This window comes from Bidens hawaiensis, unplaced genomic scaffold (assembly GCF_021521415.1).
Source record: "Bidens hawaiensis isolate Kalapana, Puna unplaced genomic scaffold, B.hawaiensis_p1.1 tig00003961_1, whole genome shotgun sequence".
Lineage (NCBI taxonomy): Eukaryota > Viridiplantae > Streptophyta > Magnoliopsida > Asterales > Asteraceae > Bidens > Bidens hawaiensis.
Genome location: NW_027491228.1, coordinates 706,759 through 778,847, shown reverse-complemented (window position 1 = coordinate 778,847; position 72,089 = coordinate 706,759). Strand labels below are relative to the sequence as shown.

The window sequence follows — 72,089 nt, the reverse complement described above, 5'->3', positions numbered from 1 at the left end:
AGGGTGAGTTTAAGGCTCTTTATATAGGCAACAGGTGTCCAAAATTAAATAAGGCGGTTAACGAACGAAGATTCTAGAAAATCACACCGCCACGCCACGCGGTGGGCACTCCCTCCCCCGTCGCGCGGCGCTCCGGCTTAGGGGGGCCTAGTCTGGTCTGGTTCGTTTCTGGTTCAGTTCGGTTCATTTCCTGATCCTTCGGTTCTCCGGTTCGGCTTGTTTTTTGATCGTTTTTGGCCCTCTTTAACCACAATTGAAACCCGAGACCTACATTTAATCAACTAAGTTAGTAGTATACAAATCTTACAAGAAACCAACAAAAATCAATAAAATAATAAATAAAATGTACACGGGATTAATGTATATTAAGCGTTATATCATAGACGCAGTTCTTTATTTTTCAATTATTCGTATATCCCTTATGATTCATCGTTGACATTTAGTTTGTTAATCGGCTCGCTGAATAACAGCAACTCAAGCTACTGAAGATCTCTTTTAGGGTTAAAATCTCTCTCATCCATATCGGCTAAACCCACTTAATCTTTATCAAATTCATCTCTAAACTTGTCCTCCCAAGAGGGAATACACTCCTCTAACTAATTATGCAACCCAACATATTCAAACTCGATCACTGGCTCACTAAATTGTATTCGACTCATTAAGCCTAGCCGAAAATCCTCAATAACATTTGAAAGTTGTGCATCTGTATTAGAGCTATGGATGGCACGTAAGAAATCAATTAATATCTTATCTGGATGTCGTATGTGATCCATCATTGGGTCAGATGAGTTTTACAACCGAGAACATTCCCCGTCTTATCAAAAGCAAGGAAGAATTTATGTTTCATGCTATTTTTCTCTATGTGGATAATTGCCTGTATTTCTAACTCTCACACTGTTAAGCATTTTTGATCTTTATAGGGGTCTTCTTCAATTTGCACCATAAGGTTTCACACTGTTTTTCTCTTTGTGGGCAATAAGTCCTTGCATTTCCAACTCTTGCACTGTGTAATCTCTTTGATCTTTATAGGAGCCTTCCTCAAATCTAGTCCCCGTAGTAACAATTAATGAAGATCACTATAAAGATAAACTTAAACAGAAAAAGGATCACATGCACTAAATAGCAGTAAAATAAACAATACAATATATTAAAGAAAACTAAACTAATTTAAAGTAATTAAACTAAACTATATTAACCTAATTCCTATGACTCAAAACAGACAAAAAAAAAAAAATAAATAATAAATAAAATAAAATAAAAACTACTTAGACTCATACGACTCAAAAACAAAAACAAAACAAATAGCAGGTACATATCAAGCAAATCTAATCAAAGCTATGAATGCTAGCGCCAAGAGTCCCCTGCAACGGCGCAAAAAACTTGATGTGCTAAAAGTAGTTATATAAAAATACGCTAATCTAAACATTAGGTAATAAATTCTAGACTCTTAAACTTAACTAAAACTACTAACAGACAAATGTAGCAGTCGACTTTAGTACGGTTTAGTAAGTCTGGATATCGAACCCACTACTCTTTAAATTACATAAATTAACCAAATTAGACTCAACTACATACACGACTATTTACTTATTATTATTAGGGGTGTTACTAAAAAACTAGGATTAAAAGAAAATTAAAACTAATTAATATAACTAAAGACGACTCTACTTAGAACCTTAACTTGGTTCAGATTATGACAAACAACCACCTAGGATAGAATCCCTAATGCATCAATTATCAAATGATAGGAAAATTAAGTTATTGAACCGGGATCTTAAATTATTCACTTAAAAGGAAACCGAACAGGACCCTTGACCCTTCTCAAGGAGACACTGATGGAATCCTAATAAGCTATTAAAATTATCGGTTTAATTAGACTCGCTTATGGCCTCTAATTTATTTTATGATAAGTGACTCTATAAGAAATCCTACCTTACATCGTAGAAATGAACAGTAGTTTAAAGAATACACTCGACTAGATAAACAAAGCTGATAAATCTAGCAATTTACGAAGAACTAAATCTAGCAATTTAAACAACCAAGACTTATCACATAATCTATCAGTTTCCAACTATTAGATTAGCAGCACACTTATGTCTACTTGATTTAGTAATCTTGTTCCTATGGTTTAATTGCAAATCGATCACAAACTAGTTAAAAACACACAGCAGATGACCTAACAGAATCCTATCGTATGAAACAATCACCAATGAAACTATGAAACAATGAAACTCATCAAACAATCCTAAGCACACATATGCATCGAATGGATAACAATAATGTTCTTACTTAATCATAAAGCCATAAACAAACGCATAATCCAAACTAAAATCCAATGTCAAAAAAAGTTCATCATAAACCTAGGTGGTTTAGCGGTTTAGGACGAAAACAATAAATTCTAACTAAATAATAATGATATTTGGATGAGTAGGTGTTGAACCCAAACTCTTTCTGCTCGAACCAATGGCTTGCTTCACTCCTCTTTCTCTCCTTGCGACGGCTGCCTGGTCTCTTCTCAAGATGCTTTGTTGAAACACTATGTTTATCTATTCTTTTTCGTACCTAGAGTTCTTTTTTTTTTTTCAAAATAAGCTGACACCTACTTTATTATTGTTATGACAACCTCCTTATCCCATTGTCGACATCCGACACATCTTGTTTTTCAACTTTAGCCCACTTACTCAGAATGTAAGAATTGAATGTAACCTTCAAAGAACACGTAAATTGTGTTATTTAAAATAGACCAAAACTTATGATAATCAAATTGTACGAGAGCTCAACGTTGTTTTCTTTTTATATTTACGTTCTGTTTTTTTTTATTATTTATCCTCTAGTTATTATATTTAAGTCAATTGCATATATAAGTAACAAGAGACTTGATCACATGCTAAATGTTTTAACTCGTTATTTTTTGAAACCTTTAAACTTTAAATATAAATAAAATTGTGTTTAATTTAAACCAAAACTAATTTATAACAACTCAAAACTATACGGAATATTTATATAATATTTGTATATTTTAGACTACATCATCAATGCATATAAACAATTAAAACACACAAAATCAAACACTTAAAGCATGCTCTTTCACCCATATATCAAAGCATTTTCTTTTCTATGGATTTTCTTATATATATATATATATTTATATATATATATAACACAAACTCGTTTTTGTTTTCATGTTACTAAGCCCACAAATCATTATTTTTTGCCCACTCAAGTAACTTTCAAAGTTAATTAAATTAGTTCTCTTCCATTCCCCCTCTAATATTCATGCACCAATCCCCACAAATTATTATTTTTTCTATCTTTAATAAGATAATTTTATAATGCATATAATATTGGATAAATCAATCTCAACGTATCTTAATCCATCCAACGATCTAACCATTTGTTTTAACTTACTGCATGACGTAATAGCATGAATGCAAATATTTCTTAAACTTGTACGAGGTATCTTTAGCCATAAACAGTTTTATTTTACTCTAAAATTAGATTGCTTAAAACTTGTTTTTTTTCTCAATCTAGCAAATACAAAAAAACAAACTAAGGTATCATATTTATTAATAATACAGTGCACTTTATAAATAATTAAAATGAGATAGAATGTATATAAAAATAGTATAATACTGAGTGCACTAGCCTCCCGGCGAAGGCGCCCTTTTGATTACCGTCGTTTTAGTTATGCAAAAACCTAATTAAACTAGATAGCTAGAATAAGTAAGGTATCGTATACACAAGAAGCACGTGATCAGTATTATACAACTTGTTTGATTATTAAAACTTAAACCAATTAATTGGAACACAAGCTTTAAGGAAATTTGGTATAACTTTGAAACACTAAAAAAATTCGTAATACCTTTTAAATATAGTTAAGTAATAAATTATTAAGAATAAAATTTGATAAATGGTATAATTTGTTTCATATAAATTAATTATTTTAAAGATAAATTTGATTAAAAATGAGAAGGGTGATATATTATATTGTGTTATATGGTATTATATTATATTGTAACGTATTGCACCATGCTTTATTATCTTATATCGTATCTTATATTATATTATAATATATTATATAAAAGTTAGGTTCATGGGATTTCTTGTCATCAAAATTGGTTTAGTTTCAGTTTCATCATTTCTGCTAAAAAATAATATATTTTTTAATAGATTAAAATTTTATTCTATTTGAATTTTCTTTGATACGTTACTTTCGTTAACTTTATAAACAAAGCTCAATACGTAGTTGTGTTTATTTTTTTTCTAGGCGTGCATTTTGGTAAAAATGGAATTGTATTCAAAACAGAGTGTTTTTTTAATCATCAGCTATTCTTTTTCTTGATATTTTGATATAATATTTTTTGAAAACGGAGTTTTATTCAAAATAGAGTATTTTTTTCGTATCGTAAACTATACGAGTGCCAATATCATTTTCAGCTTACCACGAATTTATTTTGTTTTAAATTAATTTATTTTGATTTTCTCTTTGATTTTTTACAGCCTAGTGTTATTTTTGTTATTTTTTACAGCCTAGTGTTATTCAGATGAGAAGAAGCATTATGAGCTATTCACAAGGATCCGACATTAATATATCCTCTCATACATGCTAATTGAGTTGCAATAACTTTTGGACATGTATCCTAAATCTAAACCAACATATGTATGTCATACCTCTTTTTCCATATCTAGCTACTAACTTTGGTACACAATAGACGTTGTTAACACATCATACGTGGATCCCGAAAACATAGAGAAGAGGTGTACTAACGAGATATGCAGCACCAAGAAAATGAGATTTATTGGGCCAATTCTTTTCTTTTTCCTTTACAGTATTCACTTCTATGATAAGAGAGAGCTCTTAGTTCAGTATAGTCCGGCAGAACACGGTCTACTATCATCTTATTTCAAAGAATTTGAATAAGAAAATGATGTTCGAAAACGTGCGACAATGTATTTTCTAGTAGACTCTAGTTTAAGAGTCGCTAATGCGAGATGTGATTTTTTTTATTTATTGCCTATACGACTTACAAGAAGAGAGAGAGAAAGAGAGAGAGAAAGAGAGAGAATGGATAAGGGAGAAAAAAGAGGGAGAGAGTAGAGAGAAGAGAGAGGAGGCCAATGAAATAGAGAAGGAGAGTGGCCAATTTATTCGTAAATCATGTATACATAATACATTGTAGAAATATTTGTATGCATGATTGTTCACATGGGGTTGTAGTCTCTAACTTTAACGTTTTCTAAATGGAGATTTCATTTGCTTATTTCTTACTCAATGAGACTACTGGATAAGGGATAGGTGTTAGGTTTCTTTTTTGTGTTAAGTCATTTGTATTGATTTTGTATTTCTTGGGCTTTAGTGTTTGCTTTGTATGTATAGGCCCAAGAGAAAAATTTATAAATAAGCCCATTGGGCATTGACAATGACATGTTTCTCATGCTTCTTTATAAATAGGGAGCATGGCATGAGAAAGAACAACATTTTGCCAAAATTCCCTAACACACACATATTATCTTTTTCTCACACTCTCTCTCTCTTATCTCTCTTTAAACCCGAACATAAAAATCAAGATCTAAGACCTCGTAGGTTCCTGAGTGTGATTTCCGCTAGCACTAAGTTAGGTTGATCCAAGAACGTTGTTAGATCCACCCACATTGGGACCTACAATTGGTATCAGAGCTTCGGCTCACTAGTTGAGGGTTTTTGGATCACAATCTTGGGTTGTGATCTTGAGAAGAAGATAAGAAAGCTTCTTGCAAAGAAAACCACAAAAACAAGAAAAACAACAAAAATACAAAAAGAATTGGTATTAAGTTGATAATTATGTCTTAGAGTGTGTTCTTGGTGAAAACAGCAAGTGTACTTGTTCTAGATCTAAAAGTTTTGGGGTTAAAAGTGTTAAAATTGGTGTTTCGGATTTGTAAAATTGATAAAAATGATAAGTTAAAATTTCTCTTCTCATGGCATAAAAATCAGTGCAACAACCTTTGACCAGAACTGACAAGGTTAGGTGGACAGATTCCTAGAAAGATTGTTTCTGGAAGCTTAAACTTTTTCGCTTCGCATAAAGGTTTTTTGCTTCGCCTGAAACCTTTTTGCTTCGCTTGAAAAGTTTTTCGCTTCGCTTCACTGTTCACGTTTCGCTTCGCGTGGAAACTTTTTCGCATTGCATTACTGTTCATAGTTTCGCTTCGCATATAAGTTTTTCGCTTCGCATCACTGTTCATCTAAGTTTTTCGCTTCGCTTGGAACTACTTTTTCGCTTCGCATAAGTCTGTTTCGCGCGAAATACCTGTCTGTGTTGGAATCTTGAGTTTTTTTTTGAACTGTTTATGTTTGAAAGTGTGATAACCATGAAGAGCACTGATTCTGAGCTATTGAAGGGGTATTTGTTGTTAGAAAACCAAGTGGGAATACCTACAAAGCCACCAAAGTACATGACTTTAGATGATAACTTTGCCGATTTTAAATGGAGGTTCATGAACTATATCTCGTTGACTGAGTCTGACTTAATAAGAAGTTTTGAACAAGGTCCTCATGTTCCCATGACTGTTACACAAGCTGGGGAACAACTAAAGACTCCTGAAAATTATGATCAAAATGATAGGGACCTGTTAGCACAAGACAAGAAAGCATATCTTACTTTGACAGTTTGTCTTTCAAATGAGATCACTGAAACTCTGCGTGAACACAGAAGTTCAAAAGGTTTGTGGGATACACTTGTTGAGAAGGTTAAGGGCAATGCTGAAATTAGGGAAAACAAGAAAGCCCTATTGAAGGAAGAATTCAATATGTTCAACCATCGTCAAGGTGAAGCTGTGTTGGACTTGGTGAAGAGATTTGAGAAGCTAATGGTTAGAGTCAGAGCTGCAGGTGTTAACATCACCAACTCTGAGGTCAATCACAAGTTGATGAATTCGTTTCCTTATAGTTGGAGTACAAACACAAACACAATCACAATCACAATCAAGAGAACCACCAATCTGAATGCTATGACAAACAGAGATTTGATATCCACTATCAAATCATTTGAAATGGACGAAAAAATGAGAATAAACAGTCATTTGAGTTCTCTGAATCAAGTAGGGGTGAGTACTGCATCTTCAATGCCAACTGCTTTCATTAGCAAAACTCAGCAGAATGTGTACCCAATGACTACTCCAAAGTACTCCTCAAGTGTGCCACAACAGACAACTGCATTCATCTCAACCGGCAACCAATCTGCTTCTACTGGTTCTAGCTCGTTTCAAAAGGCAGTTAACAGTGCGGTTGAACAAGCCTTAAAAGCTCATGGGATTTCCTCATCCTCAAAACCCCAACCAAGCAAACCTTCAAGCTACTGTGAAGCTCTCCTGTTGCTGAATGATTTCAATGTCTCAATAGTTCAGGCTTTTCTGTCAAGCCATGAAGAGTTGATGTAAGGAAATCTATTGCCACCACAATTTGAGATTGGGGATATGAGAGATATCAATCAAAAGGATCTCGACAAGATGGATATCAAGTACCAAATGGCAATGGTCGTGCAAAGAGCTACAAACTTCATGAAAATGTATGGGAAAGACAGCTTCAAGGATTCAGACAGGAAGAGGAACGGTTTCGACAAGTCAAAGCTGCGATGTTACAACTACGGTGAGATGGGTCACTTTTCGCGAGAATGCACGAATCCATCAAAGCCAGCAAATGATATTCGTGTGACTAAGGTGACTGAGGAAGAAAACAGTAAAGCCGCTGGAAAGAAGCATGAGGGCATAAGCCAAGCAGCTCAGCTCCAAGAATTGGTAATCATCTACACAAGGGCAATTCAAGCTCAAACACAAGGGCCCTTATCTCCCAAACGGAGGTCCAAACTGGTATGGATTAGGATGATCAATTTCAAGAGCTGTAGAATCCTCTCAACATGGCAGGCATGGCTTTCGCAACAAACAATGAAGCGTCCACATCCACAGCTGCAAGTTCGGATGCATCACCCATCGATGAGGTAAATCACAATCTTTGCACTCAAGCTTGCATAAATAAGGTTACGTATTATAGATATCTGCAAGACGAAGTTTTGAAAGAAAATGCAAAACTTCGTAAATTAAATGTTGAATATGTAAAAGCTGACAAGATCTATGTTGAAAAGATTAAAACTCACCATGATGATGTGGCAAATCTTAAGCTTAAGAATTTTGTAAAGGAGCAAGATGTCATCTATTATAAAAATATAATTAATGAGTTAAAAGATGAAATTGAGAAATTAAAACTTGATGCTTCTGATAAAAGAGAAAAAGAAAAACAAGTTAAAAGATTTGAAGCGTCATCTGAGCAATTGGATGACATTATCGGAGCACAAAGAAGTACTAAAGTTAAAACGGGGCTAGGATATGATTATTCAGCGGTGCCTCCACTAATGAATGATAATTATACTAGTTTGCCCCAATTTAGCTATAATACTTCTCTTGATAAAGAAATCGCATATGGGATTGGTAAAGTACCAAAACCAGTGAAATTTGTTCATGGAGCATCAAATACTGCTGCTACAATTCAATCATCTAATAAGTCTAACGTCAACGTGTCTTGTGTAGCGAGTGATGTAATCAATGGTGATTGTGGGAAGGTTAACTAGGGTTGTAAGCCAAATGGAGAGTTAGAACCCCGTTTTGAGTCTTGTGGGGGTCTAACAAAATCAATTAACAATCCTGTTTGAAATAAAGTGTGTGAATCAATGTTAGGAAGTTTGATGTTAGGACCAAAAGCTATATTTTGTGAAACTTCTAGTGATAAAAGTTGTACAAATGTTTGTAATGAAAATGAATGCTCTTCTTCTAATTCTGATTGTGAAACAATTTATGATGAAATAGTCAAAAACCATGTTAATGGCCAGAACAGTCCTAGCTGCTCATCAACTGATCATCATGTTGAGAACTTAACAATAGAGAAATCTAGTTTTGAAAATAAAAAACCAAGCACTTCCTGTAAATATGTGCCACCAAAGAAAACTTCATTTTCTCAAAATACTTACTACAACAATAGTTCTCAACATAATGATCAATTTGATAGTGCCTATTACTATACTGAACAAAGACCTAGGCGCTCTAATCACTTTGTTGCTCAACATTCAAATGCTTATAATTTTCAAACAAACAGAGATTATAGACATGTTGACCCACCCACATCTGCTCACATGCAACATCATATATATTTCAGTGACTTTGATATCTATAAGTTTAACAAGAGAAAATGTTGCTTTGTTTGTGGAAATCCATCTCACCTTGCTAGACATTGCAAGAACTGCCATAAGCAAAGAAGGGACTTCAATAGTAAGTTTGGTCAAACATATCCTAAGTTTCCAACTCAAACTAAGAAAAGGCCTAACCAAACTCACACCTCAGCCAGTGAGACGGATTTCAGACCCAAAAGAACTGAGAAACCCAAGAAACCTTTCTGGCTAACCCAACGGGAAAGGAAGAGGTTAGCGAAGGGGTCTGAAGTTGGAAAGCCCAAGAACCCTTCAAAGGTTTTCACTAAGGCTAATCAAGAAGATTTTGTGGTTAAGCCTAAACCAAAATGAAGGCAATCTAGAAAACCGTTTCAAAACCTAGGAAATCATAATTCAAATTCCTCGAGGGATTGCTTTTCAGATTCTGACTCACCAAAGGACTATATTTTCAGAAGTCATAAAATTAAACTTGGTGATTTTGTGTTTAATTTTCCCGAGACAAGTGCGTATCGGGAAACCCTCCACTAACTGGTTGTTCATGTCTGTAGGGTCAGCCTGGAAGGCCTGTCAATAGTATTTGGTACTTAGACAGTGGCTGCACCCGACACATGACAGGAGACGAGTCGCTGCTGTTTGACGTTAAACCGTTAGACGGCGGGCATGTTTCCTTTGTTGGTGACATTGGAGGAGAGATAACGAAACAAGTAAAGGTCTCCAATGGTACTTTGACCTTTGATGATGCCAATCTGGTGGAACAGCTCAATCACAACCTGCTCATCGTATCTCAAATTTTTGATAAGAAATTCTCAACCCTGTTCACAGAAAATGAATGTCTTATATTGAAACCAGGTTTTAAAGTCCATGAAGAGTAGATCATGTTGCGTACTCCGAGGCATAACGATGCCTAGATTCTGGACATGAGAAGCAATTATTCCATGCGTTATGCTTCTTGTTTGATGTCAAAGGCCTCGGAGAATGATTCATTCTTATGGCATCGACGTTTAGGTCACGTCAACTCTATGAACTTGAACAAGTTGGTTAAAGGTGACCATGTGAGGGGTTTACATGTAAAATCTTTTCATTGTGCTGAAAATTTTTTATCTTGTTCTAAATGCAAACAGCACAAACTCCCTCACAGACCCAAAACTGTAAATTCCATAAGCTCCACTCTTCAACTGTTACACATGGACCTCTTTGGCCCAATTCAACCATTGGCAATAGGTCGAAAAGCCTATTGTTTGGTTATTATTGACGATTTTTCGCGTTTCAGTTGGACATTTCTGTTAGGGCACAAGGATGAGACATCACAATTTCTGCTCAGGTTTATCGTGTTGGTTGAAAATCAAACAGACAAAAGAGTGAAGTGCATCAGAAGTAACAACGGAACAGAATTCTGCAACAAATTCGTGAATGAATTCTGCCACAACAAGGGAATCCTTCGTCAATTCAACTCACCTTACACTCCCGAACAAAATGGGGTGGCTGAACGATGAAACCGTACGTTGGTTGAAGCCGCTCGAACAATGTTGTCATATTCCAAACGCAGCTTGCTTTACCCAGAATCGTGTGCTTCTAAACAAAAGACTAAACAAAAATCCATATGAAGTCTTCTATGGAACGAAGCCAAGGGTTAACTTCTTCAGAACGTTTGGATGTCCCTGCACTATGCTCTAAACAAATGTTGCTACAACCTCCAAGTTTGCTGAAAAGGCGGATGAGTGCTATTTTGTTGGTTATTCTGCTGACAAAAGTGCTTATCGGGTGTACAACAAGAAAACTAGAGTGATCTTGGAGTCTTTCAACATCGATTGGCAAGAATTGAACCCTACTGATGCACACAACGGTCCTGACTGGATGTTTGATTATGACAGTTTGTTCAAGAAGTTTCGTGGGATGTATGTGACACCAGTTATACCAACAGTTTCCCCTGTTGTTTCTGCATCAGTTCAACCTGCTGCTGAGCAGTCTATTTTGATGCATGCCATAGTGAGAGGTCTGAAAGATGTTCATATTGCTGAACCCGCACAAGTTCTTAATGCACCTGCCGCAGTAAATCAACGGAGGTTAATTTTTGTGCAACCTTCCGCAGTTTCTACTGAGATGCCGACTGTCGAAGATGCTTCTGATTCAGATACCGACTCATATGTGTCTGCCGACAATGTGGAAGAGCATATAGAGAATGTTCAGACTAATCAAGTGGTAAATCTACCTGCATATCCAAGTGTAGTTGAATCGGTTCCTACACCTCCCTCTGACGAAGATAATCATGGATCTGCTGAGGAAACTGTTCAAGCAAATGTGCAAAATGAACCAAATCAGATTGGAGCTTCTGGCAGCACCGACTCAACATCTGTTCCAGCCATTGTTGTGCCTTTCTATGACAACCTATGGGAGGTTCCCATTGCACAAGAACATATGGTTGATCAACAAGAAGGCCCCACTGATCATCAACCACATGCTTCTGTCAACGTGTCCACCGTTTTCCATCCCATACAGAGCTTGACCATTCAGCTAGAGGCAACACCAGTCGAGCATGTCGAACAAATTCCATAGTTACCGATCCATCGTCGACATTCGACTGAGAACATAATTGGAGATCCGTCCGCTGGCATTCAAACACGCAACACCTCTGGTACTATTAACAGATGTCTTTTTGCTTGTTTTATTTCATAGGTTGAACCCAAGTTGCATTGAAAGAGAACTCCTGGGTCGAGGCCATGCAAGAAGAGCTGTTACAGTTCAAGAAGTTGAATGTTTGGAGGCTAGTGAAGAAGCCAGAACATAAGAAGCCGATTGGAACAAAATGGGTGTTCCGAAATAAGAAAGATGACAAGGGGGTGATCATTAGAAATAAAGCCCGGCTTGTTGTGGAAGGCTTTTGGCAACGTGAAGGTCTTGATTACGATGAAGTCTATGCACCGGTAGCCAGATTAGAAGCAATTCGCATCTTTCTGGCATACGCCTCGTACATGAACTTCAAAGTGTATCAAATGGATGTCAAGACTGCTTTCTTGTATGGGAAAGTAAAAAAAGAAATCTACGTCAGTCAACCTCCAGGTTTTGAAGATCCAAGTCATCCTAATTACGTTTACCGACTTGACAAAGCACTTTATGGTCTTCACCAAGCACCTCGTGTATGGTATGCCACATTGGCCGATCATTTAGTGAAGAACAGATACAAGAGAGGAATCGTCGATCAAACTCTCTTTGTCAAGAAGGTTTAGGGTGATCTGATTCTGGTACAAGTTTATGTTGATGACATTATCTTCGGGTCCACGAATGAGAATCTGTGCAAGGAGTTTTGAGAGTTTATGCAACAACGATTTGAAGTGAGTTCCTTAGGGGAGATGACTTTCTTCCTGGGCTTACAAGTTGAAAAAAAGAAGGACGGGACTTTAATTCACCAAGAAAAGTACGTTCATGACATTGTTCAGAAATTTTGATTCAAGGACTCAATAGCTTTCATGACACCAATCGCTACACGACCTATTCTCGCTCTTGATCCATCAGGAAAACCAGTCGATCAACACCTATATAGGTTCATGATTGATTCGCTGATGTATCTCACTACAAGCAGAACGGACATCATGTTCCCTGTTTGTCAGTGTGCCAGATATCAGTCAGATCCGAGAGAATCCTACATGACGGCTGTCAAGCGTATTTTCAAATACTTGAAGGGTAAACCATGTTTGGGTCTTTGGTAACCAAAGGAGTCTCCCTTGGAACTTCATGCTTACACCGACAGTGATTATGAGGGTTGCAATTTGGACATAAAATCAACATACGGCGGATGTCAATTCCTCGGAGATCGGTTGATCTCATGGCAGTGCAAGAAGCAAGTTACTGTATCCACCTCCATAGCAGAAGCCGAGTACATTGCCGCATCCAGCTGCTACTCTCAAGTGATATGGATCCAGCATCAGCTGCTGGATTACGGTTTGAATTTCTATGATACAACGATCAAATGTGATAATGAGGCAGCCGTTGCTTTAGTTAAAAACCCTGTTCAGCACTCAAAAACTAAGCACATCGACATCTGAATACACTTTATTCGTGATTGTTTTGATCGTAAGCTTGTGAACATAAAAAGGGTCAATTCTGATTTTAACTTTGAAGATCTCTTTACAAAAGCTTTCAGTCGTGCCCGATTTTTATTTCTCGTTGAATTTTTAGGCATGATTTCTTTTCAGTAAATTTTATCTTTTATTTTAAAATTGTAAATATTTTTAAAATTTGTCACAATTTTAGAGGGAGAAAATTGAGTTAAGCTTAACTCATCAAAAAGATTTTCAATTTACTTTAAGAAAAACAAAAACGAGTCGCTTGACTTAACAAAAAGATTTTACTTTTATATATAATATTAATTTCATCTTTACTCCTATTTAAGAAAAACTTAAGAAAATTCAAAAACTTTAATCCTGTTTAGAGGGAGCTCATGCTTAGAGGGAGTCGGATAGTTAAAAATTTTCAATTAAGAATTTGATCCGACCATGTGGAAAGTGATAGTACATTGGCATGTAATGATCCTAGCGTGTGAAAAGAGTAGATCAAAAGACTACAAAATCATTCATCGATGTGTAGATAGGCTTGACAAACAAGTAAGTGTTGGGTGATATAAACTTAAACTCCTGCCGTTGCCAGTGGCTATACATTTAAGAAGCGGTTGCATGATTCCGTTAAAGTCATATCAATATAGGATGAAATGTAAATACACATATCATTCCAAAGCCTCTCTTTACCTGATCACAGTCGTCTTATGAAAAATGTGTCAATTTTAATTTTTATTGAGTCAAGAAAAGAGTCAAGTAAAGCCTCATAGAAAGGCAAGAAAAAGAAAAACAAAAGAGTCAAGAAAAGAAAAAGAAAAACATAAAAACAAAATGAAAAATCAAGAAAAAGAGTCATTTAAGATTTTAAATTCTGCTTTATTTCTTCATTTATTTTGATTCAAGCATTGGACTTTCTCTGTTTGTAGTCATACAAGATCTGATTGTTAAGGCCCTGAATCTTCTGCTTTATTTTAACTTTTCTAGATCAAGTCAAGTGTGCAAAGCACAAAATGTCGAGTGTACAAAGTACAAAGTGTCAAGTATGTTAATAAGAGTACTGTGATCAACTAAGAAAGGTTTAAGTCAAGTTGAGGTGATATATCAACATAAACTAGGCCCGAGGTATGATGGAATCAGTAACATGTCTGATTAAGTGGGGACAACATAAGTATCGTGCCTAATTGAATCTTAAATGTATCACGTTAACATCAAAACACTTGTCAAGTTTAACAGGTGGACAATATCTGCAGTCAATGATGCATTTGTGTCACAATAATATCAAAATGGAAACGCGATCTAGGGCTTTGCAGACGAATATGATTCTATGTCGAGATCGTTCTTTATAAATATATCAAAGAAAAGAACTTATGTAAATTAATTCAATATTAATTACTTGTATAGTTCAATATTTTAAGTTTTATTTTAATTGTATTTCATTTTAATTTTAATTTTTTTATTTTATTTTATTTTATTTAAATCAAATTTTACTTTATTTCATTTTGTTTTCTTAAAAGAGATCACTTTTGCAAAATGTTAAATTTTGTTACGAACCGACAAATGAAAATCAAGAAAAATAAACAAGTGCTTGGATTCGGTGGGGAAATGTTTTTATTGGTTTGAATGTGCAAATATTTTTAAAAACCGAGGATTGAGAGCGTATTTTAGGTGAATACTCGTGATGTTTTGACCTTATCGTGAGATAGGCTGACCTTATATATATAGGTCACAAAAAATATCTTTTACTATTCACCAAAACTTATCCACTTACTCTCTCACTTTCTCTCTCTTGCTTTATTCTCTCAAACCTTAATCTCTTCTTCAAATCTTCAAAGATCTGGCCTATATTATAACAATTTGATGATGAATTCAGATCCTACACCCTCGGTATATCATCAAAACACCATGGATAGTCCCTTCTTTTTTGTTTCTGGATTCTTGTGGATCGAGACGGCAGTTCTTATGAACCATCAGCTAGATCTAAGATAGATCTTCATGATTTATGTTGCTATCATGCTTAGAATCTATTTTTATTACTTTAAGATCTTGTTTATCATCATCATTTGTTAGTTTTAGGTTTGTTTGTTGAAAAGTTTGTAGACCTAGGTTTGTTCATATGTTCTGGGGTACAATTGACCAAGTAAACTAAAGGGGTCTTGACCCAAACTCTCTAGAAACCAAATTCGGGTCTTGACGACCATGTGGAAAGGAAATGGATTTAAAATTGGGGCTAAAGAACTTTTTCGCTTGAAAGGGGGTTTCGCTTCGCTTGGCCATGCGAAGCGAAATGCATATTTTTTTCGTTTCGCCTGGCCATGCGAAGTGAAATGCATATTTGTTTCGTTTCACCTGGTCATGCGAAGCGAAATGCATATTTGTTTCGCTTCGCCTGGTCATGTGAAACGAAATGCATATTTGTTTCGTTTCGCCTGGTCATGCGAAGCGAAATGCATATTTGTTTCGCTTCGCATGACCAGGCGAAGCGAAATGAATCTTTGTTTCGCTTCGCGTCCCATGCGAAACGAACTGGGTCTCATGCGAAAAACGTGTACTTAGCAAATTTTTCAGAAGTTAGTGACTGATGCTACTGGACTGTTTATGGACTATTGGACTGTTTGGATTTTGGACTATAATGGACATACAACCTTTGTATATATTGGACTTTGAAACTTATTAACCCTTTTAACTTATTAAAACTAAAATGTACATAATTAATCAACTACAAGTGATTAATTAAATTATGTAATAAGTAAATAGTTATGGCATATGTATATAACTTATTTATTTTGCTATTATTTTAATGATGATTATCATGATCTTATGATCTCATTTCAGGGTCACAACTTGTTTTGTGCTCTTGAGATGCCAAAGGCCAAAGCAGACAAAGTATTCACGTCCATGGTTAAGGGGCTAAAGCAGTCACCTCTTGCACATGCCATCACTGCCAATCCGGCCATATATTCCAAATGGGTGTTGGACTTCTGGGCCTTTGCCAAGGTTGCTGATGATGCTCTCTCATTCACCACCAAGGTTGCTGGGAAAGAATTGAGAATAACTGAGGGGGATATCAGACGAGCCCTAAAGATCAAAGACGAATCGACCTATACTTATGAGAAAGGTGACAAAGCTAAGTTGGAAGATTTTGTGACAAGTATGGGTTATGACGCGGAATGGAATAGTCTGGAGAAGAAACACCTACCACCCTATTAGAGATTTCTCTTCCACATTGTGACTCATTGCTTTGCTGACATACGTGGAGGTTTTGACAGTATGAGAGTGGATTGGGTTCGTATAATGTTTGCATTGACTAGACGGGAGGAATTCAACTATTCAAGAAGGATATTTCTGTGCATGTTTGCCAATGCAAAGAACGACTGCACCTGGCTCATGTACCCGAGATTTGTATAGATGCTTATAGATGATTTGATTCCAGATGTTCCAAGGCCAGGGTCAAAGAAAGCTAAGGACAAGAAGTTGCTTCCCGAGCCATATCATGTCAACGAGATCAAGCTGTCCATCTTTGGTGTCTTGTTGAGTACCAAAGGGAAGGGACACCAGTATGTTGGACCAAGGCCGGGTACTAAATTCGGGTTGTTTGAAGAAATAGAGCCTGCTGGGGATGAGGCATTTGTTGAAAGGGGAGAGATTCCTGAGCTGAGGTTAAAGCTGAGCAAGCTGATTCGTCTGATGATCCAGCTGAAGAAAGGACAAAAGCAAAGCATGATTTGAAGAGGAAGGCCACTGATAAGCCTTCGTTGGTGGTTCTTCTGGAAAGGGTAAAGCAACGGTTAGAGCTGAAGAAGAAGAGGAGGAAGACGTTCAGCCCTTGAAGCGTCTGAAGAGACTTGGGGACTCCAAGAAGCCTCCCAAGCTCGTAGGAAGCCCAAAACCAGAAAGAAAGCCAAGGCCAAGAAAGCCAAAACCATGCTCCATGACTAACCGATTCCTCACCTGAACCTTCACCAACAGACCAACCTATCTCAACCTTCCTACCTCAAATACCACCCTCACTACCTCAAGACCAACCTCAAACCTCACCACCACAACCACAGCCCACAACTCCACCAGAAAAACCAGCCTAAACCACACCCTTAGCATCCACACCACCTCCACAACAACAAACAACCCAAACCGAGCCCGAGCCATCCCAAACCATAACACCACCCACTAAATCCACCTCTAAACCACATTCACTTCCATATTCATATCATCCATCTTCAGCTCACCCATCCAATCAACTAGCCTATGGAGCCAAACCGTTCTCACCTCTCCACCAACAAAACCACCCACTTGCACACCCTATCACCACCCATCCAATCCATTACACTACTACCCAGACAACCACACCACCCATCATGTCCATCATTCCACCAACCACTATATTCTCACCAAAACCCATTACCAAAGGGAAGTCTCTGACATCTCCAGTATATGCCGAACCTATTCTTGATAGGATCGTCGCACTGGAGGAATCTAATGCCAAAAGGCCTGAGCGTGAGATTGTACTTCTCACATTCATCAAGGATATGAAGAAGAAGGAGATCGAGGATGAGAAGGAGAAAAAGCGGTTGAGGGCCAGGGTTCAGGAGTTGGAAGAGCAGAAAGAATTAAACGAGGCCAAATTTGAAAGTCAACGCCTCCTGACAACACACTCCACACCCGAGTATAGAATCAACATCTTCTGCTGGACCAGGAACCTACCAAAAACGCTAACCTGAGGGCAGACCACTTCAGGCTCATTGATAGAGTGGCTACACTTGAGATGAACCTACCAGCTGCAAATGCTCTTCAAGCAAGTCACAAAAAGAAGATCGAGGACGCTACCAGAAGATGGGATGTTGAGAAAGAGGCTACAAATTCCAGGGTCTCCTCGATTAAAAATCAGCTTACATCTTCTACCTCTCTTGATACACTAGTTGCTGAAAATTCAACGCTCCGAACCGAGATGGAGGCCGTTCAAGCCAATATCAAGGAGCAAGATCGCCTCAATGAGCTTCAACTGAAGACAAATGAAGATTTTGTGAGCAAGCATCAAGCCACCTCAGACCTTATGAGTATATTCAAAGGTGACTTTCTTGGTCTGGAGGATCGACTTGATGCGGTTTTTAGGGGTTGGAGAAGGTCTAGTGAAACTTCTCAGGTTGGTGGATCTCAACCTATTGCGGGACCAAGTTTGGCCCTGCAAGGTGTTCAGGGTGTGGAATTGGAGGGCGAAGCAACTGTTGGTCGTATTGTACAACAGGTTGGCCAATCCGTAAGTGGAGTGAGTACTAGCTTGGGTCTTGAACAACAGGTACCCCCTTAGTTGATTTTACACGGGGTGTGCTTGGTTGTGGTGTGTAGTTAATCTCTTAGGTTGACGCATACGAGGTTTGCCCGAGATAAGGAAGTGTTGCAGTTTGATCCCGAGATTGAGAAAGCCACGAGAAGAAACCGATCAAAACAAAGAAGGGGGTGAAACTTCAAAACCGAAAGAAGAAGACATGAATCATCAAGAAGATAACCCATACCCGGTTCCACCGGCGTTTCAACCGGATAACCTTAACCCGCCGCACAATAGAGAACAACCCATTCCACCAAATATCCCACAAAACATTCCACAAAACCCACCAATCCATGACCTACCACCATTCAACCCACCCATTCACCAAAACCAAAACCCGAGAGCTCAAAGAAGATATCAAATGAGAGATGATCGTTCAATCAGGTCTGAACCACCGCACAATAGAGTCGAGTTCGAGTATGATCGGCGGAGGGGATTTGACGATTTTGATGAGTTTGAGGATAAAGAAGAGATGGAGGATGATCGGGGGGGGTCAGTATTATAGAAGACCACAACAACAACCCCCTCCCGTTCAACAACCAAGAAACCGCCAAGCCCAAAGACAACAAGAGCTTCCCGAGCCGCAGTTTCCCGAATATGAGTTCTATGATGGGGTTCCGAGGGCATTTGTTCCACCGTCCATTCTGGGGGTTCAAAGCCACTTCATTCCACAAGTGGCCACAAACCCGCTTCCCATTGTGATCCTGGTTAGAGAAGAAAGAACGTTTTCAGTAAGGCAAAGTAACCTGACCAGGATGCCTACTTTTCACGGGAAAGCATCTGAAGAGCCATACATACACTTAAGCGAGTTCAATGCAATTTGTGCCACTATCTCGAGTCAAGGGTTCACTGCTGATGAGGTCAAGCTAGTGGTTTTTCAGTTCAGTCTTAAAGATCTAGCAAAGCAGTGGTTCTTATCCTAACCATCAGCAAGTATCTATATGTGGCAAGACCTGGCTCAGCAATTCTTAAACGACTATTACACACCGCAGAGAACTTCCGAGGCCCGAACCTCCATCAGAAATTTTCAGCAAAGTTCGGGTGAGACTTTTCATGAAGCATTTACGAGGTTCAAGAGGTTGTTAAGAACTTGTCCGCATCACAAGATTGCGTTGTGGGAGTTGATTAAGGCGTTTCATGATGGGTTGTCGAGTGACGATGTGCGTGATCTTCAGTCAACCACAAACGGGTCATTTTTTACTAATGATGAGAATGAAGATTGGCAACATCTGGAAAGACATGCAATGAACTCGAAAAGGCAAGCGCAATTGAATCGAATGGTAAAAAGGGCGGTTGTGAAAGCCGTGGATAGTGGTGAGTTGGATGATCGTATGGCCAGATTGGAGAGAAAGTTGGATCAGTTAATGGGTGTGGGAGTGAAAGAAAAAGGCAAATCAGGAAAAGCATATCCAGTTTGTGAAGGTTGTGGTGGAATAGGCCATGTAGTGGCTACTTGTGGGGTCGTGTTGGAAGACGAAGAAGAAGAGGAAGAAGAGGAGGTGAACTTTGTTCAGGGTGAGAAGAGGTACAATAATAATATGAATTCAAACACCTATCACCCGGACCTCCAAAACCATCCCAACTTTAGCTACGAAAACCCGAACACGCAACAAAAAATTCCCAAAAAGCAGGTTATCAGTCGAAACAGCGTCAATATGGGAACGAAAAGGGTAGCGGTCAAACGGGTATAATCAAAGAGAGTCGGGTGGTTATAATAAGGTTTATCAGAAGAATTATCAGCAGGGTCAGCAAAGTCAAGGGGCAACACAAGGTCAAGGAAGTTCTTCTGGTAACAAGGAGGAGTCAATTTAGGACGTGATGGAGTTTCTGAAGCAGATGAAGACAGATCAGGAAGCTCAGAATAAAAGTGTAAACTAAAGGTTAGAGCTCCAAGAGAAAGCCAATGCTTCGAGGATAAACAGGTGAGCCAGCTAGCTGAGGAAGTGGCGAGTTTGAAAAGAAATCCATCCAAGTTGCCGAGTGATACTTTGAAGAACCCGAGCCATCAAAGTAGCAGCTCTTCAAGTGGTAAGAATGCCCATGTTAGCCAGGTAAGTGCCCTTAGAAGCGGTAAGATATATAATAATGGGGTGACTCCACCACCCTTTGTTAAAGGTGTGGTGGAGGACTTGGGGGAAGATGGGAAAAGTGACGATGAGGGTGAAATTGAACCGAAAACTAAATCCAATCAAATAAATAAATATAAAATTGAAACTAAAACCAAGACAGGAACACCAACCGCCATGGAGACGGGCTCAACGAGTAAAACCGTTCCGTTCCCTCGGGCATTGGTGAAGCCCTAGACCTCATCGACACTTAGAAAGAGGGGTCCACAACAGGAGGAAATGTGGGAAATATATAAACAAGTAAAAATTAATTTACCCCTCATAGATGCAATTAAAGAAGTCCCCGCATATGCTAAATATTTAAAAGATTTGTGTACTCAAAAACGAACTCACAAGTTGCCCAAACAAGTTGACTTAACTGCAAATGTGAGTTCGGTTTTGACGGGTATCCTCCCACCCAAGCTACAAGATCCGGGAACGCCAATTATACCCATTCAAGTGGGCGATTTTAAAATGACTAGAGCGTTGTTAGATCTTGGGGCTGGGGTGAGTATTCTTTTGGGAAGCTTGTATGACCAGTACGATTTTGGTCCACTTAGAAAAGCCGACACCACCATGGTGTTGGCCGACTTGACACTCAAGCTTCCTAGGAGAATCGTGACCGATGTGATTGTGATGATAGAAGATTTTTATTACCCGGTTGACTTCCTGGTTCTAGACTACGTGACGGTTGACCCAAAATGGCAACCGAACGTGATTCTCAGTTGGCCCTTTTTGGCCACCGCAAATGCTTTTATAAACTGTAGAACCGGGGAAGTGGACATGGCTTTTGGTAATAAAAATCTTAGGCTTAAAGTGTTTTCAGACGTGTCTAAGCCTTTGGTGAGTGACGAATACTTCGCGGTTGAAGTCATTCATGAGTTGAACCCTCACGAAAGTGAGGATGATGCCACAGAGGAGTGTGCTATTTGTTGCAGGAAAACCGTTGAGCATGTCTTACAGTTGCAAGAAGAAGAGAAAGCAGTGGAATTGTATGCTGCGAGTATTGGGAAACCACCATGGTCTCAGCAAGTGGAGCGGTTACCCGATACCATTGATTCACATTTGAGACCATAATTGGAGAGTTCGCTGGCTGTTGAATTGAAGGAGCTCCCAAAACACCTGAAATATGTGTTTCTGGGGGAAGGAGAGACTTTACCGGCTATATCGCTGCAAATTTGGAAGACGAGTAAGAGAAGGCGTTGGTGGAAGTCCTGAAAGAACATAAGGCGGCAATTGGTTGGACGATTGCAGATTTGATAGGGATCAGCCCATCCATTGTCATGCATAAAATCATCACCGATCCCGAGGCAAAACCGCTCATGATGCACAAAGAAAGTTGAATCCAAATATGCGGGAGGTAGTGAAGAAAGAGGTCTTAAAGTGGCTGGATGCAGGTATCATTTTCCCGATCTCAGATAGCACGTGGGTAAGTCCGACACAAACAGTTCCAAAGAAGGCGGGTATTCAGATAACCCGTAATGAGAGAGGTGAGGAAATCGCCACCTGACCGCTAACCTGGTGGCGGATTTGTGTTGACTACAGAAAGTTGAATGTGGCAACATCTAAGGACCATTTTCCCTTGCCGTTCATTGATCAGATCATCGAGAAATTTGCAGTTCAGAAGTTTTATTGTTTCCTAGATGGCTATTCGGGGTACAATCAGATTTCTATTCACCCCGATGACCAACATAAGACCACTTTCACGTGTCCATTCGGTACTTTCGCATTTAGGCGAATGCCTTTTGGTTTGTGTAATGCCCCGGTCACCTTTCAAAGGTGATGAGTATCTTTTCAGATATGGTCAGGGATTCACTTGAAATTTTTATGGACGATTTTTCGATTTTCAGTTCATCTTTTGAAAAATGCTTAAATGAATTAACTAAAGTTTTAAAAAGATGTGTGGAAACGAATTTGGTCTTAAGTTGGGAAAAGAGCCACTTTATGGTTCAAGAGGGGACGGTTTTGGGACATGTCATCTTAAGTAGGGGGATTGAGGTTGACCGGGCGAAAATCCAAGTTATATCTAATTTTCCACCGCCTACTAATATCAAAGGGATAAGGGCATTTTTGGGTCATGTCGGTTTTTACCGAAGGTTCATTAAGAATTTTAGTATCATCTCTAAACCGTTGGGTAATTTGTTATTAAAAGATGGGCCATTTGTTTTTAACGAGGAGTGTCTTAATGCATTTAATGTACTTAAAAACAAATTGGTTGAAGCCCCGGTCTTGTTGTAACCTGATTGGTCACTTCCATTTGAAATCATGTGTGACGCAAGTGACTACGCGGTCGGTGCCGTGTTGGATCAACGGGTGGATAAGAAGCCCGTTGCCATATACTGCGCAAGAAAAATCCTTTCCTATACTCAAATTAATTATACCACTACCGAAAGGGAGTTGCTCGCGGTAGTATATGAACTTGATAAGTTTCAATCTTACATTTGGGGGAGCAAGGTAATTGTTTTTTCAGATCACAGCGCAGTCAAATATTTGATGGAGAACAAAGATGCGAAGCCGCGCTTGATCAGATGGATTTTATTGCTCCAAGAGTTTGATGTGGAGATTCACGACAAGAAAGGAAGCGAAAATGTGGTAGCGGATCATTTGTCGAGACTTGTGGGACAAGAAGAAGAGGAGAAAGACGAGAGGGCTATCAATGAGTCTTTCCCAGATGAACAATTGTTTTCTGTTTCAACGTTGCCATGGTATGCTGACATTATTAATTTTCTTTTTGCAGATACAATTCCGGAGTTTTGGCCGAAGAAGAAGAAGCAACATTTTCTCTTGCAGGCAAAGCACTATGCATGGGAAGATCCGGATTTGTTCAAAGTTGGAGCGGATCAAGTAATGAGGCGGTGCATACCGGAGGAGGAGATGCGGAGTGTTTTGTATCATGCCCATTTTTCACCTTGTGGAGGCCATTTTAGCAGCCAGAAGACGGGACATCGAGTGCTTGCATGCAGATTCTATTGGCCTACCATATTTAAGGATGCCGCTGCGTTCGTGAAAAATTGTGTTAGATGCCAACAGATGGGTGGTATTTCAAAGAGGGACGAGATGCCCATGCAGCCAATCCTCGTTGTCGACATCTTTGATGTTTGGGGGATTAGTTTCATGGGCCCGTTTCTTAATTCATTTGGTAATCTATATATCTTGATGGCGGTCGATTATGTGTCTAAATGGGTAGAAGCAATCGCCACCAAGACAAATGACTATACGTTGTTTGTAAGTTTGCCCAATCTAATATTTTTTTCACGTTTTGGTGTCCCCCGCGTTATCATTAGCGATGGGGGTTCACATTTCAAAAACTTTAATTTTGGCAAATTACTTAAATGGTATGGCGTAAACCACCGCGTTGCCACTCCATATCACCCTCAAACGAGTGGGAAAGTGGAGGTTTCTAATAGGCAAATCAAAGAGATTTTACAAAAGACGGTAAGGCTCGACCGGAAGGATTGGTCAAATAAACTAAACGATGATTTATGGGCTTACCGTACCGCTTATAAAATGCCTATTAGAACCACTCCATATCGGTTGGTTTACGGGAAGGGGTGTCATTTACCTGCTGAGCTAGCCCATCGTGCGCTATGGGTGGTTAAGAATGTTAACCTAGACTATGAGTGTGCAGGTAAACAAAGAAAATTGAACATATGCGAGTTGGAAGAATTGAGAGATGAGGCTTATGAGTGTGCATCCGCATATAAAGACAAGATGAAGAAGGTTCACGACGCTATGCTTATAAGAAGGACGTTTGAGGAAAGGCAACGAGTTTGGTTGTATAACTCGAGATTGAAGCTTTTCCCTGGCAAATTGAAGAGCAAGTGGACGGGACCCTATCAAGTAAAGAGAGTTGGAAAGTTTGGAGAGGTTGAGATTGAAGATTTCGATTATCATCTGAGGCAAGTGGTGAATGGTCATCGATTGAAGCCTTACTTGGAGGATGCGGATTTAAACAAAGAGATACACGAGTTAGAAGTTTGCTTTTTGGCAGACGAGCCGACATACTCGGTTGATTAAGGAACCAAGGAATGTCGAGCTGTAGACATTCAATTCAGCGCTTACCGGGAGGCAACCCGGCATTTGTAAGTTTAATTTTTGTATATTGAGTCTAGTTAGCTAATAGTTTTCCTCATATCGTGCAGTGTAGAGTAAGGATCGAGTGTGGGGAAGCGAGCACATACATCGCTAGAGGGAGCCCCAGGTACGTACGTGATTGGTATGTGGCGACCGACGCGGGTGTCGGAGGAAATCAGCTCAAATAACACGTTAAAGATTCATTTTTCAAGCTGAAAATAATTAAATATTGTTTCTATGAAAATGCATCTTTGCGTATCGCGAAGATGCTATGCTTTGTATCTTCACGTATCGCGAAGATGCTAAAAAGTTAAACACCCAGTCAAAGTCAAAGTCAAAAAGTCAACGGTCAAAGTATCGCAAAGATGCACATATCTGACGAAAACTTTTTATAATAATCCGATTCTTCCATCACTTTCACCATATATTTTTTATCCCAACCCCATCCACATATTTAAAATCCGGCCACCACCACCCGTGTCACCACAGTTGCTGGCCGCCACCATCACCACCGTCACTATTGCTGTGTATTTTCATCGTGTATACGTAGCCCGATTGAAAGGTATGTGTTTAAATTTGTTTGCAATTGGTTTATTTCGGGCTTGAGTCGGGCATTACAGAGATTGTTTATGTGTATGGAATGCATGTTAGTGGGTTGATGTTTTGTCTTGCGGGTCTTGTTGAAAATTACGGGTCATTGATGACGTTTATCCGGTTGGGTTTACCGGATTGTATGAAGTTTGGTCGGAATTTTATAAGCTTGTTCATATTTTTGGGATTGTTGGAGATGTGTTTTTGAAAATGGGTCACCGGATTTATTTTCCGGCGAATTTTCGAGTCTAGGTTTGAAAAGTTTATCAAAAGTTTGTGAGTTTGGGATGGTATTTTACGAGGTGTCGATGAGGTTGTGTGTTTTTGAATAATAAGAATTTTTCCGGCAAAGGGAGGTTGTAAAAAGTTTTTGGAAATGACAAGTATTTATCGGTTTGTTGATTATCTTGTCGGGTATGATTATGTCACGAACTACACATGCGATTTTGAGGAAATTAGTTTGAGTCATTGTTTTTTTTTATTTGTGAGTTGAAAAAAAACAATTTTTTGGGGGCAACCGCGACCGAAATGCTATACGGTTGTCGCCCGTTATGATATTGACATGAACTTACTTGATATATTTAATTACAGATGTCGAGGAAATGGTCGAAACAACAGCAGGTGTTTGACAATACTTCTCAGCAGTACACGCGCGCACCAATCAGATATGCTGTTCCCGAGATCGAGGTTTTTGGGGCCGCGGTCGAGGATATTACTGGGGGAGAAGATGAGGACCACATCATTCTATGGTTTCTAACTGGTACTCCCGAGTATGAGTTGTTTAGACAGATTCGCGATTTGGAGATATTCCGACACCGGACGTTTGATTGGGAGGTGTTGGAAACTATTGATCAGGTTCCGGGACTTAATACGTTGTTACCGGGACGTTGGAGAGATATTTTGAGGTTTGAGCAGATACAGTGCGAGGAGTTGGTTTACGAATTTTACACCACTTTTAGGTATAATTCGAAAGATTTTGATGAGCCCTACGCGGTTAGTTTTGCGTTAGGAAGAGAGTTATTTCAGTTCTCAGTACCCCGGTTTATGGTAATTGCGGGTTTGTATGCGCCACTTGAGGTTGAGGTTCCCGAGTTTCGGGAGAGTATTAGGGGGTTTACCACGGGGTCAATTGCTTCTCGGCCTCATTGGATTTCGACGAATGATTTGGCTACGTTTTGGAGAACGATTGGTGATGGTGCTCATTCGAATAATGTTGTTGCTTCACAGATTTGGGGCCCACTGCACCGGTATTTATACAGGGTGGTTGCATCTACGTTCACGGGACGGCATTCAGGGAAAGATAAATGTAATAATCTTGATCTGATGTATTTGACGTCTATGATTGGAGGTATGAATGTGAATCTGGCTACATTGTTGTTAAGTTCATTTAATAGGGGTGGCCGGAGAGCGAGTGCGGCCACGACTCAGTTGGCTTTGGGGCCATGATCACGAGGATTGCTCAGTCTTTGGGTGTATTTGGACGTTATCCGGAGGCGTATTTTACGGAGGGACCGGATACTGAGGTTGTGACGCTTGACGATGCCCAAAAAGCGGGCATAATGACTTATGGTGATCCACCGCGGATGGCGGATGCGAGAGCAGAGGGAAGTTCGCGGGGCCATCGTGTGGAGAGGCCACCTGCCCAACCACGTCGGAGACGACAGCCGAGTCCACCACCGACACGGCACCCGCAGCCCATGACTTTAGACTATATGTTTGAGCAACAATTACAGATGCGAGACGAATTGCATGGGTATCGGGACGAGTTCAAAGAGTACAGGGATGAGTCGCGGGGTTATTTTAGAACCATGTTTGATCACTGGCATATTCCACTGCCAGGTACTTTGCAGCCGCCGCGCCTACTACTGGTGGCTTTGACATGGGTGGTTCTGGGTTTGGTGCTGGACATGTGTATGGAGGAGGATATGGTGGATCTGGTGGGTATGGAGCTGGTGTTGGAGGATTTGGGTATGGCAATTATGGACAGTATGGGTCGAGTGATTTTTATTATGCAGGTACTGGAGGATCAGGTGCTGGAGGATCAGGAGCTGGTGGAGATGGTGATGATAATGACCAGGAGGATTCAGAGGAGGAGTAGGAGTTGATGGAAGCAGCTGTCCCGATCAATGTTTTGGGTTTTATTTTATTTAATTATGTTTTCATTATCTTATGGGTTGTACTGATATTATTATTATATTGCATATGGGTGGTTTGGTTGGACACTTGATGGGATTTATTCATGTGGGTGGTTGCTTTTGTATATTTTGTAGTTGAACTTTGTGGGTGTAGTTCACTATAAACCCTCACGAGACCATACTCGTCCACTCGGGCTACCGGGGGGTTTAAAGGGCTTGTTGCATATACTAGATGCAACCGTGATTCCTACGGAAGTGAGTTAGGTCTTTTAACATTTTTACTTGTTTAACAAATTTGGTTATGAAATTAATTAATATTGGTTGGTAATTTAAAATTAATGGTTTTGCAAACGGTTTAAAAGACCTATATTTTAACACTTGTGAGAAGCGTGCTTCTACATGTTTGAGAGTTTGCAGATTTTGTTTTGAGAATTGAAGAGGTAGGTTCACCGAGAGATCATCGAGGGCACGAGAGTTGCACATGAGAGTTTTATTTTCTATCAGGTGATTTCGTTTTCATAACCTTATTTGTTTTATTAGTTTTTGTGCTAAAAGTGTAATTGTATTTGTGTATATTTAATAACCACCATCACATTAGGCTCGGTTTTAAAAATTGTCGAAGTGAATTTTAACCCCGTCCTTATTTTATGTCTTAAATTTTAAACATTGAGGACAATGTTTGCCTCAAGTGTGGGGATGGGGGAGAAATTGAAAATTTAAAAGTTTTTATGTCTCTTGAATTAAGATTTTTTGCAAAATAATGGAAAATGATAGAAAAATCGGGGGTTATTTTTCAAAATTATTATATAATAAGAGATAAATAATACGGGAACACACGTAATTTGAGATGTATTGGTAGGCTCAGCCATGAGAATGAAAGGATAATTTGGTTGTAGACTTAATTGAACTTTAAATGCTTGATTTTTAGTGGGAAACGCCTTTAGGGTTTTGTTTGTTTAGCTAAGCCTGTGTAAGGACTGGAATGAAAGATTAGGCCATACTCAAGCCTTACTATTAGATTTGATCATCAAAAATATATTTTAATATGAATAGTCTATAGTACAATGGTTGGATAGGCTTAACATTAGAGTATGCTAAATGGCTTGTGATATAAACATAAATGAAAAAAACTGCTAGTTAAGTGGCTAACACTTCATAGGAGTATGGTTTTATGGCCTTAAATCCTGTATTGATGGGATGCCTCGGGGAATGGAGACCATGGGTCGGTATGCGGTTTATCATCTGGTATGCGTAAATCCTAAGTGGATTTATTCATATTAAAAAAGCTTAGAAGAGCAAACCCGCAATTTATCTGCCAATTCATAAGTCAATAAACATGATCACAAAAAGTGCATTAAAAGTACAAATTCACTACTGACTTGATCATCCACGCTGTTAGTCATATGGGGTCCCCGTGCTTGTGCCTCATTACCATTAAGAAACAGACCACACGGGACACGTCATATGTAAGCCCTACAGATGAATTCGTGCCTACTCACGTATGGTGATGGCTTTGGGGTATTGCTTGATAACGGGGGTATGTCATGTAGTGGGGGCTATTCCTAGTTGGTTACCTAATTGCACCTTAATCGTATCTAATGGCCATTTTGGTAGACTTTAATACTTAAGTTTGGGTTTTGGTTCGATAAAAATATCCAAGATTGTCTTAGCTATTACATATGGGCTTGAAAAATTGTACAAATGTGCAAAATTTTGATCGTCTAATCTTAAGGTTTAAGTCAAATTGGGGTGGTCTGGTTCGGTAAAACTATAACGAAGCATGGTAAGGCGGCTTCAGGGCTTTGAGGTGTGGGTTCCATTTTAATCATATGAATTAATAAAAATGTCGCACCTTATTTTTCCCGATAAGTATTAAGGCGTGGGTTGCAATCGTGGTTTTTTGTGTTCTTGTGCTTAATTAAGATAATCTATGAAGTATTTTGAGAATAATCTCTGATTCTGATTCCATTGCAAAATCTTTTTCGGGACGAAAAAGGATAAGTGTGGGGATGTGATGGTTGGGTAAAAGTTAGCTAGTTTTATATATTAATTGGTTATGTTTAGTTAAATAATCGAATGAACATTGGTACTTCAAGCATTGTTTACGTGTTTTCAGGATATTGGAAGCTATGGAGCTTAACGAGGATATTTACGGGCTTGGAACGAAGATCGAGAAGTGAGAGATTGGACGTACACGCATCACGAGGCATTCAAGAAAAGAAAAAATGAAAATCTAAAGTTTTACATCTTCGTGATACGCAAAGATGCAACGAAGGGCAATTTCGCGCAGGATGTCGGCCGCGACTATTTTGTCCTTTGCGATACGCGAAGAAGCATGCTGGGACATCTTCGCGATACATGAAAATGCTTAAGTCGGCCAAAAATTTAGGCTTTCCCTATTTAAACCCCTTAACCTCCCCATTCGTCTAATAACGACTTTCAGAGGCAAAAGAGGCTGTTTAGGACAATCTTCCACCATTCCAAGGCTTCCGGTTCATCTCGGGTTTGCATGTTCATCAAGAAAAGTGATATAATCGATATGTCGATGCTTGGCTAAGTTTCTTGTTCATTCTAGGGTAGGTTTTTGTTTATTTTAACTTCTGACCAGATTCGTATGCTTAATGTTTATGAGCTTGATTGAGTTATTGCTTTAGTCTTGCTTAAATTGTGATTGATTATTTAAACAATTTGTGTTTGGGATTATTAATTAATGCATTATTTATTTGGTTGTGTTCATCAACATTTAGGGTTTAAGCTCTTGTGTCATTGATTAGTTATCATCAAATATTGTCTTTTAATTTGTTTTAACAAACATAAGTTGGTGATTAGGTAAACCGAGTTTCATTGTGTCATCAATTCGGTTAGGGTATCGTTTGACATCACAATCCAACTACTAGGTTTAAGTAATTACTGCGTAATCAATATAATCGAATCTGGGATTAAGTTGAATGTCACATTAACCGAACCTAGAATGAATGCTTTTTATTAATATTATTTACAAATCGTTTTTAAGTAATTGTTATTTTTAATCTTTTTCTAAAACCGCTTGACATCGTCTGTCCGCCTTAGTTAATAATTAATTTAGTAATATTGAATTAGCACTTTCCTTGAGTTCCTATGGAGACGACCTTACTTACCCGTACTAGTTATAGGTATTTAAGTCTTTAATTAATTGTTTTTTAGTAGACCACGACAACCTACGTCATATAATAGATGCATTCATTGAAGCAGGACAGAGCTTGGAGCACTTCATTTCAACTAACACGGAGGAGGCAATAGAAGACGACTACATCAACTACTAGCCAAATCCAGATACTCCACCGGCTCAAGCTTCAGAAGTTCCTGCCATTGATCCCGTCTCCGATCCAGCTACCGACTTGACACACGAACCTCTAAAGAAGAAAAGAAAGACACATATCGTGACAAGCAGCGTGAGCATCCGTTCCCTCAACTATCCCTATCATGACGATTCTTTGATTGTATATGCAAAATACAATAAGGGGAATAGTTGTTGGGCCATTCGAATATACAATGGCGATCTCGTTTATCTCAACCACCACGAGCTAAAGTCATTGCCTGTGCTAGACCTCCACTATCTATCAAAAGCTCTGGGACGTGGTGAGTATGACGATACACTCGAAGGATGGGTCACCACTCACCTGTATCGTTAATCGAAGTTGGATTACAAAGACTTCAAGTTCAATAAGGGTCGAAAGTACAAGAACCCGAAAGAAATCGACCCAGCCACCGGAGAGCCACGAACAATGTGGAGATACAAGGCACCAAAGGATTGTCATATCATCTACCATGGTGAGCCCTATGTTCCTAACATCCTCCGAGACTTCATTGGCTGGGAGTTTGATAACACCACAAGAAAGGCCGTCATACGCTGCAAAGACCTGCCAGAAATTCGCATATTTGACGAGCACGAGCTAATGGGGTTGCATATAGAAGATGTCAAGAAGCTCTACAACTCACCCTTGGGAACCGTCGAGGACATCGGTCGTCAGAACACAGACTGGATAGTGGAAGCCTTCAACAAGTTCGTCTAACGACTTGTTGAACTTCCACTACCCGAGGACGGCTGGCTAGAATACGACACCGACGGTTTTCAATACTAAAGACTAGAGAGAGATTGTTAGGTCCCTTTTTTGTGTTAAGTATTTTGTATTGATTTTGTATCTCTTGGGCTTTAGTTGTTTGTTTTGTATGTATAGGCCCAAAGGAAAAACTTGTAAATAAGCCCATTGGGCATTGACAATGACATGTTTCTCTTGCATGCTCCTTTATAAATAGGGAGCATTGCATGAGAAAGAACAACCTTTTGCCAAAATTCCCTAACACATACATATTATCTTTCTCTCTCTCTCTCTTATCTCTCTTTAAACCCGAACATAAAACTTAAGATCTGAGACCTCTTAGGTTGATTAGTGTGATTTTCGCTAGCACTAAGTTAGGTTGATCCAAGAACGTTGTTAGATCCACCCACGTTGGGACCTACAATAGGAGAAACGTTATCTTTTAGTGGATTGTATAGTTTATTGATGAATCTTATATTTATTCTTACATGTCTCGTATATTTTTCTTGCATATTTTATATATTATTTATTATTTTATACGTAAATCTTTACACTCAATAATCAGTATTGTAGAACTAGCTAGGCAGGGCCGGCTCTGAGAAAGCAAAAACATTTTAGGGCCGACGATGAAAATATTTTTGGGCCTTAAGTAAAAGACGTATTTTGTATGGTTTATACAATTTAATTTTGATATGGACTTACTTAGTTATAATTTAGTTTGTGTAAAAACTTTTGTTTAAAAATAGGATTAAACATATCTTACATGAGACTGTAACCTTTTGGTTGTAAGTAATACCCTTTTGCAACTAGACCAAGCTACTGAGTATGTAATTGAGTTTAAACACTAAATATAAATATTGTTTTAATAAAATACATGTAATTAAAAAAAAATGAGCCTAACAGGGTGTCGGGCCTGTGGCCGTCGACCACCCCGCCACACCTTATGGTCGGCCATATAGCTAGGCGCTAATTAAGGTAAGGATAAACGACAAATCAGAATTAATAAGGACTAAGCGGGATAAATTGTATTTGAACTTATATGTAGTTTTCAAAAAATATACATGTATACAAAATTTTATATATAATTTTTTCAATTTTGTGTGATTTTAACCAAATAACAATTAATGGGTGATTAGTCGGTGAGACACCGACTAACAAACGATGATTAATTAGGATGATTGGTCCATATTTCATTATCTTACTGGTTGGATGAATAGTTCTTCAACATTGGTCCACATGCCATTATCTTATTGGTTTGGTTGAAGGGACAATTTTTTTTTTTTGCCTTAATATCTATTTTTCTAAAGAGTTAATGGCCATTTTCGTCCCTGTGGTTTGCTACTTTCGCCACTTCAGTCCAAAATTTGTATTTTTGTCAATTTAGTCCTCATAGTTTTAAATATTAGCCAATTACATCCTATCCGTCTAACGGCATCCAGCTATGCCGTTAGTTTAAGGGTATTTTTGTCTTTCTCCCTTTTATTTTGAGTTATTAGTCATTTTCGTCCCTGTGGTTTGATACTTTTGCCAATTCAGTCCAAAGTTTGAAATTTTGTCAATTTAAGTCAGTTTTTTTCTATAACCCTAGAGAGCATTATCCAAGCCCAAAACAAGTCTGCATTTACTCTGTCGACAGCAGTAATCATACCCCCTCCTCTCGTATTTAGTTTCTAGACGGTTCCTAAACTCTCCCCCGTGGTGGAATTCAATGGTAAAGTGGTCAAAGCAATTCCGTGAAACCGAATTGTACGGAAAAAACTAAAAATCGTTTCTTTGATGAATGCATAATATTTAGGGTTTAGAGATTAACATATCATAACGAAAATCTGGGTCGTAATCAACTATTATACATTAATCAACAAAACAATTTTTAGTTTTTTATGTATAATTCGATTTCAGGGAATTACCTTGACCACTTTACCATTGAATTCCACCATGGAGAAGATTTTAGGAAATGTCTAGAAACTAAATATAAGGGGGGGGGGGGTATGATTACTGTTGTCAACAGAGTAAATGCATACCAGTATTTGAGGTTGCTCGATGGTTTTGGGCTTGACTTATGCTCTTTAGGGTTATAAACAAAAAACATAAAAAATAAAAAAAACTGAATTAAACTGAACATTAAATTGACAAATTTTCAAACTTTGGACTGAATTGGCAAAGATATCAAACCACAGGGACTAAAATGACCATTAACTCAAAATTAAAAGGAGAAAGACAAAAATACCCTTAAACTAACGGCATAGCTGGATGCCGTTAGACGGATGGGACGTAATTGGCTAAAATTTAAAACTATGAGGACTAAATTGACAAAATTAAAAATTTTGGACTGAAGTGGCGAAAGTAGCAAACCACAGGGACGAAAATGGCCATTAACTCTTTTCTAAATTATTTTGAAAATATTTTTGTGTTACTATTTAGTAAATTTGGCTAAATATTTTCAAAATCATTTTAGAAATTTTATCGTTTTATTATTTAACTAAAATTTAAGCAGCCGCCTTTATACTTTATAAATTTTAATTTTTTCCCCTTTTCAAATTTTGACACACGATAAAGAATCGAATCCATGCTACCTTTAGGTTTAACACATGCTCGAGTAGCGTAAATCCGCCACAAAGCACAAACTAATTTTCCTAGTAGTTAAATAATTTGAAAACAATACATCTAACAATATGATAGAAAGAAAAATAATGAATGGGCAAGCGCTAAAGAAACAAACAGATTCTAACTGATATAACATTTATTTATGTATTAACAACTAGAAGATTTAATTTATAAACTAACAAGAAGCCTTCTGAAAATGGTACATCAACATAACTAAAAACTTGTTCTAAAGATATACCAATCATTAAAATCTTAAAACAGAAAAACCACTCGGTGGACATCACAATCGTATGAACCATCTTCTTTTTATGTCTTGATTTGAACCAGAGTACACGATAACTCGAATATAACATTTATTTATTTAAATTAAAAAAGTATGAAGATGAAAGATATATATTTCATCAACTTATAAGTTAATTTATTCAATAATCAAGTATTAGTGTCATGAAACACAAGGTTTAAAAATTGAAGGTAAAACTTTGAGAAAAACTATAAAATTAGAAATACCTTTTAAATATAGTTGGATAACACATTAGAAGAATTTATTTTAATTAACGGTATAATTTGTTTCATAAAAAATTAAATATAATTAGACAAATTTTGATTAAAAATTTGTATGATATTATATCGTATAATATCACATGGTTTTGTATTGTATTGTATTAAAGTTGGTTTTGTGGGTTTTCATGTCACATTTTATTTAGTTTCAGTTTAATAATTTAGACTCTAAAATAGTAGACCTTAACGCATTCTTTACATGTATAGAAAAGAAAAAAAAACCTGAAAACACAGTTGGGTTTATATTATATTTTCTGTACATTTTTGTATAAATTTTGTTGAAAACAAAGTTATATTGAAAATATAGTATTTTTAGAAAAGTATTATAATATGTAAGGTTTCATTAGATAACTCGTATGCGGATAATCAATATTTAAATAAAAAAAAAAGATAATTGCACTGAAATGATGTTAAAAATACAAGAAAAAAAAAAAAGAAAGCTTGAAGCAGGGCACGACAATTCAAAAAGAAGCTTTATAATTTTTTGTACTATTTGTAAAGAATAAAAAAAAAGCAAAATTCTAAAAAGTCTGAAAAATATAACATCGTCATCATTATCCCCTTCCAGAAGCTGTTGCGGACTGGTCACGAACTTCTTCTAACTCTCTGAAAACAAAAATAAGTATTCATTTTAAATATAGAACCGAATTTTGTATAATGCAGAAGAATATAATTTTCCAAAAATAAAAGACGTACTTGCATAATCTCTTGTTGTGTCCGAGACCTTTACACCTTCCACATTGCAGTGGGCGTTTAAGAAAGTCCGCGGGCACGACCCGACCTGGTTCAACCTTCCTCTTTTTCACCCTGGCAGGTAACTCAGCGTCCGATATTCTTTCCAAATCAGGTATTGGATTAATAGAACCCTCATACGCCGAGTCGTACATCTCAATGCTAAAATAACTACTACAAAAGTCATACGGGTTCTTGCAATAGAATTCCATAACGGCAAGAGCATAACAACAAGGCACTCCAGTCACAAACCATGGTTTACAAGTACAATCAAAGAACGCAGGATCAACAATCTCAACCTTTCACCAACCCAAACCTTATGTTTGCCCTCATAGGCTGCAAAAGCTTGAACCGATCGTGCTTGTAAAATCTCCTCTTTCAACTTTTCCTCCATCGACGGTGTCAATGGAGTCACCCATTGAGTCAATTCAGCTGCACGTGTGTATATCAAGCGCATCATTTCATCCCTTAGCTTATCAACCAGTTGAGTAATTGACAACTTGTTAGCTTTTGACACGAACGAGTAAAACGTTTGAGTGAAATCACAAGTCAAGTGATAGTACTGTGACCCAACAAAACACTCCCCGCCAAATGCTTCACCCAAAGGTTCGTGTAAACCCTTCGCCACAAAATTAATCGGCCCGCGTGCTGAAACCAAGCTTTTAAGCTCGGTTAAATACCACCGCCAGTTATCATCGTTTTCATCGTCAACAACTGCAAACACCACCGGGAACAAGTCGTCATTACCGTCTGCTGACGTGGCAGTCAACAACATTCTTGAATTAATAGGCGTGCTGTCAAGAAACAGAAGGGGTCTATAGCCTTTTATAAAACCGGATACCGAGGCATTAAACGCAACAAAAAGACGTAAACCCTTGTGCGTACTAAATTTAGCAACACTTCCGGGATTTACTTCCATTAATTTCTCACACTTATATGCTATTTCACCACACTCGTCGTTATAGGATCTCAAAAGTTGTTCGCGTGCGTACTCCCTAGCACGTCTCGCTTTTGAATAATTAGCCTCGATCCCAAACTCGCTTTTAAGCATCTCCGCAAACTCTTTGGGCTTAATCTTGGGATTATCTTTAACCTTTTCCATTAACATTTCCTCGAACAAACTTCCTTGAGCCCGTAATGCGGTTGTTACTGAATCCGCTTGACAACTATGAGTTGCGGTCATTGTTTTAATGCACATTATGTCTGTGCTTTTTAATTTTGATGCGTGAAGCCGCCATTCACAGTTTTTGGATTTGCATTTCACGGTGAACCGTTCTTCTTCATTTTTTTTGTACACATAGTTAAACCCGTGAGCGATTGCGTATTTTGGTAACTTCTCACCGAGTTCAGCTACCGAATTGAATCGTTGGCAAACACCCGTTATAATATTCTTCCATTGTTTTGCAGTAACATGTGGCTCGTGACGAGTTGAGTGGGGAATTGGAGTGATTCCATTGTCTGCTACTATGTCGACCACTTCGTTAGGAGGGGTTAGATTTTGTGGGGCCCGTTCAGCAGGTGATAAATTCACTACCGCTTGTGTGTCTGCTAGTCTCGGCTGCGGTCTATGCTTTACAAAATAACCAAAAAAAAAAAACAAAAACAAGCATCAGATCAAGAATTTTAACTTGAAATAATCAGAATCATAATGTTCATTAAATAGACATCCAATAATTAATATTTGGTGATCATTAAATACCAATAATGATCATTAAATACTAAATAGACATCCAATATTTAATATTTGGTGATCATTAAAATGTACCACATAAAGTCATAAATGGAAGTTTTATGCAGGCGTTTTCAAAGTGATTTTTGTGACCTTGAATAATGAAAATCGTGATTTCAGAGTTGCAAAAATCATATTAAGCACGTATCCAAACAACCCAAAAGACCATAATATATAGTGATCAATAATCATCACAATGTAAACAAATAACAGCATAGATATGAGATGTTAAATATACATATAATTAATATTCCGTAATTAGGGATTATTCATATTAATTAGCTCTAATTATGAAATAATAATAATATAAAATCAATATTTAATATTACACTTTAACAAGGTAGATCAGAAAGTTTACCTATTAGTGTCAACTGGCAAGGGTTCTTGTATAATAAAGACCTCTAATCGCTCAGAATCTTTGTAGTCAGTCTTCATTTTATTAAAACCATCATCATTTAACACAAAAATTAAGTACTTCTTATTACTTCCAGGTAGAAAGTACTTAACCACCCATCCATCAACACTTGAATCAATGGTTTGTGCTACCTCTTCTTAAAATCAATAAGCTGAATGTTCTCATGAACACCAACAGCATGTGCCTCCCACCCACAACAAGCCACTGAGCCATCTTCGTTCAAGTTAAACCACCCTCCACTGTTGCAAATGGCGATCATCTTCTTTGGGGCCACAATTGCCATATCTGTGACCACTAAAGTCTCAGAGTTTGAACAAAATACTCGATTGGTTACAATAAATATCACATAAATATAAATAGTTAAATAGGAGTGTTACAAGTCGTGGTCGTGTGTTCGTGAGTCAAACCAGAAAATTTAACACGGATGTAAACCTGACCCAAAAATCGTGTCAAACGCGTGGCCCTGAACATGACACACATATTCACGGGTTGACCCGAACAGAACGTGTGTGGCCTAAAGTTCTTTATTTACATTTTTAAAGAACAAAAATCACATTTTTTAAAGCAAGATATTCCAAATTATAAAATCCTATCTTAATTTCTAGTTTACTTTTTAATTTTAGCTCAAGATACACAACAAATTTTATTTATTTCATAAAATAAATGTTCAAAAATAAATGGGTTAAACAGGTCAACCCTTAAACCCACCAGATTCAACCTGAAAACGAACCATTTATTCACGGGTCGACCTGAAATGGACCTGAACCCGTCTATACCAAACCGGCCAAACTTGTGTATTTCTAGTTTGAATCGTGTGGTGTTTTGGATCGTGTTAGAAATTCACTCCCAACCACACCCACTGATTAATGAATGAAGTCAAAAATATATATATCAAACCCTATAAATCTGTGATGCAGAAAAAAAATCCAGATGAAAGGCGCCATTGATTGATCGAAATGAAATGTTTTCGGTATAATTTTGAGTTTAATCTTAAGCAGAAAAATAAGTTGGTGGTGAGTGTAAAATAAAATAATCGAAAAGAAAGGAGGAGAGAGATTGAACTACCTGTCTGTGTCACGTTGGTGAAAGTAGAACAGAATGTGTTTTTTTTTTTCTTCTTTTTTCTAAGGCTGGGGGGTGTGGGGGGCTCTAGTGGGTCTTTAGTGGGGGCTCCAGCCAATAATATTATGACGTGTGGCAGAGAGAGAAACTGGATAAGGGGGGTGTTGGAGCCCCCGTTGGAGCCCTTGGCCCTGGTGTGGAGGGGCTCCAGGGCTCCAGCGAATTTTTTTTTTATTTTTTTATAAATATATTCAAACAACGTATTATTAAAAAAACTCATAAATTATTAAAAAAAACACACATTAATAAAAAAAACACATTAATATCTAAAAATAAAATAAAAATTAAAGTACTAAAAAAAACATTATTCTTATTCTTCGGCTTGGTCTTCTTCGATCAACCTCTTTCGGATACGTTCCTTTTGCTTTTCCATTAGCATTTGATCGACCGGATTTAGGTTACTGAAGTCTCTAGTAAGGAAGTCCAAATCTCTCATTCGACTTTTTTCCTTTTTGTCATTAGAGACCACCTCCATGGTTTTGTTGAATTTATTGAGGGATTCAACAAGATTGTCATTAGAGACCACCTCCGAATCAACGTCCGGCGCCACCAGCTCAACCCACTTGGAACACCTTTTCAACCTCTCCCACAACTTTAAATCGTCCCACGTCTTCACCGTCCCATACCTCCGCAAACACTCCTGCTTCCACTCTTCGACCGTGAAATTATAAACCGCCAAATCATCACTGCCACTTGGTCTCATACGATCGATGTTCCTGTTGAAAAGATTAGTAAACAAGCCGACAAATTTTCTAATTTCGGACCACCGACCCGAAATCATATCGGCGTTCCGCTCTGTACTCCCAACGAGCGTATAGAACGTCTCCCTAACCTTTGTCCAAAAAAACTTGCTCTTTTGGTAGTCGGCTGCAAAATGAATAAATAAATTAGATTTCCATTTAACTTTTTTATTAAAAATCATTTTTAAAAACGTTAAAACAATTACCGCAACGCCGATCCTCAGAAATGACTATCCAAGCCCGACACAAGGCTTCCTTCTCATCCGATGACCACGGAGTGGTTTTCCGTTTCGTCCTCGGAGTCGAAGCCGGCCCCGACCCGTCCGTTGCAACTTGTTTTTTCCGGTGGACGCGTCTTCTTGGTCCCGTAGCTTCACCGTGTGATTCTTGTGTCTCCGGAACAACAAAGTTAGGAGACGGTTGTGTGTTGGATGGTTGAAAGCCGGATGATTCTTGCGGCTCCGAATAAAACATCGGTTGGTGCGGTGACGACCATAAATCGTCGTCAATATAATCTGAATCAAGGTTGGGGTACCAATTTCCAGCCATTTTTTTAAAAAAATGTTGGGAAGATGAGTTTATTTTGGGTTAATGTTTGAAGTTGTGGTGATTGATATGGGTGAAATGGGGTTTTATATAGGAAAAAAAACGTTTTTTTTTAATTAAATAAGAGCCCAACGGCTCTTTATATCATCCAACGTCTCTTTGCACACTCCCCTATGCCCTCAGCCTCTCTCTTCTGCCGCTAACCCCATCACGCCTGCCTCATTTTTCGTGCTAGCGCCTCGGTGGTGTGGTGTTAGCGCCTGGGGGCGCGAGCGGAGGGGCTCTAGCGCCCCCGTTGAAGCCCCACACCCCTCAGCCTAATGTGTCCTTGGAGATTTACTGGTGGGGTAGGAGGCTAGATGAAGGCTTGTATATATAGGGAGGGTGGTACATGAATCTAATCAAACATAAACATAGGGATCCAGTCAACCCTAATTTTCCTATGTATCTAAAATAATAAAAAAAATATCTTTTTCTAACTCTCATTTTTCCAAATATTTTACATATTTCCTATTGGTTTATTTTTATTATTATTTTCTCTCTAAATCCGTCTAACATAGCGCATTTGTCGTCGGTAGCAGAGGTGGCAACGTGAAAATGCGACAGCTTTTGGTGACAGAACCAGCTCTTTTGCTTCTAGCCATACGGTAATGGCCTGTTTTTAAAAAGTGAAGAATGAAAATGCGTTTTTAAATATCCTCATTAATATGGTGCAAGGTTTCTTGATAGATATTGCTTTCATCTTTTGCATTGTTGTGCATGTTCGAAAATATATTTTCAGTGGACTCTAATTTGAAACTCATTAATGCAAGATGAAATTTCTTTATTTCTTGCCTGATAAGGCTTATAAAGAAATGCAAGCAAGTGACTAGATAAGGGATATAGGAGACAGAGAGAGATAGAGATTAACAAACATGCTACATATATCATGTATACGTAATACATTGAAGAAATTTGTGCGTGCGCATGTTCACATATAACTGTTTTTTTCATCCCTTTCACTATAATACATGCTCGATAACAGTTGACTCAAACTTCAAATTTGTAAATGGAGATTTGATTTGGTTATTTTTTACTAAGGGATATAAGAGAGAGAGAGAGAGAGAGAGAGAGAGAGAGGAAGATTATGTGTTTGGTATAGATATAGCAACATTTTAGTGTACGGCAGCGTATATACGAAGTCTAATTCAACATCCATTAAACGTTCGAAATTGCGTGTATGATTAACTTTGCATGAACGATGTCTAATACAATAAAAACTAAGCATTAGATCGTATAATTCTTTTTGATGGATCTTATATTTATTATCCCGTGCCTTGTATTTTCTGTATATTATGTAATTATTTTACAAATAAATCATTACACTTCATAGCTATTTAACACATTAATACTATAAGGGAAGGGGGTGCTGTTAGGATTAAACTCACACACGAAACCGAACACACACACGAAAGCAATAAACGAACACGAGGATTTAACGTGGTTCGGTCTAAACTGACATACGTCCACGGGTGGCAACTAGGTATATCTTTATTGAGTGACAAATATTACAAGTACATAATGTTGTTTATATAGAGACTGAACTAAGGTTAGTAAATTATTATGCAAGAAATCTAAACCGGGCCGGGCTTGGGCCCGACCGCCCACACCCGTCTCCTCTTTTGACTTCATATAATAAACCGGGCCAACAAGGCCTACGAACCCAACAATCTCCCACTCGGAGGCCTTGAGTACTCTCGTCTGCACTCCTGATTGTACTTCTGTAATCTGAACATTAAACTTCTTCTAGTTGCCACCGCCTTCTCATTAATTAACCTGAAGGCCCGTTGAAGCTCCCCGGAGCTCCAACACGTCAGTCATGGCTGAAACTGCCCCTGACCCGTTCTCTGTCCCTACCGGCTCCCACTGTAACGAACTACCGGATCCTGAGATAACCTGAGAACAAACACTCTCCATATTCAGCAAATAATTCATTGGAGAGACTTTAACAGCTGGAATACTGGTTTTCTTAATCCACTGTCGGCCTGGAACTGTAACTGAAACACGACCTGTGCTCCCACTGTCACGATGTCCCCCAACTGATTTAACCTTCCTAGCTCGTTCAACCTGAATCTTCACTTTGGCTCTGGGTTTGTTACTTACAAAACGAACCTTCTTCTGCCCACGAGATTCTGTGAACCGGATTTTGTCTTTCACCAAAACTGGATCCACTCCTTTCGGTGACATATCGACCATATACAACGAACCCATTTTCTTGCCACGAGCAACCACAAGATTCCCTTTGACTACTTTCCACTGCCCATTCCCGAACTTAACATCGTGCCCTTGGTCATCCAACTGCCCAACTGAAATCAAACGTTTCTTCAAACTTGGAATAACCCTCACGTCTTTCAAAGTCCAAGAAGTACCGGCTGAAGTTATCAAATCAACGTCTCCCATACCCGTAACCTCTAAAATATCATCATTCGCTAGTCGAACCTTTCCAAAATCCCCAAATTTAAGATTCTTCATCGTTTCACTACAGTGAGTGGCATGAAACGATGCACCAGAATCCATCACCCAAGCATCAACACTACTCTCAACACTACAAACCAAAGCCTCATCACTACTGACCCCGTCATCTGTGTCGTCTTCTGTAACGTTCACCTCTTTCTTACCATTCGGACACTGATTCCTGAAGTGTCCTTTCTCTTTACAACCCTAACATTCAATATCCTTACGAGTCTTAGACTGACTCCTCTTCCTGCTCCCACTGTCTCGCTGTTTTCTCCTGCCTCTACCTTCTGTGACTAGCATATTGCCTGATGATTCACCTGAACTTCTGCGTCTTGAATCTTCTCCCAGAATCAGATTTCGAATCCCATCGAAAGTAATATTTGTAGACGAACTACAAACTGCAGTCACTGTTTGCGACCAACTGTCGGGCAAAGAGGATAATAACAAGAGACCTTGAACTTCATCATCAAACTTAATGTCAACTGACACTAAGCGGGACAAGATCGAATTAAGATTATTGATATGAGTTGTAACTGACCCACCCTCTTTCATTCTTGTTGTCACTAGCTCTCGGATAAGATAGACTTTATTCCCTGCCGAAGGCTTCTCATACATGTTGGATAGTGCGTCCATCATACCACGGGCTGTGGTTTCTTTCATGACGTTAAACGCCACATCTTCCGACAACGACAATGTAATACAAGCCCTAGCTTTCTTGTCTAACTTCTTCTAATCTGCTTCTGACAGCTTTTCTGGTTTTTCATCCTCAAGCACTACATCCAAGTCTTTCTGACAAAGTAGTGCCTCAATCTGCATCTTCCACCAACCGAACTTCTGTCCGTCAAACTTCTGTATTGAAAACTTTCCGTCTTCTGCCATAACAATGACTAAAACGAAAAACTGGATAAAAAACAGAGACAGACACAGCAACACGAGCCTGAACTTAACGACTGTTCAACTGAACTCTGTTAAACAATCAACCTATTTAACGTGCAGCGGAATAACGAACTGTAAATCAGAAACCGAAACTTTAAACTGAAACGATAAACCTGACAAACGCGGTTGGCACTGGTTCTAAGTTTCTTTAAATTTCTTCTGACTTGAAACTGTTATTCAACGAAAATAGGATCTTGATTCGCTGGTTCTTTGCTCGTACTTTGCAAAGTAGGATCTCGACTCGCAAAACTTCTGCCTTCTTTTATTGGTGTGAACACAAGCAAAGTAATCAAATATATTACTTTCTGCCTTGACAATGAAACACAGCAACCAAAAAAAAAATACCTACTGTTTCCTTTTGTCTTTTTCTGTTGTGAAAACCAATATATGAAGCCAATTGCAAACGTGGGTGGCGGCTATGTTATCTGCCTATGTATAATCTCACGTAGCACCAAATTCCCAAACTCCTTATTTTTACGAAACCCCAAAAAAAAACTAGCGCTGACCTTTTCAACCTTCCGGTCGATCGCTGGATACGTCGGCTAGCTGCCAACACCGAAAACCTAGATCGACAACCTGAATCTGACCTGTGGCAACTGGTGGCAGCGAAACCCTAGAAGCAGTTAGCGGTAACGCGGCGGAACCCTAGCCCCGATCACTGGTGCGGCGGCGACACGCGGAACTGGTTCACCGTGTTCTTCGTGTGATCCGAACCTAAGCTCTGGATACCACTTGTTAGGATTAAACTCACACACGAAACCGAACACACACACGAAAGCAATAAACGAACACGAGGATTTAACGTGGTTCGGTCTAAACTGACCTACGTCCACGGGTGGCAACTAGGTATATCTTTATTGAGTGACAAATATTACAAGTACATAATGTTGTTTATATAGAGACTGAACTAGGGTTAGTAAATTATTATGCAAGAAATCTAAACCGGGCCAGGCTTGGGCCCGACCGCCCACACCCGTCTCCTCTTTTGACTTCATATAATAAACCGGGCCAACAAGGCCTACGAACCCAACAGGTGCGCCTATGGGTACCGCATTTCAGGTATAGTGCCACTCAGGTACATCGTTAAGAGCCATTTAGGGGACTTAATCGGGTAGTGTTAAGTGCGTAGTAATTATCGAAGAAATGAGAGAAAGAGAGAGAGGGATAAATCGTATTTGAACTAATAAGGACTAAGCGGGATAAATCGTATTTGAACTTATATGTAGTTTTTCAAAAATATACATGTCTACCAAATTTTATATATAAATTTTTCAATTTTGTGCGATTTTAACCAAATAGCAATTAATGGGTGATTAGTCGGTGAGACACCGGCTAACAAACGATGATTAATTCGGATGATTGGTCCACATGTCATTATCTTACTGGTTGGATGAATAGTTCTTCAACATTGGTCCGCATGCCACCATCTTATTGGTTTGGTTGAAGGGCGAACTTTTTTTTGTTTCGCCTTTATATCTATTTTTGTAAATTATTTTGAAAATATTTGTGTGTTAATATTTAAGTAAATTTGGCCAAATCTTTTCAAAATCATTTTGGAGATTTTATCGTTTTATTATTTAACTAAAATTTAAGCAGCCGCCTCTATACTTCATAAATTTTGATCTTTTCCCCTTTTCATGTTTTTACACACGATAATGAACCGAATCCATGCTACCTTTAGGTTTAATACATGCTCGAGTAGCGTAAATCCGCCACGAAGCACGGACCAATTTTCCTAGTAATTAAATAATTTGAAAACAATGCATCTAACAATATGTCAAAAATAATAATAATAATAATAATAATAATAATAATAATAATAATAAATAGGCAAGCGCTAAAGAAACAAATAGATATCCAATTGATATAACATTTATTTATTTATTAACGACTAAAAGATTTAATTTATAAACTAAAAAGAAGCCTTATAAAAATTGTACATCAACATAACTAAAAACTTGTTCTACAGATATACCAATCATTAAAATCTTAAAACACAAAGACCACTCGGTGGACAACACAATCGTATGAACCATCTTTTTTTTATGTCTTGATTCGAACCAAATACACGATAACTCAAATATAACATTCATTTATTTAAATTAAAAAGTATGAAGATGAAAGATATATATTTCATCAACTTAAAAGTTTATGTATTCAAAATTCAAGTATTAGCGTCTGTAGGTCCTCTAGATGCATCTCACAACTTGACTCGAATCAATCTGTATTGTTGGTTAGCAGAAATCACCAATGACGAATCTCGGATCTTAGCTTTGTTTATGTAAAAGAGAGGAAAAGAGAGAAGTGGGTGAGAGAAAGAAACTTTATTTCCTTGAGTTGTGAAAGGTTTTAGTTTTTTGGAGAAATGGGTAAGTGACCCTTTTATAGGATCCCCATTTCTCCAAAAATACATACAAAATAAACGTACAAACTAAACGTACCAAGTACGTACTACATCGACTAAAAGAAAACTAAAACGACATACACAATCCTAAAAACAATATAGAATATTGGCCCTACAATCTCCCTCTAGGATTGAGTATGTCAAGGAACCTTCGTCAAGTTCTTTGCTTCGTCTTTATTTCTTGAAACTAGTACTTATCTTGATCCAGTAGCTTGAATGAGATTGGATCTTGGAAAAATCTTTATTTTCCGGTTTTGTAGATTTGAATCTTATTTTCTGGGAAGTATCGGCAACAGCAAATTTTAGAAACATCAGATGCGGGAGGCTCGACATCTAATGTAACATCCCGAAATTTCTAAAGTAATATTTATTATATTATTTTGTCGGGTGAAATAAACGAGTTAGTGGAACGATAATAATAATAGCAAAATATGAAGACTTAGTAGGATAATTAGATGGGATTAGATATGGACCAAAAGGAAATATGGGCCTTCGGTCCATGGGCTTAAGGGAGTATAAATACCCCCTTAAACCCCAATCATTTCCATTCCATCCATTTATCCATCCTAATCTCTACACACTCCAAAACACACACAACCCGAACCAAGATCCAAAGGCGAGGACCCGAGCTCGTTGGTGCTAGATCGTCGTGACGAACCAAAGCAACAAGACCAACTCGTGTTCGTAGTTCGACTCATTTACGGTACGTTTATATCGAGAACATGTTCGTTTAGGTTTGGATTAGTATAGAAATGATAGATCGGTGTTTGTATGGTAAAAACGAATCCTACAAAGCTAAACTTACTGAAAATGGTTAAGATTTGATGAGTTAATCGATTGATAAAAGAACCCGTAACCTATATGCCTAAATCGCACCCTTAAACATCGATGTTAGGCCGATCTGATGGTTGGGGTTTGTAGGCGCTGGTCAGACGATTCCGTGGATACCTAAATCGAGTTATTTGGTTAAGAAACGAAGATGATTAAGGACGAACAGTAGCTGCAGCCGACAACTTCGCCTGCAAGCTAAGTTCGCCTGATGAACTTCGCCTGCAAGCTAAGTTCGCCTGATGATAACTTCGCCTAAAAGCTAAGTTCGCCTGATGACAACTTCGCCTAAAAGCTAAGTTCGCCTGATGACAACTTCGCCTAAAGCTAAGTTCGCCTAAGGTTTAACTTCGCCTAGAGTCAAGTTCGATTAGAAAATAAATTAAAACGATAAGTAAAAGTAATCTAATACTAGGCCACCAGATTAAATCAGGCGAGTATTGATACGTGTAACTTATACAGTCAGCCGAGCTCAGTTAAAGAAGGGATTTACAACTATCGGAGGAAGAAGCAGAGTTCAGGTGAGTTTCTAGCCCCATTCCTTGTTATGTTTTCGGGGCTGTGTGCATACTCGATGTGTTGTTAATACATTTATCCTAAGTGATAAGTGTATGTCATATGTGATATATGTGATGGATATGAATGATTGCTTGTTGGTACGCGAACGATCTTCGGATATTGCGCGTACTGTCAGGTTAAAAATAAAGGTACGAATATTATATATCGAAGATGTATGAACATTACAAATGAATACTTGTCGGGGCGTGAACAATCTTCGGATATTGCACGTATCGACAAGGGGTATGGTTGTTAAATGAATGATGTAAAGAACGCCTAGAGTGTTCTTATGTTATAATGTAATTATTGTATATGTGAAGTATGTGTATACAGGTACACGAATGGTATGTGAGTTCTACGTTCGACATAGTAAGTTAGGATGGCAAATCCCTCTAGCTTTTGTCGGACATAGACTCGGCTGGTGAGGGCGTAGTTAAGGACTGCGGGCCTTATACGTAATGTAGATGATAGATGTAAACGTAGATAGGGACGGTGGGCCTTATACGTGTTACAGATAATAGACGACAACGTAGTTAAGGACTGCGGGCCTTATACGTAAAGTAGATGATAGATGTAAACGTAGATAGGGACGGTGGGCCTTATACGTGTTACAGATAATAGACGACAACGTAGTTAAGGGCTGCGGACCTTATACGTATTATAGATAGGCTTCAGCATAGGAAAGGACTGTGGACCTTATACGTGCTGTATTTGTATTGTGGTAGCATAGGGGAGGACTGCGGACCTCGTACGTGCTATGGTTTAGGTTGCAACATAGGGAAGGACTGTGGACCTTGTACGTGTTGTGGATGTAGGATGGCATAGGAAAGGACTGTGGACCTTATACGTGCTGTATTTGTATTGTGGTAGTATAGGGGAGGACTGCGGACCTCGTACGTGCTATGGTTTAGGTTGCAACATAGGGAAGGACTGTGGACCTTGTACGTGTTGTGGATGTAGGATGGTATAGGGAAGGACTGCGGACCTTGCACGTACCATAAATGGTGAACATAGGTAAGGACTGCGGACCTTTTACGTGTTCACGACCTTGAGTACAGGTATAGACGGCGGACTATGAACGTACTCTCGGTAGACTGAGGTTAGTGATTGTAGATATGTATATATGTATGGTAGTAAGTATGTAAGTAGAACAGAAGGGTAACTAGTTAGGTATGGATATGTATCTTCGGATATGTATGTATGTGTATGTATTGTATGGCGTCCGATTAACTAGAACTCACTCAGCGTAGCTGACTTTTAGTATGCACGCAGGTGAGTAGAATGAGACAACTAGCTTGAGCGGGCACATGGTGGGCGAATAGGAGACTGGCATCTGAAGACTCAAGGTGTTTTAATGTAATTGACGTTTATTTTGAAAGACAAGAATGTTTAATTAAGGCAAGTTTTGGATTGCTGTAACGTTTCATGAAAGTTTTTATATTCCGCGAAAGTTTTAATGAACTCTGATTTGTAAGAACTGTGTTTATGAGTAAATCCGACGCTAAAGTAGGGCTACCGGGTTCGGGGCCTTACATCTAATTTTCTTTTGTTGACTTTCTTGAGCCGACTGATTTCTTTCCTTGTCTTCGGATACAATCAGTTCATCTTTAGGTTCAACCACCAACTTTCACGTTCTCGTTTTCTTTTAAACGCTTCAGCATCTGCAACTCCAAGCAAACGTGATTTTGATCTACCTGTCCATGTAGAATTGCACAAAACTTAGAATGATAAGATTCGTTCACAGACCCTCTCGAGGGTCAAAGAAGAATTCGTTCACAGGCCCTCCCAATTTCAGTCCCTCAACTTGTAAATGATTTGTTTAAGTCCCAGATTTCCAACGAACTTTTGTGTGGACGACCTTGACAATAAAACACATGATTTTGAATAAAACAAGGTTTAATAGAATATGTACGAACACAATAAAAACTTAAAATCTTTTTGGCATTTTTTATATATTTTAGAATTACAAAAATATATACATAATATTTGAAGTTAAACAAATATAAAACAAAAATAAGATAGGAGTAAAGATGAAATTAATATTATATATAAAAAATATTTACTTAAAAGTTTACTAAATTAATTTTCTGAGAAAGATCACAACATGGAATCACATTATCTGTTAACGTTCTAGATCACACTTCTATTTGGATATTATTATGCCAAGAATCCAAAGTCAATTGTAGATATAATTTGTCCACATTAACTTAATAAGTATTTGGATGTCAAGGTGATATGTTAAGGTATAGATTAGGCACAATGCTTGTGTGGTCCCCATTTAATTTGACATGTTACAGACTCCATCATACCTCGGGCTTGATTTGCTTTCACATGTCACCTCAACTTGACTTAAACCTTTCTTATCTTATCACAGTACGCTTATTGACACTTTGGAAACTTTATTTTTGTGCATATGACTCTATCTAGAAATATTAAAATAAAGAAGAAGTTCAAGGTCTTAACAATCAGGTCGGATAATACCATATTATCGCGCAGAGAAAGTCCAAGGCTTGAACAAAAAGAAAGAAAGCAAAACAAAGCAGAAGATTAAGGGCCTTAACAATCAGATCTTGTATGACTACAAACGTAGAAAGTCCAAGGCTTGAATCAAAATAAATGAATAAATAAAGCAGAAGTTAAAAATCCTAAGACAGACATCTTTTTATTTTTCTTTTTTTTTCTTATCTTTTCTGACAATTTTCTTTACTTTTCTTTTCTGACTCTTTTCTTGACACAATAAAGTAAAATTAACACACGACAGTATAAGACAACTGTGATCAGGTAAAGAGAGGCTTGGGTATGACATGTTATTTACGTTTCTGCCTTCATTCATATGACTTTAGTTGGAGTCGGCAACCGCTTCATAACGTGTAACCACTAGCATAGGCAGATATTTAAGTTTATATCACTATGACACTTACTCATTTGTCAAGTCTATCTACACATCAAGCAATGATCTTGTTGGCTTTTGATCTACTCTTTTCATGTGCTAGAATCGTTAGAGATAATTTCTTATCATTTTCCAAGGGTCGGATCAATTTCTCAAAATTTTATAAGTTTAAAATATCCGACTCCCTCTAAGCAGGAGCTCCCTCTTAACGGGTTAGTACTTTTTGAAACGTTTTTCTGATTTTCTTAAAAGAATGTAAAATATTTTTGGTAAGTCAAATGACTCATTTTAGTTTTTCTTAAACTTACAAAGTAAAAATCTTTTTGGTGAGTTAAACTTAACTCAATTTTCTCCCTCTAAAATTGTGACATATTTTAAAAATATTTAAAATTTTAAAACAGAAAGATAGATAGGTTGTTTTAATCAAAATTGATCATGCCGAGCGATTCAACCAGAAATTCAAATCGGGCGTGATCGATGGCTTTAATGAAAAGGTCAACAAAGTTGTTGTCAGATGGACTATCTTAAACATGCATTATCACATTGTATAACAAAATTGAGGAGATTCAAACCGAGATCCAACAGCTGATGCTGGATCCATCACTTGAGAGAAGTAGTTGGACGAGGTTAGTTTGAGAAACGCTCGATTAGTTATGGTTGAGCCATTTGAAAAAGGTTGGCTTCGTTGAAGCACAAAATACCACATGAAACCCTTCCCTTCCTTGAAACTTGTCCTCCCATGTCGCTTATGAAAGACTCGAATCCGCCATCGAATGGTTTAGCATTAAATAGCAAGGGTTCGTCTCCCATCATATGTCGGGTGCAATCACTATCTAAGTACCTAATACTATTGAGAGTCCTCCTTGATTGACCCTGCATGCACTAAGCGTTCAAATAAACATGGGTTTCCGGGATACTTTTGTCCCGGTAAGGTCAACCGTAAACCAACCAAACTTGATTTTATTTCCTAAAAACAATTTATTTCTTGTTGGAGCCTCACTTGATGAAGAGTAGTCCTTAGGAATCCAAGCAAAAACTTGTTCCTTGGTTTTGGCAATTTTAGACTTCTCTTTTCTTGCTTTTGAAACTGTTTTTGGTGAATCCTCAGACTTTACAGTTTTTGGATCATTTTTGATTTTATCCTTCTTGGTTTTCCAAAAAGGTTTCTTTTTTGTGTTTTACTTTATTAACTTTGGATTTCACATCCATTTCACTGGGTTCACTATCAACTTGATCAGTCCTTGAATCAGGGCTACTAAAAGCTCCTTTTGGAGACTGACTAAGCCGCCTTTGAATATCAATTTGTTGCTTGAACCAGTGCTTGCAATGCTTGCAAGGTGAGAAGAGTTACCAAAAACAAAACAACACTTTCTCCTAGGAGTGTCATAGAACTCATTTAAACTATAATATGGTTGGTGTGGTGGGAAAGGTGATCCTTGGAAAGGAACATGATTATAAAACACATTTGTGTAATATGGATCAACAAAATTTTGTTGATAATGACCATAGTAGTTGTTATCACAGAAGTTGTATGACTGAGGATTTCTTAATTGATTGGTTGTGTGAGAAAATGATCGTTTATTTGGTGGAACATATTTACATGAAGTACTTGCCTTTTCATTTTCAAAAACTTTGTTTTTACTTGAATTATCCCCAGTCTCACAACTTGATGATAAACAACTTGATATGTTCACATCAACAGGCCTACTTTCATTGACACATTTTTCAACAAAAGTTTCATCACAAACGGTTTCATAATCACAACTTGTGTCCGTTTCCAACGACCCACTTTCTTCAACACAACCTGCTGAACATGATGAATCACCACTAGAATCAACAGTTACATTTATTGGAGCGATTGCTTTAGAAGCTGGAGGAACAAATGTTACTGGTTTTGGTCCATGACCAATTCCATTTACCATCTCTTCCTCTGGAGGGGTGTTATAACTAAAGTGAGGTAGGCTAGTGTAGTTATCATTCAACGGTGGAGGCATAGCTGAATAATCATAGCCTAGACCTGACTTTTGTTTAGCACTCCTCTGTGCTCCAAGAATCTCATTTAACTTACTAGATGCTATTTCAAATCTTTCAACTGCTTTTTCATGTTTCTTAGAAGTTGCTTTGTTAACTGAAAGCTCATTTTTCAAGTTTTCATTTTCATCTTTTAATTTTGAAACTATGTATTTGTAGTATACAACTTCTTGTTCAGTTTGAAAAATTTTAAGTCGGAGATTTGCTACATCATCACGATGAGTTTCAATCTTTTCAACGTAAATCTTATCGGCTTTTACATACTCAGCATTCAATTCCTTAAGTTTTGAAATTTCTTTAAAAACCCCACCATGATTGTGTCTATAAAATGCAACCTTGTGAATGCAGGCTTGTGTGCATAGATTTGTGTGTACCTCAGGAATGATAGGACATGCATGGCTGCTTCACCTATAGCACTTGTCCCAACTTTATTACTTGACCCAACTTTATTTTCTTTGGACTGATTATTCATTTGGAGCTTATCTTCCATTATTTCAAAAGACTTGATTGTAGAAGTCAACTCTAAGAGTGTTATGGTATTCAGATTTGTGGTTCTCTTGATGGTAACCACATTGATGTTCCATGTGTAAGGTAATGAATTCAACAATTTCATGTTGATCTCAGACAAACCATTGATGATACCGACACTTTTCATTTTAGCGACGAGTGACTCAAATCTGTTGATGAGAGAGGCAACCGATTTTCCTTTAATATGTGTAAACATATCGAATTCTCTTTTTAACATTATCTTTCGACTTTCTCCCATATCCAGATTTCCTCCAAGCTTAGGATCGTAAGACATTTTTTTTTGTAGAGAAAGAGAAAATAAAATTAAGGTTTTTTTTTGCTACAATACCGAGTTGCTACAGTGCCGAGTCGCTATAGTGCCTGTGAATTCCTTTTTTCGCATGAGTTGCTACAATGCCGAGTCGCTACAGTGCCGAGTTGCTACAGTACCCTCCTGATGCGAATTGCTACAGTACCTCGGCGATGCGACTGCTACAGTACCCGATGCGGTTTTTTTTTATTTTTTTTTAGAATATAGCACCTAAACTTCAAAAGAGTCAAAAAGACTTTAGTCTAAAAATCACTAAATCGCCCTAGATCTAAGTTTTAAGCCGAATCTGAGCTCAGACATAAAAAATTAAAACACTAAAAACTTAGATTTGGTGATTCTCGTGTATTTCTAAGGTGTAAGGGACTCCAAAAGTGGTGAGTAACACGAAATCAATCTCAAATCCAACAAAAAACTAAGATCAAAACCCGAAAAGTTTGACTTGAAAACCACAAAAAGTTGAGCCGAAAGCTCTGATACCACCTGTAGGTCCTCTAGATAGATCTCACAACTTGACTCGGATCAATCCGTGTTGTTGGTTAACAGAAATCACCAACGACACTCGGATCTTAGTTTTGTTTATGTAAAAGAGAGGAAAAGAGAGAAGTGGGTGAGAGAAAGAAACTTTATTTCCTTGAGTTGTGAAAGATTTTAGTTTTTTGGAGAAATGGGTAAGTGACCCTTATATAGGGTCCCTATTTCTCTAATACATACAAAATAAACGTACAAACTAAACGTATCAAGTACGTACTACACTGACTAAAATCAAACTAAAACAACATACACAATCCTAAAAACAATATAGAATATTGGCCCTTCAGTGTCACGAAACACAAGGTTTAAAACTTGAAGGTAAAACTTTTAGAAAACTATAAAATTAGAAATACCCTTTAAAAATAGTTTGATAACCAATTAAGAAGAATAAATCTTAATTACCGGTATAATTTATTTCATAAAAATTAATTATAATAGAGACAAATTTTGATTAAACATTTTGTAGGATATTATATTATATAATATCAAATGGTTTAGTATTATATTGTATTAAAGTTGGTTTATGGGTTTTCATGTCACAATTTGTTTAGTTTCAGTTTAATACTTTAGACTCGAAAATAGTATACCTTAACGCATCTTTACGTTTATAAAACGAAAAAAAAAAGTTTGAATACACAGTTGTGTTTATATTTTTTTTTCTAGACATTTTTGTGTAAATTTTGTTATAAACGAAGTTATATTCAAAATATAGTATTTTTGGAAGAGTATTATAATCTGTAAGGTTTCATTAGATAACCCGTACGTGGATAATCAATATTTACATAAAAAAAGATAGTTGCACAGAAATGATGTTAAAAATACAAGAAAAAGAAAAGAAAGCTTGAAGCAGCCATGACAATTCAAAAAGAAGCTTTATAATTTTTGTATTATTTGGAAAGAATAAAAAAAAACTTTTGTTTTTGTATTATTTCGCCTCACTATCATCGTTTTTAATAACTACCAGCAAAATTCTAAAAAGTCTAAAAGATATATAATCGTCATCATTATCCCCTTCCAAAAGCTGTTGCGAACTGGTCACGAACTTCTTCTACCTCTCTAGCTAAAAACAAAAATAAGTATTCAATTTAAATATAGAACCTAATTTATTAAGATGTAGAAGAATATAATTTTCCAAAAATAAAAGACATACTTGCATGATCTCTTGTTTTGTCCGAGACCTTTACACCTTCCACATTGCAGTGGGCGTTTAAGAAAGTCCGCGGGCACGACCCGACTTGGTTCAACCTTCCTCTTTTTCACCCTGGCAGGTAACTCAGCGTCCGATATTCTTTCCAAATCAGATATTGGATTAATAGAACCCTCATACGCCGAGTCGTACATCTCAATGCTAAAATAACTACTACAAAAGTCATACGGGTTCTTGCAATAGAATTCCATAACGGCAAGAGCATGATAACAAGGCACTCCAGTCACAAACCATGGTTTACAAGTACAATCAAAGAACGTATGATCAACAATCTCAACCCTTTCACCAGCCCAAAACTCATGTTTGCCCTCATAGGCCGCAAAAGCCTGAACCGATCGTGCTTGTAAAATCTCCTCTTTTAACTCTTCCTCCATCGACGCTGTTAATGGAGTCACACATTGAGTCAATTCAGCTGCACGAATGTATATCATTTCATCCCTTAGCTTATTAATCAGTTGAGTAATAGACATCTTGTTAGCTTTTGACACGAACGAGTAAAACGTTTGAGCGAAATCACAAGTCAAATGATAGTGCCATGACCCAACAAAACACTCCCCGCCAAATTTTTCACCCAAATGTTTGTGTAAACCCTTTGTCACAAAATTAATCGGCCCATGTCCTGAAACCAAACTTTTAAGCTCGGTTAAAAACCATCGCCAGTTATCGTCGCTTTTCTCGTCAACAACCGCAAACACCGCCGGAAACACGTCGTCATTACCTTCTGCTGACGTGGCAGCCAACAATATTCTTGAATTAAAAGGCGTGCTTTCAAGAAACAGAAAAGGTCTGTAGCCTTTTATAAAACCGGATACCGAGGCATTAAACGCTACAAAAAGACGTAAACCGTTGTGCGTACTAAATTTAGCAATGCTTCTGGGATTTACTTCCATTAATTTCTCACACTTATATGCTATTTCACCACACTCTTCGTTATAGGATCCCAAAAGCTGTTCGTGTGCGTACTCCCTAGCATGCCTCGCTTTTGAATAATTAGCCTCGATCCCATACTCGCTTTTAAGCTTCTCCGCAAATTCTTTGGGCTAAATCTTGGGATTATCATTAACCTTTTCCATTAACATTTCCCCGAACAAACTTCCTTGAGCCCGTAATGCGGTTGCTACTGAATCCGCTTGGCAGCTATGAGTTGCGATCATTGTTTTAATGCACATTACATATGTGGTTTTTGATATTCTTGATGCGTGAAGCCGCCATTCACAGTTTTCGGATTTGCATTTCACGGTGAGCCGTTTATCTTCATTTTTTTGTACTTGTAGTTAAACCCGTGAGCGATCGCATATTTTTTTTTAGCGTCTCGCGGAGTTCAGCTACCGAGTTGAATCTCTGGCCGACATCCATTATAAGATTCTGCCATTGTTTTGCAGATAGGGGTGGCTCATGACGGGTTGAGTCAGGAATTGGAGTGGTTCCATTGTCTACTTCTATGTCGACCACTTCGTTAAGAGGGGTTAGATTTTGTGGGGCCCGTTTAGCTACTGATAAATTAACTACCGCTTGTGTTTCTGCTGGTCTCGACAGCGGTCTATGCTTACAAAAAAAAAAAAAGCATCAGATCAAGAATTTTAACTTGAAATAATCATAATCATTAATATTTGGTGATCATTAAATACCAGTAATGATCATTAAATAGACATTCAATAATTAATATTTGGTGATCATTAAAATGTATCACATAAAGTCATAAATGGAACTTTTATGCACACATTTTTAAAGTGATTTTTGTGACCTTGAATATTGAAAAATGAAAATCCTGATTTCAAGTTGCAAAAATCGTATTAAGCACATATCCAAACAACCCCCAAAAGACCATAATATGTAGTGATCAATAATCATCACAATGTAAACATGATCATATACTAATAACAGCATACATATGAGATGTTAATTATACATATAATTAATTAATATTCCATAATTAGGAATTATTCAAATTAATTAGCTCTTATTATGAAACAATAATAATATAAAATCTATATTTAACATCACACTTTAAAAAAGGTAGATCAGAAAGTTTACCTATCAGTGTCAACTGGCGAGGGTTCTTGTATAATAAAGACCTCTAACCGCTCAGAATCTTTGTAGTCAGTCTTCATTTTATTAAAACCATCATTATTTAACACAGAAATTAAGTACTTCTTATTACTTCCAGGTAGAAAGTACTTAACCACCCATCCATCAACACTTGAATCAATGGTTTGTGCTACCTCTTTCTTAAAATCAATAAGCTGCATGTTCTCATGAACACCAACAGCATGTGCCTCCCACCCACAACAAGCCACTGAGCCATCTTCGTTCAAGTTAAACCACCCTCCACTGTTGCAAATGGCGATCATCTTCTTTGGGGCCACAATTGCCATATCTGTGACCACTAAAGTCTCAGAGTTTGAACAAAATACTCGATTGGTTACAATAAATATCACATAAACAAAACTAGTTAAATAGGAGTGTTACAAGTCGTGGTCGTGTGTTCACGAGTCAAACCTGAAAATTTAACACGGACGTAAACCTCACCCAAAAATCGTGTCAAACGCGTGGCCCTGAACATGACACACATATTCACGGGTTGACCCAAACATAACATGTGTGGCCTAAAGTTCTTTATTTACATTTTTAAGGAACAAAAATCACATTTCTCCAAATAACTCTAATACACAACACCTTTTGAAATAAAAGTTTCTCTCTCCATCCTCTCTATTCCCTCTCTTTTAGAATAACAAAACTAAAATCTGAGATCCGAGTGTTGTCGGTGATTTCCGCTAACCAACAACACAAATTAATCCGAGTAAAATTGTGAGATCTATCTAGCGGACCTACAAGTGGTATCTGAGCTTTCAGCTTGACGTTTTGTGGTTTTCGGGTCAAACTTTTCTGATTTGGATCTTAGTTTTGTTGGATTTGAGGTTGATTTCGTGTTACTCACCTATTTTGGAGTCCCTTACACTTTAGAAATACACGAGAATCACTAAATTTAAGTTTTTAGTGTTTTAAGTTTTTGTGTCTGAGTTCAGATTCGACTTAAAAACTCAGATCTAGGCCGATTTATGGATTGTTAGACAAAAAATTCAAGTTTATACAAAACAACGACATTTTTAAATTATAAAATCTTGTGTTAATTCCTTTTTTTTTCAATTTTGCCTTAAGATACCCTACAAATTTAATTTATTACATAAAATATATGTTAAAGGAAAGAAATGTGTTAAAGGGGTCGACCCACGAACCCACCAGTTTTGACTTGAACACGAACCAATTAGCTAAACGGGTTCACGGGAGCGACCTGAACCCGTTTAAACCAAATCAAAAGTTGCAAATTTCGTGTTACGTTCTAGTCATATCATAAATTTGCATAATATAGAACAACGAATTCCTCGGCATTTGTACAGATCTAGTAAAAAAAAGTTAACAATTATTGAAAATCAATGATTACAAACCAAGGTTTTAGAAGATTTGATCTTGGTTTGAATCACTAGCAGGCTTACCATCTTCGAGAAGGCTTACCATCTTCTTTCTCGACAAAATGCAAATCATCAAACGATGTGTGATTGTGACCAAAGATTTGATTTCTTATCATCATGTAGGTAATGCAACAATCTGTATTATAAACAATAGCAATCATGTTTAAAACATAGATTTAAAAAGAAAAATGCATTCCAAAAAGGATCTAGGACCATTGTTGAAAAAGAACTCACGATTAACAGCTGTGGTTCATTGCAAACGATGCTTTGCCACCAAGAGTAGCCATGAACTTTTACCCAAGCCAAGTACTTAAATTGAAATATTCTAATTTGAGGTGCTTTTGATTCAATGCGTAGCTATACACTCAATTTGCTTCATGCTTTATACCGATAGCAACTTGTTTACAACCAGCTGATGACTTGTCACAGCCAATAATATTGTGACACATTGCAACTCATGCAATAATAGAGTGGCACGTTGCACCGTTTACTCATGACTTGTCATAGCGAATCAAATTTTGACAAATTTCAGCTCGTGCAATCATATAATTGCATGTTGCACCTTTTTGTCACAATGACGCATTTATTTCAACGTATTCAATACCAGAGAAAAGTTTGGATTTTCCACCTAGACCTATATTAGCTTCACCATATCACCACCGTTATGATTAGCTTTATAAACAATGGTCCTCAAAAAATCTCCATATATTGATTAATTTATTAACTTGAACTAGGTTATATCCCGTGTTACACACGGACGGAAAATATAAATATAACAATGAGATAAAATTTTAATTTTTATTAAACCGCGCGTTTAATAAAGCAACAATACAATCCAAACCTCCTGGCTTAAACCACCATTTCAATCCAAACATCCATACACCTAGTCCAAACATTCATAAAGAATTTCCCGAAATCCAAAAAAAAAAACAAAAAAATAACAAAGTCTCAAAATAAAAAAATAATAATAACAATGAAAACAACTAATTGTCTTTATTACTCAATAAATGATTATTATAACCATTTATTTTGAAACTTTTTTTGACTTAGGAGTTAAATTAATGTTCAAATTAACATGTGGAAGTTATATAAATGGAAATTTAATGAATTGGAAGCCTATGCGGACATGCTAATTGAATGTCATGTGGAAACCTTGGATTGCTTTAATAGTATAGTAGGATTCTAAGTTTTGCCACATATCTCTAACTTATCTCATGAAACAACAAAAGACATATTAATTAAAACTTCATTATCTGTCAAAGTCATATGTTTTAAACTACGAAGCATAAACATGTAGATGTTGTAACATAAGTTGGGTGTTATAAAAACTATTTTTATTGTATTATAAAACATTTAAGTACACAAAATTGTCAGGACTATGAGTCTAGAGAAACCTTCTAGAGGTTGACAAGAACACACCGACTCGATTACCCAAAAGGCCTGTTGAATATCCAGGCGGAATCAGGATATCCAACGAGTGGGAACAAAGGGGTGTGAACAACAAACATAAAACAGTAATAAATGGTCAATAAAAGCTCATTCAATAGACAAAGATTTACTGTAATAAATACATCATTAATGGAACAGTGAAAGGAATGTCTAGGGTTTTGTGTGACGGCGGCGGCGATTGTACGAGAAAACAAAGAGAATATTCTTTGGAGTGTTTTTCGTATTCAGTGCGTGCCAGCCTGTATTCCGTCTGGAAATCCGTGTCCTAAAAGGTATCCTAGGACCCCTATTTATAGACCCTGACATTCATTCTAGAAGTTCCTAATCATTACATAATGAAACTCAAAATAATACAAGTGTTGAGTCCTCGAGCAAGGTAACTATCTTGCTCGAGCATACTCACTATGCTAGGTATGCTCGATGAGTGTCTTTGAGCATATTTTACTTAGAATCTATTCTCTTTCGGAGAATATATTCTCTTCCAGTAAGCTTCGTTCTTCTTGACTTGTCCATGCTTTGCTCGAACTAGTCCATCGAGCAAGCTCATTCTTCTTGATGTCTTCAGTTATACTTATTCAGCAATCTTTAGCATGCTCGGATGTAAATCTTGCTCGGGAACTGAACTGTGCTCGAAGTCCTTGCTTTGATCACGTGACATCTTCTTATTGCATCCATGCTTGTCCCCATGTGCTCGATCATCCTGTGCTCGTAACACTTGGTTAAAACTTGTATGATCAAGCTGTTTGTTGGATTGGCAATCCATGCTCGATAGAAGAATACTCTTGCTCGTTGAAGTGTAGCTTGCTCGAAGCCTTAACACTTAGAAGAATTAACCATTTAAGGTTCTGAAGACCTTGCTCGAAGTAGTAAAACCATGCTCGATCGCCTAAGTTTGCTCGAAGTCCATACTTAGCCATTTTCTAAGGAGGTTGAGAAGATTCCAATCTTCCTTATCAAAAATCCGATCCAACAATCTCCCCCTAGATTGGAACAAGTTGCACCAAAACAAACCTACATAGAGTTACACATGTATCAGACATATAATATATATCATTCAAGAGCACGTCTTTTCATTACATAATTAGGAATTCTGCCACTTGGGCATTACAAATTAAAGTTTTTACAAATTTAAACAAAAATACAAAGATAAACAGAAATAAAATCTATCATCCATTAGCTCCTTTCTGTTATCTTCTTCCTCTGCTCCTTGCATCAGATCTTTCTTTCAGTTTCTTGACATAGGCAGCCCTTTGTTTTAGCATATCAAGCTCAGAGGAATCGGATGCATCACTTGGAAATCTTGCATCAATTAGATCTTGTAAGTCTTGTGCATGCATGAACTTGAGGTCTTCATCATGTCGTATTACGGCAATGGGAACTCCAGACATATTTCTCAGAGTAGTGGAATCATCATGCTGATTGTACATTATGTATGTGATTCTTCCAAGTTGTTGCACCTCTGAGTTTGGTTCCTGCATGACTTCTCTCATAGCCAAGCACTCTTTCAAAGTCTTCCTTTTGTGGTGAGAGCTGCTCGCTTGAGTTCTTTGTTTCTATAATTCAAAGAGGGAAAGCTCAGATGTGTGCACTTCATTTATCCTCTTATTCCTCTTTTCTCTCTCATTTTGACTCTTAATTTCTCATTTCTTTTGCATCAGGAATGGGAATCCTCTTTCAGCTTGTTCTTTTAAGAATTTAGATAAATCATTCCTTTGTTGACCAGATGACTGACTTTTGATTTGATTGTCATACAAGGTCAGTTCAGCCATCCTAGTTAATTGTTCCTTTGTAAAATTTCTCAAATCATCCCTAAAGATGATGAGATGTTCTTTCTGATCTTCAGTCACAGCCCTTAAGGTCTTTGATCTTTTGTCGAAATAGAGATGGGTGGGCAGGTTTAAGTTCCTTAGTGGCACAGGCCTCACACTTTCAGACCTTTTAAGTTTTGCTCATGCTCCCTGACTGAGTAGTCTTTGTCTTTTCGAGCCCCTCTTCAACATACCATTTTCTTATTGTTTCGTCAGTTTGCACCTGTAGTTTTGACATTCTCACTCCCTTCTTGTGCAGAGCACTCATCATTTCAGCTCTCACTTTTTGTTCGGCTCTCATCCCGTCCTCCTGCAGTTTTCTTTGTGTTTCAATGTACAGTTTCTGCTCTCTGTTATATATTTCCATTAATTGTTCAAGAGGCATATTCTGAAACTGTTCTTCTATTGTAGGTTCCCAGCCGGATCTACACGAGATATCGCGTTCAACGTAGGTGCGGAATCCCTACGTAAGACGTTACGAGTAAGAAAACAATACGAGCTAACACACGATACGATAACCAAACACACGTTGTATTCCAACCTTAAACACGTGATACTATGATCACTGAATACAAAACTCTCTGACTCGAATACACGAATAAACTCTGATTTTTTTAATAAGCCGTATACAAGATAGCTTATATAGACACGACAACTTCGCCTGGCATGTTCAGGCGAAGTTGTCCCTAACTTCGCTTGTATAACAAGTTCGCCCATATAAGCGAACTTGTTAGTAACTTCGCTTACATACAAAACTCAAATCTAAATAACACGATTACAGACACTCGACACTGAACTACTGACATCATGCACCAACAGACTCCCCCTTGGCAGTAGCTTCAAACACGTGTCTTGTAATCTTCAATCTTCTATCCTCAAGCATGCACTCCTTCTCGAACACAAACCGAGACAACTCTTTGATATTTCCTCGCTTCGTCTTTCCAAGCAGGAATATAAAATATCTTCTTATCATTCAACACCTGCAAATCAGCTTGCGACAAGTTTACCAAGTGCATCGGATCGTACACTCTAAGCAGCTCTTGTTCATCTTCGTCTTCCATCATTGCCTCAGCTGTCTCACAATCTACAAACCACCACTTCAGGTCTTTAAGCACATCCTTGGGCATTAGCTTCATCGGTACTTCTTTCAAACACCGGATCGGTTTATACTTCATAATCATCCAAGGCTTTCCGTCTGCTCTCAAACCTCTATCCTTTTCTTCAACAAGTTTTCCCTTTTGTGGCTTCAACAGCTCAAATTTCTTCTCTTTTATACTCTCTTTCCACACAATTTTCCCAATGACTCTAGCCATATTATCGTCACTTCTGTTTATCAATCCCAATCTGGCTAACTCTTTCACTTCACATTCTGGCAGTGTATTCAACGATCTTAACATCCTTCTAAAGTACTGAACACCGTCATACCTTTTAATCACGAAGAGCCTCAACTGCTCATCATATATCCAGCATATAATCCCTTTCTTCGCTTCAGCATAGCCTTTAATGTTGTAACTCTTCTTAAACATTGTAGGGACCGCCGGTTTCTTCGTTTTGACGAACCACTGAGCATAGCCCTCTTTCCATCTAGGCTGCTCTTCCCATTCAGACTCATCACTTGCCATCTCTTTACTCATATCTGCTTTCTCAACATCTGGAATGTCATGCTCAATATTTTCCTCAACTATCTCTCCCCCTTCTATCTCTGTATCAATCACAATCTCTTCACCAATCTTCTCTATCACATCACTCGGTAGTACATCATCATCACCAAGCAAAACATCATCCATCTCTTCTACATCCACCACCACCACATCATCACCACCAGCTGCAGTTGTCGACTCCCCCTGAGTTGTGGAAGTTCCAAGAGCTTGATCAGTTCTTGGCAACTCACCACCTGCATCTTTCGATGCATTGGGATCATCGTCTCTATCGTTTCGTCTCTTTGTCCTCAACTCATCGCCTTTACAGCTCGTCTCCCCCTGAGATGCCAAGAACTCCTTGAAAGCATCTATGATTTTTCCATGTTGTACCAGCAGGGACGACTGCATCTGATTCTCTGTAACTAGGCGCTGAATAGCCTGGGTCTGGATAAGATTAATCCTTGACTGCTCTGCCACGACCCGTTCCAGTGCTGCTATTCGTTCAGAGTCTGATAGGGTTGCATCGAAATCGAACCTCATATGTGATATATCTTGAGTGTACTGAGGAGGGATTTTCGATGTCACCGGGACCTCAGAAGTAGAGATAGACGTAACCACAGGTGGTATCGTCACCGATAGCCCTGCAGTGGCCACAACAGTCGACTCTATAAATTGTGCCACGACCTCCGATGGAGTAACGGTCGGAGGCGGCAATGAAACGATCTCAGGCGTCGAAAGTTGGAAGGTAGTGGGTGGGAGGCCAAAAGTAGACGATGTAGCCACCACGGGAACACCCGTAGCGCTTGGCCTTGTAACCTGTAGTGATGAGGGAACCATTATCATACCGGATAGTGCTGGTAGAGTGAAACGTACCACCCTAGAGCTCTCACCGGCTCCTGATCCTGCACCTATCCGTTCCCTTCTTGACCTCCGGATCAACTGTTGTACCTCTTCCTCATAATCTGACTCACTGTCATCAACAGTTCTCTTTCTCTTCCCATGTAGTCTTTCTCGAGTTACCATAATCTTTCTTGCCTCTGCCACTTCATCATCAGAATCAGAACCAACCACTGTAGCAGCTGTCCTAGTAACATTCACAGTCGAAGCACGTTCAACCGGAACCTGTACGTTCTCCTCTGGATCCACCCGATCCATATCAAAGAAGCCTTGACCACCAAATTCTGCATCAAGGTCCACGTTCTCCTCCGGTGACACAACAGGTGCAGCAGGTATAACTTGAGGTGCTCCTGCTTGTTGTGGTGCCGGGTCCCTAAACTCGTCCCCTTGAGCAGGCACATACCCTGGGTTGATCAAGTACCCAAAGAGTGGAGTATGTCGAGGACGGAGCTCAGGTTTGCTCCTCGCACTGGAGGATCTACATTGGGCGAAGATCCGTTTGTTCACACTCTCTACATATCGGATCGGACGGCGCTGAGGAAGCTTTGGAGCAACATGATTCAAGATCATTTGTAGGAATCTTGGATACATGATGAATCGCTCACGCGCCATCGCTCTTCTTTGACGATCAATCTCATAAAAGACCATCTGACTAAAGCTGAATCGCTTGTTGTAAGTCAGAGCAGTCATCGCTGACTGCATGGTCGCGCCCATGCCATCAGTGCCCGCCTTTCTCCCTGACATGCAAACGATCATAACATGCATGAGAAAGCGCCACTGGTCAAGTAAAAAGCCTTTCCTCCTCTGCGTATCCCCCGAGGGACCAGAGTATCCCATTCTCAAAAACGCTCCATCACGGAAAGGAGCTACAAACTCTGTTGGGTCATCCCTTGTCTCATTCCCAAATCGTAAAGCCGCCCGGATTTGTTCAGAAGAGAACTGAACAATCTGTCTGTTGACTGTTGCACGCATCACCAGGGGCTCGACTCTACAGTCGTATTCCACTGTCTGCCAAAAATCCTCAATATTTGGCAAGGATATTGGCAGAGTCGTTGTAATCGCGTGAAATATCCTCGAGCGTAAAAGAAATGTGATGATTTCGCGGAAATCATCAACTCCGCTCGCCTCCGGGTCTAATGTTATGTACATGTTGTGACCCGGGAAGAACTGTCTCTGGTGATCACCTCCGTCATCACCGCCTGCACCACCTGCTCCAGCAACAGCAGCCATATCTGCAACAAACAGGTTAAGTTAGATAAACGTCAAAGCGAATCACAAGTTCGCCTGTTACCATGAGCGAAGTTGTGATCAATTCTGCATAGGCGAAGTTAAAGGTGGGGCGAAGTTGGGAAACAACTTCGCTTCAACTTGAACTTCGTGTGATAATAGTTAAGTAAAATGGTCCAGGCGAGGTTACGGATAACTTCGCCTAATCACAACATCGCCTCATAAACTGTTTCAAAATCAATAATCAGGCGAAGTTAAACCTCAGGCGAAGTTACGGATAACTTCGCCTAAACTGTAACTTCGCCGAATTCGAATCGGCAACAGTTAGGATTTACGAACGACGTGTAGAGGATGATTTCGGAGATCGAGGACTCCGAAATACATGATTTTATGAAGTTTTAGACGTTCAAGTAGTTTACTATCACGTAAAAACAAGTTTGAAATCGGGTGTTTAAGGTTTCGAAAGACGAGGTCGAGAATCGAGTCGAAACGACCGATGATTAACCTCAATAGACAATGATAATATGGTAATCGAACCCTACACACCTTTAATCACGGAAGGGAATCGAAAAAAGAACACAGATGATATTGATCGATAAGTTCACTAAGGTTTACAGAGAGGATAAGTTCGCTGAAGTTTGAAATAATGGAACTGTTTGACCTATAAACTTCTTTATATAGGGTCAAAGTTAGTACAGGCGAAGTTATCGATAACTTCGCCTATTCCAGGCGAAGTTATAAACAAGTTCTCCTGTATTTACAAAACAAACCCCTATACTTTTAACAATTTTCAATAAAGTTTTAAAAACATCCTTTAAAGCGTTAAATGATACGATCAAGACCAAGTAACCACGTATAAAATCATACCACTACATAAGTAACGAAAATTTGAAAAATTAAAGTACACGGGATCAAATTTCAGTCTCGACAGGGACTACCATGTTTTAGAGAAGATCCGAACATGAATCATACTAATTACGTGACTGTCACACAGATCCGTGTTCAGCTGTATTATGACATAAAGAAACAGGTTGTAAGCAGGTAATCTACTTAAAATGGTTTTCATCGTTTCTGTGATACGAGTTAGGTTCAATTAAGCTCAAAACTTAAGTGGGCAACAACTCAGAGATTATGATGCCTCCTATCTATTCTCAAGGCGTATTTGGCTTTCCCCAAGTCACCCCGAATTGACCTCAACCCGTAGTGTCTGATTAAGTAGTAATTACTCTTCGATCTTAGACTCTGTTTCCCGTTCACCTTATTGTGTCTTGATTGATAATCATTATCATTATGAACTCTAGAATTATTATTTTTTTATTATTTTTTTTAATCTAACATGTATATACACAACTTCAAGTAGAAAATAACTGCAAGTCCCGAATCTGGATCACTGCAGCGTCTTGACACGCTATCTTCACGGGAATCAGAACACTCACGGGCTCGTGTAGACTGGGTAATCGCTTTTCTGCCTATCATTCGGAAAGATATGTATGAAGACATGCACAACTCTTAAGGAGTTTCCACATAAAATCGAGTAGATTTAGTTAGTATCACTTCTACTTTTACGCACCATAAAAAGCTACCATGACATACAATGACTGTTCTAAAGTCTTTTTGGCCTAATAACTTCACTAGTTAAGCACACAGAATCAGTATATCTATCATTTTCCAAGGTTGGATCAATTTTCTGTTAATCATTGTAAAGTAACTTCTTACGAAGTAGTAGACTTGAAAAATAATTTCATTTCCCGAAAAGAAAAAATTTAACTTCTATCGCCCCGACCAAATCAAAGTCTTCAGGTAAACGGCTATCCCGAAGATCCAATGGATCAGCTGGACCGACCACATACTGGTATGTGTCCTTCTAACTAAGTATGATCGACTAATTTTCAGCGAAAGAATAAAAACACATCATAAACCGCCCCGGTCACTTTCAGTCATCTGGTTAATGGCTATCCTCATATTCTACAAGTAGAAATGAGGACCAAACATATCCGAAGACATGTCCTTCAAACTGAGGCAACCGACATAATTCTAAGCGATAGTGGCGTTTTTTTTTTTTTTTTTAAACACAAACATATGACATGGTTACTCGGGATTGATCATCCCATTCAGCTCAACAAGGTTTTGAAATCTAGTTTTATCAAACGCTTTCGTGAACAAGTCAGCGAAATTATCTAACGTGTCAACCTTTTCGAGCTCAATCAGTTTCTTCTCAGCACAATCCCTTATAAAATGATGACGTATGTCAATATGTTTAGTTTTACTGTGCTTCACGGGATTGTTAGTTACTGAGATAGCAGCAGTGTTATCAATGCAAATAGGAGTAAGTGAGAAATTCAGACCATAATCGCGCAACTGTTGTTGAATCCAAAGAACCTGGGAGCAGCAGTTGGATGCTGCCATGTATTCTGCTTCACAGGTTGAAATTGCGACTGAGGTCTGCTTCTTGCATTGCCACGACACTAGTCTGCCACCAAGAAACTGACATTCACCAGTTGTAGACTTCCGACTCTGATTGCACCCTCCATAATCAGAATCTGTGTAAGCGACTAGCTCTAAATCTCCTCCTCTCGAGTACCACAACCCCAGCTTCGGCTTGCCTTTGAGATACCACAGTATCCTCTTAGCACCCTTCAAATGAGATTCTTTTGGGTTTGCCTGAAAGCGTGCACAAAGACAAACAGCAAACATTATATCAGGCCTAGAAGCAGTTAAGTACATTAATGAACCTATAATTGCCCGATATTGGGTTGGGTCCACGTCTGCATCGTTGTCTGAATCAGCACCCAATTTGTGATTGACGCAGACTGAAGTATCATATGGAGTGCTGTCCTCCATCTTGAAGCGTTTGAGAACATCATGGACATACTTCGTCTGATGAATGAACATCCCGTCTTTCTTCTGATCAACCTGCAATCCTAAAAAGAAAGTTAGTTCACCCATTGCACTCATTTCAAATCTCCTCTTCATGACGGCCTCAAACTCCTGACACATGGCGACCTTTGATGCAGCAAAGATAATGTCGTCCACGTAGACTTGCACCAGCAGAAAGTCGCTACCCTTTCTCTTGAAGAACAATGTGCTATCAATTTTACCTCTTTCAAACTCATTCTCAAGCAAGTAATCTGATAAGTTTGAATACCAGGCACGAGGTGCCTGATGTAGTCCATACAGCGCTTTACTTAGCTTGTACACGTGATCGGGAAAGTCAGGGTCAGGAAAACCCGGAGGTTGCTCAACATACACAACCTCATCGACTTTACCGTTTAGGAAAGCACTCTTCACATCCAACTGAAAGACCTTCATCTCCTTATGAGCAGCAAATGCCAAAAACAAACGAATGGCTTCCAATCTTGCTACAGGAGCAAACACCTTATTGTAATCAATCCCCTCTTGTTGATTAAAGCCTTTAACAACCAGCCTCGCCTTGTTCCTGATAACAATCCCTTTCTCATCTCTCTTACATTTGAAGACCCATTTCGTGCCTATCGCATGCACATTCCTTGGTTTTGCAACCAAGTTCCATACTTCCATTTTCTTAAACTGAGCTAACTCTTCTTGCATGGCTTCGACCCACGAGCTGTCCTTAAGAGCCATTTGATAGTTCTTTGGTTCAATCTGGCTGATAAAGCAGGTGTACAAGCACTCGTTGATTATGCCTGATTCTTTAATGCTTGTGTAAACACAGGTGTGCTCATTCAAGCTTTGTCTTGTTTGTACACCAGCGGACAGATCACCTATCACATTCTCCAAAGGATGATCTTTGTGAATTCTCGTAGTCGGAATCGAACTGACATTCAAATTATCTTTCAAGTTCGAAGATAGCTCATCAATGGGTGATTGATGTTGAGAGTGAAACGGATTGATGAAATCCTCTTCAGTAGAGACAGCAGGGGTATTGACAGCATTTGACGAGGAAGGCTGACATTCATCATACTGTGGTCGTTGCACCAAAGTGTCTTCCTCATCGCATATCATCTTCGTAGCAATTCTTTCCTCAACTTCTGCAAAATCCAGATAAGGTATGTTAAAAGATTTAAAAAGTCTATCATAGTCGAAAACCCCAGCGGGTCCCGAGCTTGGTTTTGGTGATTTGTAACTTGTGATATCAGTGTTACACACCACCTCAACCTTGCTGTTCGATGTATTAAAGACCCGTCTGTTGGGAGTCCCAACAACGTATCCGACTAAGATTCCTTCGTCGGCTACTTCACCAAATTTAGAATTGGTCTTTAATATCGAACATGGGGGTCCGAATGGTTCAAGACCACTCAAGTTTGGCTTTCTCCCATGCATAAGTTCATAACAGGTTTTATTTAATCTTTTAATAGTTAACACTATATTAAGGATATAACAGGCTGTTGCAACAGCTTCATCCCAGAACACCACGGGAAGTTTCGAATCAGCCAGCATGGTTCTGGCTCCTTCAATTAAAGTTCTGTTCTTCCTCTCAGCCACTCCATTTTGTTGAGGTGTATACGGTGCGCTGTATTGGTGTTTTATCCCCTTCTGTAAGCAGAAGATCTCCATCTCATAGTTCTTGAACTCAGTTCCATTGTCACTCCTGATGAATTTAACCCGTTTCCCCATGATATTCTCAACCTTGGTAATCAAATTCTTTACCATCTGCACTGTTTCATCCTTTGACTTCAGGAAATATACCCAGGAATATCGAGAGAAATCATCAGTGATCACCAAGCAATACGATGTTCCTCCTAGACTTCTTACATTCACGGGACCGAAGAGATCCATATGAAGTAATTCTAGGGTACTGACAATTGAATTGACCTTCTTGGTGTGATGGGATTTCTTGTGTTGCTTTCCCTTTTTGCATGATAAACATTTGTCTTCAAAGTTGAAATTCTTCAAGGGAACACCCAGCACAAGCCCATTTTTGACAAGGTAGTTCATTTTCCGAAGATGAATGTGCCCCATTCTCCTATGCCACAATTCGGACTCCGATTCAGTTGCTTTTGACAGAAGACACGATTCTTCTGTGGCCATCTCAGTTGATCTCATATCCATGATATACGTATTCTTCACTCTTGGAGCCTTTATAACAATCCAATCCTCTGGTATCTTAAAACCAGGATACAACACAATCGCTTCATTCTTTGTAAAATGTACGGTGTAGTCTTTGTCACAAATCTGCGAAACACTCAGCAGATTTTGCTTCAGTTCTTCAACAAAGTTTACTTTCTCCAAAGTCATCTTTCCATTCGACACCGTCCCTATTCCTGAAATCCTTCCACCGCTCTCTCCTGCGAAACTCACTCTTCCTCCTTGAACAGGTTTCAAGTCGTGTAACAATTTCTTGTTACCCGTCATGTGCCGGGAACAGCCGCTATCCACAACCCATTGATTGTTGGCAGCCCTGTTCAACTATTCCTGCACGATTAAAGCAGATGATTAAAATCTGGGGACCCAAGACCGATTGGTCTTGGGTCGATACATTCCGTAACTTGGCTGTCCAAAGTTAGTATCATAATAATTTCTGTGAGTCCTAACAGGATACCTTCTTGTGGATTGACTATGAGGCCATCCAAACCTTCGTGAATTAAAAGAATTATTACTTAAGGTTTGGTTGTTAGCAGTGTAAAACTGAGATCTATTTTTTTGAAAACCTGAATTAGTCCATTTTCTGAAATTTGATGGGTTTTCATTTTTACCATTATATTGATTACCGTTAGTTCTTTTCTCAGATTTTGAAGTCCTTACACCTCTGAATTTATGCTTCAGAGGGCAATCAGCAACAAGGTGTCCTATTTGATTACATCTGAAACAACTCCTATGTTCAACTTTCTTATCAATAGTTGTCTTAAATGTTGAGGCTGTATTACTGCCCGTTTGTCTCACATATGGTGGGACATACGGGTTTAGTGGAGACTTCTTTTCAGGTGTTTTATTTTTCTCTCCACTTTTCGGTAACACTCCCTCTTGTTTTGTCTCACACGACTCAGAGGACTTGTCTGAGTTAGATGAGACAGGACTCGGAGCAGAAATCTTAACACTTGCAACAGGCTTACTAACTTCTGGTTCTTTAGTAGTAACTTGAACTGGAACTGTCTGACCATAGTCAACATCAACAGATTTCTGATTACTAGGGTCATAAGTGTAATTATGATTGAAAGGTGGTGGAACTTCATGATAACCAATTCCTCCCCTTTTTGGGGAACCTTGATCACTAACGAGGTGATCAAGTATAGCAGAGGAATTTCTGAATTGCTCCAGTTTCCTGTTAAGTTCCACCACTTTTACCTGGTGATCAGCTATCTGTTTTTCCCTTTCAGCTATTAGTTTGGTTTTCTCTTCTAGAACCTCATAGCTAAGATCAATCACTTGAATTTTTTCAGCAAGCTTTGCTTTAAGACTATTAATATCTTTCTCACTAGCATTAATTTTTACTTTGTAACTATTTTCTCTAGCTTTAGTGAAATGATGATCTTCTTTTAAAGTTTTAAATTGGTCGTCCAAACTAACAAACTGATCAGTTATAGTTGTCAGTTGTTCAGACAGATGTTCACACTTAGTACAAGGGAGTTCGGTACTTACCTCGGAGAGCTGGTCTGCTACATCTGCCATGTACGCTTCATTTTCGCCAGTTCCCTTCTCACTATCTGCAGTTTCGATTTTTGCCAAATTGGCCTGTTCAAATACTTCTTCAACATGCAGATTCCAGTTGTACTCCTCGTTCTGTCTGGAAATCATGGCTCTATAGTCATTACCACTACCACTCTGCTGTGTAGATCTGTTTTGACTGCGTTCTACACGTTCATTTTTGCACTCTTTTGCAAAGTGGCCATTCTGCTGACAGTTGTAACAGCGTACCTTCGACTTATCAAACCCTGGCCTCTCTCCGACAAACTTCCTGCCAGTCTTC

General features: G+C 38.3%; 1 protein-coding gene across 1 annotated transcript; it reads right to left on the bottom strand.

Annotated features, from left to right (window-relative positions):
• Nucleotides 1-35,266: 35,266 nt before the first annotated feature.
• On the bottom strand, nucleotides 35,267-37,871 carry LOC143624765 (uncharacterized). The gene is made up of 4 exons (XM_077095310.1): nucleotides 37,720-37,871; nucleotides 35,755-37,009; nucleotides 35,409-35,638; nucleotides 35,267-35,318 (listed from the first exon to the last, which is right to left on the bottom strand). The coding sequence occupies exons 1-4, from the start codon at nucleotides 37,869-37,871 to the stop codon at nucleotides 35,267-35,269; spliced, it is 1,689 nt and encodes a 562-aa protein (XP_076951425.1).
• Nucleotides 37,872-72,089: the final 34,218 nt, after the last annotated feature.

Bases quoted from the DNA above. Each gene is read 5' to 3' on its own strand.
- LOC143624765 (XM_077095310.1), bottom strand. From the start codon at position 37,871: ATGGCAATTGTGGCCCCAAAGAAGATGATCGCCATTTGCAACAGTGGA. The intron at 37,010-37,719 runs GTAGCACAAACC...TGTAAAGCATAG, and splicing joins CTTATTGATTTTAAGAAGAG to ACCGCAGCCGAGACTAGCAG. The intron at 35,639-35,754 runs GTTGGTGAAAGG...TTCTATTGCAAG, and splicing joins AGGGCAAACATAAGGTTTGG to AACCCGTATGACTTTTGTAG.